This window comes from Mercenaria mercenaria, chromosome 1 (assembly GCF_021730395.1).
Source record: "Mercenaria mercenaria strain notata chromosome 1, MADL_Memer_1, whole genome shotgun sequence".
NCBI lineage: Eukaryota > Metazoa > Mollusca > Bivalvia > Venerida > Veneridae > Mercenaria > Mercenaria mercenaria.
In genome coordinates this window covers 105972701-106044789 of record NC_069361.1, presented here as the reverse complement: position 1 = coordinate 106044789, position 72089 = coordinate 105972701, and the positions used below count along the sequence as shown (strand labels likewise).

General features: G+C 34.4%; 2 protein-coding genes across 3 annotated transcripts; both read left to right on the top strand.

Moving 5' to 3' along the window:
* Window positions 1–26035: 26035 nt before the first annotated feature.
* On the top strand, window positions 26036–31444 carry LOC123545332 (uncharacterized). 2 transcript variants are annotated; one of them, XM_045331662.2, is made up of 4 exons: window positions 26036–26278; window positions 26512–26892; window positions 27170–27601; window positions 30883–31444. In XM_045331662.2, exons 1-4 carry the CDS (start codon window positions 26065–26067, stop codon window positions 31329–31331), a joined length of 1476 nt encoding a protein of 491 aa, XP_045187597.2. In that variant the 5' UTR covers window positions 26036–26064; the 3' UTR covers window positions 31332–31444. The 2 variants fall into 2 exon arrangements, with proteins under 2 accessions (XP_045187597.2, XP_053375733.1); XM_053519758.1 differs by having other exon boundaries at window positions 26512–26952.
* Window positions 31445–51055: 19611 nt separating this feature from the next.
* LOC123545333 (uncharacterized) lies at window positions 51056–53808 on the top strand. Its single transcript, XM_045331665.2, has 4 exons — window positions 51056–51286; window positions 51544–51984; window positions 52301–52741; window positions 53269–53808. Exons 1-4 carry the CDS (start codon window positions 51073–51075, stop codon window positions 53709–53711), a joined length of 1539 nt encoding a protein of 512 aa, XP_045187600.2. The 5' UTR covers window positions 51056–51072; the 3' UTR covers window positions 53712–53808.
* The last annotated feature ends 18281 nt before the right edge of the window (window positions 53809–72089 follow it).

Here is a 72089-nt window from a genome sequence, read left to right as displayed (position 1 = left end):
CAATACAGACTGTACGTTTATTAGAGCCCATCTGTATTAAGGATGTACGAGAGTTCTTTTTATTCGCCATCTTCGAGTACTTCTTTCTAACAAAATGTATGCCAAAATAAAGCTAAATAATTAAAATATGGCTAAAATGTAACATTTTACCAAACCGATTCTACTTGTTGCAAAAAAAATAAAAAAAAACAACCCCAATTTCTGCCTGTCATGTACCTAAAATTGATGTATGATGTACAATGGGATAGGAGTCGGTAATTTCAATATATTAAGTAGATAAGGTTTGGTTTTGATATTAATCTGACTGATATAGTTTTAAAAGACGTTTTCTAAATATATCTGTAAGATGCAAGGTGACCCAAACATTTTTGTTTACCTTTTTGGTGCATTTTTGTCTGTCATTAAAGCAACAAATAGTTTTAACATCTCAACAGCATATTGTTTTGTTGATTTAATTAAGTACGTTTTTTCTATTAAATAATTGGTGGGGTAATTATGCCAACATGTAAAAATGAAAGAGATTTGTTTATGATATTTATGCTTATATGATACTGATGTCACCTTGTATTCATAGTAACCTGTAAGACTGAAATCCCTATTAAATGGGATATTATATGTTTTATGAAGTACCACCATTTTTTCAATTTTACTTAATTTCAGAAACGCTTAAACAGTGGGTGAAGATAATGCCCTATAAGATAAAAACGAGTGCGGCGACCTGGGCTATTTCTGCCCTTAGAAACTAATGTTCTTCAAACTCGCAGATTATGAAAAATTTCTTAACTGTAGAAAATATTTGAGCCGCGCCATGGGAAAACCAACATAGTGGGTATGCGACCAGCATGGATCCAGACCTGCCTGCGCATCCGCGCAGTCTGGTCAGGATCCATGCTGTTCGCTAACAGTTTCTCCAGTTCCAGTAGGCTTTAAAAGCGAACAGCATGAAGCCTGACCAGACTGCGCGGATACGCAGGCTGGTCTGGATCCATGCTGGTCGCAAACCCACTATGTTGGTTTTCTCATGGCACGGCTCATTTGTTCTTTCATCCTTAACTGTGTTTTGTATCAAGCTATGCTTTATATTTTCCTCACGTCAAGGATAATACTCTACATTGAACACGGACACCTTTTTATTGATAAATGAATTGTCATTTCAGTTATTTTATTAAATAAAAAACGACCATTTATTCTGCCAATGAACAAATATCAAACTATACTCCCTGTAATAACGAAGGTATTTGTCTGTCCATAAAAAGAATTTATTTGAGTTTTGACATTACAATAGAACTTATTAAAATATAAATGTCAAGTTTTGAAAATGCTCAAAAAATTGGTTGCTACTATAATACCATGAATAATTTCTCTGTCATGAAACTATTTTTTGTCACGAAATTAATTTTTCTGTCACGAAATAATAAAAAAAAAAAAACAACTAGAAGTTATTAGATCATTTTATAGGTGTAAAGGTAATATTACATGTTGCAATCTAATTTCATTTGATACTTTACAAAATTGAACTATCATAAAATATATAACTATATTTTGATTTCATAAAGGATTATTTTCTATAACTTGAGGCTATACAGTAGTAAATAAATTTGCTATAAAATCAACATCTTCTGAAAGCTGTGTAAGGGTCGTGTATCTTCTAAGAGAGATTTCTTGTCTGACAGGTCAACACTATAAAATATCTTCAAAACTGGCAGCGAACACATGAGTAATAAGTTTTGTTAACATTTCATTAAATGCAAAAAATCTTTAAAATGCTACCAAAATGTCAAGTATAGATACACAATGAAATAAAAACAGGAACCGGCTTACACAAAACATGGAAATGTCATTTTTAACTGGAAAAAATAGAGGATATTTTTCTTTCCGCCTTTTTTTTCTTTCCGCCATTATCCGATAGAGCGTTGGTCTACGGATCGCGGGGTCTCGAATTCGATCCTCGGGCGGGGCGTATGCTTTCCGTGACGATTTGATAAAAGACATTGTGTCTGAAATCATTCGTCCTCCACCTCTGATTTTTGTGGGGAACTTGGCAGTTACTTGCGGAGAACAGGTTTGTACTGGTACAGAATCCAGGAACACTGGTTAGGTTAACTGCCTGCCGTTACATGACTGAAATACTGTTGAAAAATGGCATTAAACCCAAAACAAATTATCCGACTACCCCGGAAGTGCTGCTTGATTACCTTTTTAGTACAACTGTCCTTGATGTAAGCATTTGTAATCAGGCTTTGGGCTGATTACATGTGTCAGTAATTGATTACATTACAATTAATCTGAATTTTTCTAATTGCAATTACATTTGATTACTCTACATTTGCATCAGTAATTGATTACATTATATCACTTGCACTCAAGCAATCATGATTACATTTGATTACGTTCAATTTAACCACTTGTTTGGACCACAGAAATATAGGCATATATAACTGAATATATTTCCAAGCATAGTATAGTTTGAATTTATTTAGGATATTGAAGGATACTAAGCCTTTATTTCAGAACAAGTTCTGCCAAATATTTCACACCCTTTTATTTTTCACTTAATGAAATTTCATGAAAACAATAAATTACAGTATGTAAGTTTTACCAAGTAGAGATGTATTTTCGTATATAGATACGTAGTAACTATACCGCATCGGTAGCCTAGTGGTAGAGCGCCCACTTCGAGTGCGGGAGGTCGTGGGTTCGATCCCTGGCCGCGTCATACCAAAAACGTAAAAAAAAGGTGCAAGTAGCTTCCTCACTTGGCGGTATCAGTATATTGTGACTGGATGGGGTATCATGTCTACGGCGTGATATTCCTGTGAGGCAGCAATATAAAATTGGGCATTGTGCTCACTGCCACAAGTAGACACCGTTGTTTATATGATTAATTAAATGATTGAAAAATTATTGAAAAATACGTTAAACCCAAACACATACACAGATACTTTACCTTAGAAAGTAAGGTAGAAATTTAGTAACTATCTTTGTAATAATGATATCATTTTAAAATCATTAAAATAAAAGCAAAGAAGACATCATTGCTATTTCATGTAATTTGAAAGGTTATTACCCAGTGCAGAAATAAAACAAAATTGTTGCTATATGATCAAATTGTAAGGTCATTAATCTATTGTTAGCTTGACTTTTCGGAGAAAAATTAGAGCTATTGCACTCTCCCCCAGCGTCGACGTCGATTTGTCGTCGGTGTTGCCGATGGTTATAGTTTTTGATAGAGACTGATGTCTCTGTTGCTATCAAAGCTAAATACTTGAAACTTAAAACAGTTATTTACTATCAAAGTCCACATCAGGAGAAACAATCCCCATAACTCTGATTGATTTTTGATAGAGTTATGCCCCTTTTTGACTTAGAATTTTTGGTTAAAGTATTTGATAAAATCCAGTAACTCTGTTGCTATAGAAGCTTTTTGACTTGAAACTTAATATAGTTATTTACTATCAGGGTTAACCAGGAAAAAAATCCCCATAACACGTGAGTCGTCTGCCCCTGGGTGTAAGATGGGTTTTTCTAGCACCGGAAAAGCACGGGAAAGTCCTTTCCGGCATGCAAGAACATTTTCACTTAATTAAGGTAGTTCTGCACGTTTCGATCGAAAATTTTTCTACAATGTAGAATTTGATTAAACTCTGATTTTTCAAAACTTCAGAATATACCTAGAAAATTCAGCAAATAAAAAAGATAGGGCCGTGTGCTTGATTTTTTTGCTAGACTGTTTTGAAAAATATGGACCTTATGCAATATTTCATATTTCATGGCTTGTAACTTGATGAAATAAAATGTATAGGCCCGTGTGCTTATTTTTAAGATATTTGATTAAAGTGAACCGGACATTTCACGCTAATTTTAAGACATTTTTTAAAAATTATTTAACGTTTCATATGTTTTAATACTATATTTTGACTTTAGAAATAAAACAACAGTGCCGTTCTAATAAATTTACTCACAGGTTGCGATTTTTTTTTTGGAACCACGTTTAAGGCCCGTTTATTTCGTAAATACATCAATACATCATATACATATATTTATACAATATTATAATTTTTAATGCACTATAGCTAGAAAAAAAGGAAAAAATAACAAGAAGAGTATAAAAAGGAAACATGTAAAGAAAAAAAGGTACCGGCTTTGGTAGTAAACATCGTTTGTACATATTACATATTCAACACTGGTATGAAATTTCTCCAATCATTGTCGAAACTATCAAGAGAAGAATTTCGATTAATTCATAAAATGATTTTCATTTCTGTACGCCGGATCCAGGCTTTATTCTACGTTTCCCGGATAAATGACGTTACGCCATCACTTCCGGTTTATCAAACGTGCAGAACTACCTTAAGGAGGTAGGTTACCTTTATATTTGTATGTGCGCATGTCCAACCGGAAGCTAACGTGACGATTTACGACGACGTTTACGACAAACTAAATGTGTTTGTATATTCATTCTTCTGAAAACAAATCATAGACCTGTCTTCGATCTGACGCTTTATAGTTTAATAATGCAAAAATAATGAATAAATTGCCGCAGAACGCTTCAAAACAATGTTGCCTTAAAATGACGTCATTGACGTCATGACGTTACGTGTCAGTTACCGCGCAAAATAAATAGCTTTTATCTTGAAAGTACGTAATTCTGTGCATTTCTTTATTCAAACTATTTTCAAATAACTATTATTTGCTGAAATATTCTTTATGAGTCTTTTGCTCTGAATAATAATCAATATTTGCTTCTTTTATGTAGTTATATTGAAATGTTATGCGGAATGTAAGAAAATGGATGATGGTAACCAATGTTATTTGGAATATAGTTGGGTGAGAGGTTACTTGTTACGGCCATTTTCAAATACAAAATCTAGCAGTTTGATTTGTAATATCTATTTTTCAGGTTCCGTTGATAATTTGTTACTTATATACTAAAACTAAGATCTAAAATTGTTCAAATTTTAGTAGAAAATTATGGTTTCTTGAATTGAATTGATGTTACCATGGAAACGAAGCCCGTGACCTATGTATCTAAATGTAAAATTCAAAAGCGTTGACACTAGTCTATTTAAGAAACACAGCTTCGGCTTTTTATTTTCATTTCAACAATATCCATGAGAATAATAGTAGCATGCTGAACGATTTTCCATGAAAAATGCCACACGAGGGGTACTGCTGTAAGTAATCTAAGCTTAAAAATTTGTTTGAATAAATGCAGATAACACGAAAATATAACTTACGTTAGAAATAATATGTTTTAAAGCTACATCAACTAGAAAGATAATCTTATTCAATATTATTTTATAAGAAATTACGACAAAAAACAAGATATAAGCCATTTTAAACATCTCTGTTGCCATGGTTACTTTAAACATTAAGAAAAATAGGGTACCATGTATAGTGCTTGGTATGTTGCTAATAATATTACCCAAATATTCCATGTTGGTCATTAACAGAATGGCACTGAAGCCCTCGAAAACCCCTATTTTTATACATAGTTGTTTAAAAATGAGAGAAAATGCGTTACCATGGAAACACGAGCCCCGCGACATATACATTTTAAGCTTATATTAGAAAGCTAACGTGCATACTAGTAAAATTATAGATTATGCGGACTTCTACGAATATCAATGAAACTGAAATACACTGAAAAGTGTTAAATATCCGTATTTTCCTTCTTCTTTCAATATGAAATACCTTTGGAGGGTCATGTTCTTCAAACCTGGATAAAAATTGAACTTGAAGGGACAGAGACAAACGAAACTGAGATTTTAACAGTTAAAACTTCATATTACACGAAATACAAAAAGATGCTGCGGTTCAACTAATTTGAATTTACCCTTGTAACAAGGTAACCTACCTCCTTAACAGAAGTCTCCTTGTTCATAATTACAAAGCGTTTCGGTTTCTGTTTAACTTTTTTAAGGTAGTTCTTTCTGTTCAGATCGCAGATTTTTCTACATTGTAGAATTAGATTAAACAAATACATTTTTTTTTTCTTCAAAACATAAAGACACATTTGGAAAAAAAGATAGGATCGTGTGATTTATTTTTTTCTATACAAATTTTGAAAAGTGCACCGTATTAAATTTGACACAATTCTGATGATATTTCCGCGTACTGAAAAACGTATACGTGACATTTCTCACAGTTGTAAATTGACACGTAAAGTTCAATGCGCTTTGTTTTTAGATTTTCGGCCATAGTTAAAAAGCCCTTATAGTTTTAAGCAGATCATATGAGTAGATCTAATTATGATTATTTTTTCGCTTGTCAAAAATGCTTGTCTCCTTAGTATTAAGAATGAAAGAAGCGTTGCCGGTTTTATCATTCAAAACAAATATTTCAAGTTTCCGTATGTCTGGTCCAGGATGTATTCCCTATATCCATAGGCTATTAGCTTTGTATCGGGAAATATGCACGTGTTCAGCGCGACTTTATTTTTCCGCTTAAGAACGGGTGCATATTTCCTGATGCAAAGATGATAACATTTTTTATTACATACCTATCTACCCGTATAAATGTAATGTAAATATATTATGAAATTGTTAAATAGCCTAAATAAGATTGACAATACTGAACTAAATAAAAGAATTAATGCAACGACACACATTAAATTACGTCACGCACCCGATATGAAATTCAGGCGTCAGTGTATGGAAAAATATTGACGTTTCCGGTTCCATTGTAACTTAACGGGGAATTGAAACGGGTATGTAATAATAACAGATACAACCACATCCGGAGCTTCAAACGTGATGATAACGAAAACGTTACCAAACACTTTACCAAGCAATTTGCTAATACATTTGCAAAGCTACAGGCCAGATTATTATTTAATTAGTATTTTCAAACATTTGTTATGGGACAAAAATGACTTAAATGAGACAATGAATTATTAATGTTGTATCTTAATTGAATCCGTTAATTTTGATATTTTAACATTAGTGTCTCTACGAGCTTGCGTGCTGTGTATAGTTCCTGCATGTTTGACGACTCTAAAAGTGACATAATATGACCTAAAATAGCCTTTATCAAATGAAATCAGAATTTGCCATTGTATATCCTGGGATCATGAGCAAAACAGGCATAGAATTTATCGTATCAAGTATTAAATACTCCGAATTCTTCATGCTTGAACAGAATTTCATTATGCAGTCAGCATTTTTTATCAGTCCACTCTTTGAATAAATTTCTCATAACACGTCAATCTAGCTAAACATGACAGCATAAATGTATTTTTCAGAATTTACCCATTTAATCACAAAAGTGTAACGTTTATTCCAAACTATAGATTTGTTTCGACATAAAGATATTTAAAGGACATAACACTATGCATTTGTATTTAACAAGTGCGGAAAGAGGTGAACACTGACTCTCAAACGAAGTAATCTTTCAAGTTTAATTTCCTCTTGCGTTCGTATTGTTCTGGCACGGCGACAACACGACAACGTGATATGGAAGAAACGAGCCACCATAAAACAATATTCATTCAGTTGACAAATTTAACAGTATCTACAAACGCACCTAAAATATCGTGCAATCGTGAATAATTTGGAGTAGCGGACCCAAGATACTTTGTGATTGCAGTATTCATAAATCTAGACTTTATTCGAAGTATTCTTAAAGGAAATATATATAATTTAAAATAGGGCCTATAGCGGACAATTTTATTCCCTTCAAAAAAACAAATGAGCTGTTGACTGTGACTTTTTCATGCTTAGTATTTTCTTCAAACACTTTAATTCTATTTTTTCCTACTGTAAGAGGTATTATGCTCTTTCCTTTCATTCTCGCATTTTCCCGTAGCGAGGATTTGTCAGCGATTTATTGGAGACGATGGAATTTCACAGTAATTGTTGCTGCGCCTGATATCTCCGCTTTCCCTAATTGATAAAAATGTAAATCTACAAGGTATACAAACAACTTAAAACAGAAGATGAATCTTTCATCTTCATGACACAGGATCTTTGTTATAAATGTGGCAATTTATTTATACAAAATTATCTGAAAAAACGCTTTTTACGATATGTTAGATTGCTTCACTACTGATTCAGAACAACTGACCGCCATGCTTTATAACTGCTATTTGAACATCTTAAAAGCTACACGCACTATTTGACTGAAGTTATTCTTCGATAACGGTTTTATTTGTGTTGTATTTATTTCAGGGGCGTGTCAAGAGTCAAGTCCATTTATGGTATACAATACTGCAAGGACGACATTCACGGAGATTGTTATCGTCTATAACGTGGAGGGATAGTTATTGAATTACTCCTACATGAGTAGAGCTTATTGGGATTGTGCCTCTATAAATATGAAGTGAAAAATCGGAATAAATAGACAAACAAATCCAAACTGCAACTGAAGTTAATAGAGCTGATATTACTGGAACATCTTAAAAAAAAGAAAACAAAATATTTTATCAATTCTCACGGAGTAACATATTGTAATTGTTAATCGGAAATTCTGAGACGGAAATAATTGCATCACTGTATCAACTGAAATAGTGATATCGGTTACTGGAGCATTTCAGTTAGTTTTGATGAATATTTGAGAAAAAAAGTACAGAAATGGAAAGGACAGGCACTTGAGTTGAGAGACTGATGTTAATATATATACTTTAATGACAAACAAAAAATTGATACAGACAAGTTAACGGGTAAATGATACCTATAATATTGGAGGGAAGTTACATTTAATCAATAACTGTAAAGTAGAATAATAGAAAGAAATAATTAAACTGTTTACAGGGGGAAAAGGAGAAAATCAAGAAAAACAATAGGAACGATATAAGAACTCTTGTAAAACAAAATTAATGATACATTTAGAAATGGAACAGCAAAACTGTATGACCAATGAAATGATGTTAACTGGCATGGGATCAATGTGTTTGACTCGAATAAATCGCATGAAAAGAACTGTAAATCACAGTGTATATAGATATTTAATTTGTTCAAACATAAAATATAGAAGAACACTTTGGAATATTTATTACACAATTTTATTTTTGACATTATTTATTTACCCGTGCACAGCTCATACCTGGGAAAGCCCCGGATGCCATAGAGTTGGTAAGAATCTTTATTGCTATTAGATACACGTTTCTTAATACGTGATACAATTGGTGTAAACACGTGTCTTTATACGTTTTATTTGTCTAATATTTGATATTGAGTAGAGATTATTTATTGCTGTTAATTGGACTACACTCGATGGCCACTTATGGAAATTCGACATATTTGAAATCAAATCTGCATTTGAGTTGGGATGAAAGTATCTTCATGAGCTACGAAAAATTGTCCTATTTGTATAGTTTAACTGCATAAGTATTTTATCTATTTGTTCTACAAATTCATATACTAAAGGCGAACATGTTACTTGACGTCTGCCTGATTAGCACAGTGTAAATATTTTCAGCCTGGGAGACATAGGGTCGAATTATTATGAACTGTAGGTGTCCATTATTAACGTTTGCAGTCAATATTCCATAGTAGTAGTCATTTCTCTGATTGATTAAGAACATTGTTACTTCCAGATAACAAATTGGTACATGTACTTGTGCATTCGGATTAAACACGTTTAAACCGTCCTAGTTTACAGCATAAGACTGTCTACAGATACACAACAGAGTAAAACTTTGTATTGCCAAATTACGTGACAGACTATACAGTTATCGGATGTCACATCAGGCAAAGCAATATGTCACATACTCATGGCGAAAATAAAATAATCCGCGATTTGTCTGAGCTGTCTTGTCTATACCTTAAATGTTCAAGATAACTAAAATAAAATGAAAACGTGTTTTGTCTTAAAAAAAGAAAATATATAGCTAACATATTTTTAGAATTCATATGATTCTATTTTAATTTCAAAGCACGGCGATGACGGGAACATTTGGAGTTAACTAAAATTTTGAAACTGTCTTCCTTTTTTACCGCACACATTTCTGTATTAAATTAAAAACATGTTACATAATTGACGATAATAGCTTCGATATTAAACCACTACTGATCTACTACTGCTCTATATTATTAATTATTTTTAATGAAACACCCAACCGTTATAGTATAATAAACATTATTCCAACGACAAATTGTGCTTACTGACCTTTCCAAACGGCAGTAATTACATAAAGCGTATTTTTTGCCTGTTGTCATGGTAAAATCAAACGGAACTAAAGGAACTTTTAAATTCTGGTATCATGAACAGAAATTCGCTTAATTAACAGAATTTGTTGCAGGTAAACTTTAATTGTCTCCTCTACGCATAAAAGCAATTTGAAATATTGAAATGAGCTTCAGTGAAATTTTCAGTGAAAACGTTATCTCTCTGTTAAGCACGTAGCTTCCTGGCAATGACTGTTTGCTCCATTGTCTGTCTGACTGTTTAATAAGACAATCAATACAAAGATGCTTTGGAAGCTGCGCGGATGCGCAGACTGGTTGGATCCATGCTGGTCGCGAATGCACTATGTTGGTTTTCTCATGGCGTGGCCCTATTAAAGATTGGCTGAATTGCGTTTTACAGTTTTGAAATTTCTCACCTTTTATATGTTTTGGCTTTACAGACATCTAGAACTCAACTGTATTTTTTTTCAACTGCAATTAAAACATTATATTTAGTCAAGCTGGAATCTGGTAGACTGAAACAAAATGTTTGTCTATAATTAAAACTCGAAGTATACAGAAACCTTCTAAAGTAAAAGCTGAATTTTGATAAGCCTTATCATGCTGGACAAGTTTGAACCTTCCTTTGCGACCAGTGTAGATCATGATCAGCCTGCACATTCGTGCAGTCAGATCAAGATCTGCACTGTTCGCCATTCAGTTAGTATCGTTTTGGTTAGCACCCATTTTAACAGTTAATGGTACTGTCCAAATGGAAAGATGGACAACTTCATTATGAGAAATTTAGCAGGGTAAGGGCTTAAAATGAATTCTGTTTCAACCTTTTAAACCGAAGCTTTTAGTGTATTTTGAAATGAATCTTTAAAATATTAAGTCACTACGATACATTCCCGTGATCACTGAACGCAACAACTGATACGGTCTTTTAAAACCTGTTCCGGTCACATAAGAACAAACAGCTTTGATCAAACAAATAAAATTTCTTCAAACAGAGGAAACATTCCATAAACACTAAAAGAAAACACTATATAACTAAACACAGAACACACAAAAAGTCGCATAAAACAAATTAGAAATAATGGATTCTTTCGTCACATGTATTTGTGTTTTCGTGGACTGAACGATTGTCGCGTATTTAAAGCTTTACAAAAAGTAGATTCACAAGTTCTATCCTATATGAACTTAACCCTTAGACTGCTGGCGGCAGATGATTCTGCCTTTGCGACCAGTGCAGACCAAGATCAGCCTGCACATCCGTGCAGTCTGATCATGGTCTGCACTGTTCGCTATTCAGTCAGTAAATTTTCAGTGAAAACCCCTTTGAGTAATAAGTGGTAGTGTCCAAATTGAAAGATGAACCAGTCCATTATAGAAATATAGCAGGGTAAGGGTTAATATAAATGCTGTTTGGTCTTTTCCGATATGATAACTTTCCATAATGTAATTGAAGAGAGCCATTACACAAATAAAATAAATATAGAAACTACTATCAATTTGCCAGGTATGTTACTTTAGTGCAGAATGATTTGTATATCATAATTCTTTCACAATCGGGATTTTTCAATCGTATGGTCTACGGAAGCAGTAAATCATAACAACAGTGAAGATACATTTACATGTTCTTCCTCATTTTTATGTATTTATAGTGTTCACATTTCCAAATGATATACGAGCATTTCATGAAATTAAATTGAAGTATAAGTTGACATCTTCACATGAATCAACAAGAATTGCCCACAAAACTTAACACAACGAAAAATATTAAATTCCATTAAAACATATCTGACATTTAGATCGAGTTTAAAGTTTATTCAAGACTATAAACCCGCGGTGGCACACATATGCATACTATAAACTAATATATATATCCGCCTTTACTTCATCTGCCTTTCTAAGTAGTTTTTAGACGGTAAAATGGATAAATCTTGCTGCTTCAGGCAGATGGCTGTTTAAGACAACTTGAAATTAATAAAATCTGTAAAAAGATCATTTGGACAAACAAAACAAACGATCAATTCGTGATGTAACTTAAGGACAGTGGCTGCTTAATTCAAGTGGCCGCGGCAGCCAAAGCAGGTTCAGAATTGAAGGTTGCAATTATATATAAACAGTAATATCTTTTATAAGAAGTATTATTTTAATCTTGAATTGATACGAATGCCATCGCAAGACTAATTTACTAAACATACGAAAAAATTATCAGGACTGAATATTTGAAACATAAAAGTAACCAATTATCAATTTGGAAAAGTGGATGTTTATCTTTAATTTCAATATGTAAAGCCGTACAACATTTTATACACAATGGTTATGAATTGATATATATTTTACATAAAACATTGCATTTATTTTTCAGGTCACACACGACCTGTACAGATACCGGACTGTGTTGTATTTAACATTACCTTGAACGCATGCAGGGGTTTCTGCAAATCGTTTGCCATTCCATCACCCAGTCAAACACTTCGAGTCAACTCTAAACATCAAATAACATCACGAGCTGAATGTTGTAGTATAAAAGAAACTCATGATGTAAGTATGTCTTTCTCCGCATAGCAATCAATGAAAAAATACAGAAAAAACATAGTAAAAGTAAATACGTCTCTTCGCCGCTTTTAGAAAGATTTCGTTTAGTCTTCATTGAGCATTTCCTCATTCCGACGTGCTCAGGTCCTGCCTGCTTTCTTGTTGGTTGTCAGATTCGATACTTGTCACTTTTCACACTTGTCACCAAACGTCAGAACAATCGCAATCATGTACCAGCATGACAATTATCATAACATTATCGCTACCTCTTTTCAAGATCTGTCTTAGAATTGCTCATAACCTTATTCCCTAGAGTGTGCACTAAATCACAAAAACACAAATAGTACTGCGCTTGTGATATTTGTTATTATGCAAGCTGATAATGTACAGTGGTTATTATTTTTCAAAATGAGACATTACATCGGCTAAAGCTTAACATATGTCATCACTAACATTTCTTCTTTTTTAGAAAGCATCTTGGAGATCAAACGTATAAAATACACAGGCTGTCAATATCTCTGTGATCACTTTGGCAGACGCATTGTATATTTAAGAAACATTTAGAAAACTGCAAATATGTTTTTATACTGAAAGTATGAAGACATTGATTATTGAAAGCATTGAGTCCGAAGAAGGAGGGGTGGAATCTAAATATACTAAAATACGTAAAAAAAGTGATAATTTTGTTAAATTGATATTATTTTATTCTAACACGACCAGCAAATAATCTATATACACATAGGAGAAAATCAGTCAACAGTGTTTTGCGATAGCCCATGCGTGTGCAAAGTAGTGACGTCATCCTCTATGTATAGAATGATCCAGGTGCGTAGCACGAAGTGTAGTTCATGTTGTAAAAAGTAGTTACCATTTTGTGTAACACTGCTGATACTTGTATGTCGTGTTAGAATCGAAATAACAAGTTCCCAAGTGTGATTTATCGTAGAATAGCCCGAGTTTTTCGTTCTTATGCGAAACAATACATCACTCAGGCCTACGGCCTTCGTGATCTATTCTTACCCATAAGAACCCAAAACACGGGTTATTCTACGATATCTGCCTACGGCCTTCGTGATCTATTCTTACGCATAAGAACTCAAAACACGGGTTATTCTACGATAAACCACGCTTGGGAACTTGTTATTTCGATTCTAACACGACATACTAGTATCAGCAGTGTTACACAAAATGGTAACTACTTTTTACAACATGAACTACACTTCGTGCTACGCACCTGGATCATTCTATACATAGAGGATGACGTCACTACTTTGCACACGCATGGGCTATCGCAAAACACTGTTGACTGATTTTCTCCTATGTGTATATAGATTATTTGCTGGTCATGTTAGAATAAAATAATATCAATTTAACAAAATTATCACTTTTTTTACGTATTTTAGTATATTAAGATTCCACCCCTCCTTCTTCGGACTCAATGCTTTCAATAATCAATGTCTTCATACTTTCAGTATAAAAACATATTTGCAGTTTTCTAAACGTAAGATGTATGTCCGACAAGTACAACATAATTGCCCATGTCTGGAATGCATCATGTATTGATAAAATGTTTACCTAACAAATTGATGCTGTGAAAGATTGGACATACGCCTTTTCAGATTGAAATGTACGTTCTCACCCAGGACTTGTTATTTTGACCATTCAGCACAGTGGTATGGTTTTTCACAATATCGTTACTAATGCTCTTTTTAAAAAAAATTCAGGTGAAGGTTCTGGTGCAATGCATAGACGGTCTGAGAGAAGTCATTTTTAAATCTGCAAAATCGTGTTCGTGCTCAATCTGTCGATAATTGAAACACAGATATTGGAAGCACAGACATCTGAAACACAAGACATCAAAACACAATGGAAATACAGACTATGGAAACATAAATACCGGATATACAGACAATGGAAATATAAACATTAAAAACACAGACAATAGAAATACAGATACTGGAAACACAAACACCGGAAACGAAGACATTGAAACGGAAATGACGAAATGAAAACCTCTGGTCGACGTATCGCTTTTAAGCCATCAGTGGTGAATCCAGTAATTCAAAGTTATTGATGTCATATGTATAACATCTTATGAAAATTACAATGCCTATTTTTATGTTTTATAAGTAAACATTTTTCAAGTCCTATTTCATGTGACTACTATTATCTCCGTGACTTTATAAACATTAGACATTAAACATTAAACATACACTGTTAAAAAATTAACAGTCGTTTTAGAACAGAGAGTTAATCTGATGCAGTGGTGCTCTTGATGCTGACACCAATAGTTTTCTTTTCCTGTAACTTTCTAATATTACAGCAATGTATAAGGCTGAAGTCTTTTGTCAGTAACTTGACCATTTACTCAACAGCTGCACTGCAAATTTAAACATCTTGACCTAAAATCCAATCTATATTACATCTTTATCAATTGAGAAGTTAGGACCAACAGTCTATTATCCTTCGGCATTTTATGCAAGGCATTTGATGTGCATGTTCTTTACAGTGAAACAAATGTGAGTTATTATTATTTATATCATGATGCAAGAATTCACTTTCGAAGGGATTGTTTTAATCATATTTGTTATGCAGGACAGCTCTATGGGCAAATAAAATTGAATTTTTACCTTTGTTTGAACCGGTCACAGGTCGACACACTTATTATTTTGAGAATCTCAATTTCAAACGTTCCAAATACCCGAGAGAAGCAGTGGCGGGCTATTTTGATATCATGCTTTGACACGATACTTTCAATAGGTATTTAAATTACATAAGTATATGTTTATTCAATGTGTGTTTTTGTAAACTATTTATGCAGACATTCTGCTCAAGTCGGGGCTAAAGGGCGTGGGCGGTAGCATGCATTTCCACTACCGTCCACGAATAGGTTCAATCAAACTGAGCCGGCAATATTTTCCTTTTTGTCGTGTTTAGCGACCTCTTTCTGTTTTACAATATAACTAATTTTGTACTAGGGGGGAGATGTGTCACTTTATTCAAAGTGTGGTAAAATCAAAGTGAAAGATAATATTGTAACGCCCATGTTCATTAATGTATATTTTGATTGATTTATTTATTTATGAATGTTTGAATATTTGTTGTTTTAAAAATTGTATAACACGCAAGTTGCAACAGACCAATAAGAAAATATCATTAATAAAATCTATAAGAAGAGTATTTCGAAGCATAGATAGGGCATTTGTACTTCATGATCCCAAAGAACTAGAAAATGTAACAACACTGACTCAAAGTATGGGTAGATTTTACATCCGTCATACGGCACTTAAAGAAGTAAACGACAGTTCGCGAGAAATATTCACTATTTCAGAGAAGTTTGAATAAAGTTCCGTCATACATCACAGAGCGAACATCATACTTCGTAAATTTACTAGGGCGCATCTTAACATGACGTCATTTGTTATTTGCCTTGTTACTTAGAAACTTTTTTTTTACATTCCAATTTTCTCCGACATTTTTCTTTAAAAACTCCAGTTAACTGGAAAACTATCTTGTGGACTTTTTTGAATGGAAAAGCACTGCAACCAAATAATGTTTTTAAACTGTTGAGTAACAATGTTTCAGCTTTCTGTGCGCTAGGTACATCTTAGGAGCGAAAGTTATCAAAACAAATGTATAAAATTATGCGTTAAGCTTGCTTTAAATGTTGCTTTCATTTTTATTGTCTCACAGTGAAAGGTTCAAAAGTTTAAGTTGTTTTTATATGTTTCCATTCCATGTGCGCTTAGCAAATGCCAGAAAAAGGTTATCGGATGTCATAACGTGTCGAACATATAAAAAAAGAAACTTTTAAGAAACATAAATCACGGAATGAAAAAAGAAGACGTAAATGCAAAATGCTACACTGTAAAGATTAATATTTAAACTTAGAAATCCATTTTAGAAATATTTCGATCATGTTAAAAGTTGGTACATCAAAGTGAAATAAGATACAAGCTGAAATATTTACTATTTAGGATATAATGAAGCCAAAAGTACATTCGAGGAAACTGCAAATTATCCGTTTGAAATTAAATAACACGGAATCTTTAATTGTGGTTATATATCAAAAATATATAACAAGAACAATGATACAATGTCGGGTTCAAAGAATCAAGCTGCTACCCCATAGCAGTGTATGTAAGGCTAATACATAACATGTTAGACAAAATAAACCATCTTGACATCGAGGACGGAACGAATAAATAAAGGAACACATTTAGGCACCCCTTTGGAACGGTAGGAGTAAAAAATTGATCGTTGAGTTTAACCTAACCTTCTTAATGTTGCTCCAAACCTCATTCCTAATTCGTGCCATGTTTCAATGTTACACGACCGTATTTATAAGTAGCATTATAGAAATCTTCAGTATTTCCTATACTTCTACGTGTTATTCGGTATTTTAAACAATATTTCTGTGATGTTATTGCGAGATGCTAATCTTATGACCGACCCTTTATACCGGTGTACATTTAGTACAAAAAGAATCTCATGTATTGATCCAACATATATAATAGGTATATTGACCAGAAAGAATGTATTTCTGCGTGTTGTTTATTTTATTCAAAATAAATTCTATTGCAAGTTAAAGGAAACCTTGTTTTAATTTAATTCCACCTGAAATAAACACATGTAGTTCGAACATGCCAATTTTAAATTTATTAACATAATTTCAACTTCAATAGAGTTTTATATACTTGTTGTTTCAAATGACCAATTATGGTAAATTCGTTTCATACGCGTCGTCAAGTAAATATCGTTTTACAACAATGGTATGGTTGATACCGTATTATAACTTTCCTTTAGTTCGAATCGGAATATAATATCTAAAGATGCTGTCTATGGAAACCATTGACACAGCTATATTGCAAGAAATGTTGTCTCTGATCTAAAATATAATATCTAAGAAGATCCTTTGAAAGAATAATACGCAACTAAACAAAATTGAAAGTATCCTCTGTTTGAGAGTGATGTTTGGTGCGAGTTAACCAGTTAAAATTTACAGGGGTTGGCCTGCTGTGATTGGTCCAGAATGTATATTTGAGTCCATATGTTACACTCGTGTGTGCATTTTATTAGTTCAATACTAGTAACCATTTGTAGAAAGTTGTGGCTGCGTTCTCCTATTAAGATATTTTCCATATTTTTTATTGTTACACCCCACACGTCCACTAGCACCGATTTATAATAAACTTTAACTTACAACTGTTGAACGGACTTTATGACCCAATATGTACAGAAATAATAACAGAACTGAATCTTGGCAGAGGTCTCTGTTTGCGACCGCTCCCTAAATCTGATATGAATGAAGAGCCTTTGAAAGCATAGTATGTAGAAAAAAAGTCCTCAACACGAGCAAACTTTGTTTGTTTAGGATTTAACGCCGTTTTTCAACAGTATTTCAGTCATGTAACGGCGGGCAGTTAACCTAACTAGTGTTTCTGGATTCTGTACCACTACAAACCTGTTCTCCGCAAGTAACTGCCAACTTCTCCACATAAATCAGAGGTGGAGGACAAATGATTTCAGACACAATGTCTTTTATCAAATCGTCACGGAGAACATACGCCCCGCCTGAGGATCGAACGCACGACCCCGCGATCCGGAGACTGATGCTCTCCCTATTGAGCTAAGCGGGCGGGTACACGAGCAAACTTAATGCATTTTACTAAAATAACTATAACTATATGCTTATTCGTATAAAAAAACAAGTATATTGGTTTTAATCAATAAACGCTAGAAATGATTCCGAAAAAAGGTGCGACGCTTAACCTATACAATTCTTGACGACTTTAAAATTCGACGCAACTGACTTCATGAAATAGAAAATTTACTAAATTGTGTTTTACTTTAATGTAAAACTGGCTCTTAAGAACTCAGCGCACATTAATTTTGATACTTAATCAATTCATAATTGACCAAAAAGGTAAGGAAGCATCTTTGGGTATTACAGACAAACTAGAACTAAACGATATGTTTTCAAGTTTAACTTTTTTCTTTAGAAAAAGACAAGAAGCTAGAGCTCTGCAGAAATTAACTAGTGTACGATCGAAGTAAAATGTCCGCATGTTTTGGACTAAACTTTATCTCGTTCGGTTTTAAGACTGAATATAAATTTAAGCTTTATTCAAATCTACGTAATCGAAGTTTTAAATGTGTTTTGAAAACCACTTTACAACAGACAATCATTGTGGCTTAGGAACGTAAAAAAGAATCATTTAAATTCACCGCATTTTTTTCCGTCATGTGAGGATAAACCGACTAAATTCATAAATTAAAAAAAAACTCGAAACAAATATGTGAAAACCTAATTATAACCTACAGCAAAATATAATTTATTCAAGCAGAAACATTATACAAACACTGCAGGATGACGCTTAAGCTACTCACAGAATTAATGTAAATTAGTGAAAAACTAAATTGTTTTGTCAAGAGAATGTGGAATTTGTCCTCTGTTTCACTGGATAATGGCCGTGTATTTTTATCGACTTTGTTCGAGGAAAATTTAGTAGTGTCTCTTCCATAAAAGATCTTGTTTTAAAAAGTTGCCCTTCATCATTTAGTAGGTTATATTCAAAATCATAATGTTGCCGACTATAAAGTGCAATAACTTTACAATATCAACATTTTCAAGACTATTTAAGGACTGTCAAAATGAAATAATTAGACTTAAAGGATAAGAAATTGTTTTCAAATTTGGGTTTTTAAGACGCTAGGTTAATACAATGGTTTTTAAGGAAATTCAAGTCTTCCATACAACTGAGAATTATTCAAGAATGGCAAATTATCAGACGTCGTTTAGTGCACCCAATTCTTAGGAATATCTAGTGAACTATCATTAATATGTGCCACTAGCATTGTCTGACGAAAAATAAACATTTTCGATAGCATGTCTGGTTAAATCTTTTTTGAGCCAAGACACGCAGAAAACAACACAAGACTATCAGTCATATAGCCCACAGAAGAAACAAGAGCTGTTCGTAAGACAGCCAAGCTCGACTATTCGAAATATTGTCACAGAAGCAGGAAATTATTACCCAAAATGTTAAATATCAAAAGAGTTTTAAGTCCGAAAGGGGATATAATTTGACTAAAATGCATATCAGAGTTATGGGACTTGATGCTATCAACTAGTGTTATATCCCCGAAGAAACATGTTAAGTTTCAATTCCATATCTGCATTAGTTTTGGAGATAGTAACTTGCATGTAAAACTTTAACCAGAATTTTCGAAGTCCAAAAGGGGGCATAATTTGCTCAAAATCCATGTTAGAGTTATGGAACTTGACCCAGTGAGGTTGGTAATTGACCTAGAAAAAGAATAAATAAGTTTCAAAGCTATATGCCTTTTGGTAATAGCCGTATGTACTTGCACGCAAAACTTTAACCAGGATTTTCTAAGTCCAAAAGGGGGCATAATTTGCCCAAAATACATGTCAGAGTTATGGGACTTGATTCTATCAACTAGTTTTATAACCCCAAAGACACATGTGAAGTTTCAATTCAATATCTGCATTAGTTTTGGAGATAGTAACTTGCATGTAAAACTTTAACCAGGATTGTCTAAGTCCAAATGGGGGTGGGGGGGGGGGGTATAATTTGCCCAAAATACATGTCAGAGTTATGGGACTTGACCCAGTGAGGTAGGTAATTGATCTAGAAAAAGAAAAAATAAGTTTCAAATCTATATGCCTTTTAGTAATAACTGTATGTACTTGCACGCAAAACTTGAACCAGAATTTTCTAAGTTTAAAAGGGGGCATAATTTGGCCAAAATGAAGGTCAGAGTTATGGGACTTGGTGCTACAACTAGTTTTACAACCCCGAAGACACATGTGAAGTTTCAATTCCATATCTGCATTACTTTTGGAGATAGTTACTTGCATGTAAATCTTTAACCAGAATTTTCTAATTTCCTTAATTTGCTAAAAATGCATGTTAGAGTTATGGAACTTGACCCAGTGAGGTTGGTAATTGACCTAGAAAAAGAATAAATAAGTTTCAAAGCTATATGCCTTTAAATTTATTTATTTATTTGGGTTTACGGCGCACCAACACAGTATAGGTTATATGGCGCCAAACAGGACTACAAATTTTGGTTTCACATCTCATTTACATCGAAATAAAAACATGAGGTATGAAATCAAAATTTGCATACCTGCTGGAATCACAGAGTTACTGCAAAACCAAGTGTTAAGACCCTATTAGTCGCCTCTTACGATCATGTAAGGGTAAGGCAGTGGTTCCAATTCTTTTCATACACAGACCGTCCCAGAACTACATAGGGCAATATGCCTTTAAATGATAGCTGTATGTACTTGCATGCAAAAACTTAACCAAGGGTTGACGCCGACGCCGACGCCAGGGTGAGTAGAATAGCTAGACTATTCTTTGAATAGTCGAGCTAATAAATACGTTTAAACAACTTCTCCTGAACCGCCGGATAAACCATTCTAAAAAGTGACGTTGTGTGTTTTTATGCTAGTCTTCTACTTGTCTTGTTGTGTAATGTATAGTACTGGCAAAATGAGAACAATTTGCAGTCTTCTAAATGCTTCAAGGTAAGACAAAAGTTTGTTATTTGTACATATCGTGTGTGACCTCAAAAAATAAGTGCAAAATGTTGAAAGTTCACTTTTTCTAACAGACTTAGTTTTTATTTGGTAACTCCCTAAAAAAGACACGATAAAATCATATTTCTTGTATGGGATATCGACTTTATTTTCCAAAGTAAGTTAATTTAAGTCAGTAAAGTAAACCTTACTGTATGTTTTATTTATTGTCGATTTGTTGACATTTCCTTTTCACCCTCTAAATATTGCTATTCGGCTCAAGTAGATTTTACCGGATAGTATTACACTCGTTGTGCGCCGCGGATGACCCAGGCTTGGCAAAATCTGCTCTTAGTCGAATATAACATCCAAATTCAAGCTACTGCTACCCTTTTATGTTTATGCTCAGTGTAATGTTTCTTGACTATATGTCCTGGATGAAAACACGTAGTTTCAAACAAACAGACGTGTATAATTCACAATCCTTCTTTATGAATGGCGATGTTAACTTAGAAACTCTACGTAGCCTGAGTCACAATGAAATAAAAAACCCACAAATGCAATGAAATGTCAAAAATCACACAATGAGAATTATCACAAATATCTTTTTTTCCAGAACTTAACATTTCTACTACATAAAAGCATTATTCGTAAAGTACAAACAAAAGTCTGAAAAAGTTTTTTTTAGAAAAAAATTATTATTTTATTTCCATACGTAGATATTACTTCAACACAGACTAGGCTAATAGTTTACTTTACTAACGTCCGACAATTCGTTCTATACCTATTTGAAATATCATGAGCTTTCTCATTAAGCTCGATATAAGTTAGTTTCTATTTAATTTGACACTTTTAAATTTGTCAAAAACATGCAAATTTCCATGGGTGTTTCATATGTGTCACAGATAGTGGAAATATTTGATATTGTCATACCTAAAACCATTGATACAGCAAAGAATGATAAACAAGTCTACTTAAGCCGGTGCCAGGGGGCGTCAGGGGTGTTGAACTTCCCATTACCTCTCATGAACAGACTTTTTTTTTCAACTTTTTCAACTTTTATTTCAATACTTAGGCTCATACATAATGAACAGCAAGGCATCACAGTAAAGAAAAACATTTCAAACAATATCAATGACTCAATCAAACCGAGTCTGTTATTATTTTGCTTGGTTGCATCCTATGCTTCCAAAAGATATTCTTGTAGACTCTATTGATTGGCTGCACACTAAATCTCACATTGTCAAAATCACGTTTTGGTAGAAACTAAAAATACACATTACACATCACAGATTTTCATAAAACGAAGAACATGTAGTTTTTACAACCTTCCTACTTCTTTCTGCAGTGTTGCAGCTCTTTCCAGCTCAGATAAATCCCAAGTTGTCGATTGTCCTGTCCCTTGTTCATGAATAAGTATTGTTTGGTTTTAATATTTTCAGTCTAGTCTTCATGAATATTCAATCAGCTGTTTTTTTCCAGTCTGTCAGCTGTTGTTATAATTTCATAGAGGAATATTTTCCACATATAGAACAGCTTTCTTTGCTAATTAACTGCATGAACTTGATTTCATTTGCTTTTATTTTATATTGTTATAGCTTATGTCTGTCTTAGTTTGTTTTGCAGGAAATCCTGTTTTTCTACAATAATGGAATATCAAATAATATAAAGAATATAAATGACCCTACATTGTACTTTCGTCTTGATGTAATGACACCCCAGATTCATTATTTGGAAGTTTCGGCACCCATATTGGTCGCCATCTTGAATTTGAGGTATTTGCTCATCAGGTGCCATCTGGTATCAACTAGTTCTGAAAACTGTAGGGTCTAACAAACATTTTGGTATATAGTTTGGGATGTGCACATTTTTAGACCACCTCCCTCTCATGAAGTTGGACTTGTTATTGACCCAGCTATGTTCATATACTGCACGTCAAGGAAAAAACTGTTATAACACTATAAATTTCAAAATACTATCGGCACACTGATATCAAATACATGTGTATACATGTATAACAGCCGTCGCAAAACTTACTGATTAATTATGTATCCAGTAATTGATATTTACCCAAAACACGGTAGGAAAAAGAAGCGTGAAAGCAAATGAAATATTGGTTATATATAAAGGCCGGCTGTCTTTTGTGCGTATGTGCCAAACAGATATATCGGCAGCTGTTTAATGCATAGTGTTCTATATGAAAGTAGAAAGAGTAAATATAAATGCGATACTGACTTAGTAAAAGATGCCCTTATTCAGAGCGTCATTCTAGCGTAACGTCTGAAACTATCATCAGGAAAGGTTTTGATGCAAGGCTGTTCGTCAAATGGAATGGGTCATTTGTGTATCAATTGTAAATGTGTTACATTCTCAGGCATACATTAAAATGAGACGAATTTCTGCAAAATTTCTCATTAATTGACTGACTATTAAATCTGAGAAAATAACACATGTTGTCTAATCTTTTTTACAGGAGATGAAAACTGGGTTTTCTTTTTTGAGCAAGTTGAGTAAACAACAAAACTGGGAAATGAATGCTTGCCGTTGACCAAGCATTCCGAGAAGGACAGTCAGTGGCAAGAACATTATTTGTTCCATAATTTTCAGCAAACGTGTTCATGATTTTCAAATAGCGATGTTGAAGAGAAATTTTTCTGGCGGAAAATTTTTACTTGATAGATAAACCCCAGAAATGTTAATTAAGTCGTTAAGTACTATCTCTGTTGCATGGAAACGACCCTTCCCACAAGTCATCCGCTGTTATTGAATTTTCAAAGGACTAGAAAAGTTCTTTGTTGTCTCACCGGCACCTTATTCCCCAGACCTGGATCCATGTGACAATTTTCTTTTTCCCAGACTAAAATATTATTTATCTAGTGGACGTTTTGGCTCACAGCAAACGGTAGGATCAGCTAGGTACTAGTTTATAATGAGTATACCTTAATCTGGCAATGTAAATGCATTCCGCCTGAGAAGACCAGTGAAGAACCAGTGAAGTTTTGTACAAACAAAACAAGAGGGTCATGATGACCCTGGATCGCTCACCTGAGTAATATGAACTACATGTTTCAAATGTCAAACTGATGATTTTTAGAAATATTTTGGAAGATTTTCCGATGTACAATCAAGTAACCCCTGGGGCGGGGCCAATTTTACCCCGGGGGTCATGATTTGAACAAAGTTTGTAGAAGTCTACTAGGCAATGTTACATATCAAATATCTAAGATCTAGGCCTTCTGGTTCATTTTTAGCAAATTTATGAAGATTTCCCTATGTACAATCAAGTAACCCCTGGGGCTGGGTCAATTTGACCCTGGAGGGGTCAAGATTTGAACAAATGTTGTAGAGGTCTACTAGGCAATGGTACATGTCAAATATCTAAGCTCTAGGCCTTCTGGTTTATTTTTAGAAAAGTTTGAAGATTTTTCTATATACAATCAAGTAACCCCATGGGACGGGGTCAGTTTGACCCCGGGGGTCATTATTTGAACAAATTTTGTAGAAATCTACTAGGCAAGCTACATGTCAAATATCTAAAATATAGGCTTTCTGGTTTATTTTTAGAAATTTTTTGAAGATTTTCCTATGTAAAATCAAGTGACCCCTGGGGCAGGGTCAGTTTTGACCCAGGGGGGTCATAATTTGAACAAATTTTGTAGAAGTGTATTAGGCAATACTACATGTTAAGAATATCTAAGCTCTAGGCCTTCTGGTTTATTCATAGAAAAGTTTGAAGATTTTTTTATATACAATCAAGTAACCCATGGAGCGGGGTCAGTTTGATCCCGGGGGTCATGATTTGAAAAAATTTTGTAGAAGTTTACTAGGCAATGCTACATGTCAAATATCTAAGATCTAGGCTTTCTGGTTTATTTTAAGAACTTTTTTGAAGATATTCCTATGTAAAATCAAGTGACCCCTGGGGCAGGGTCAATTTTAACCCAGGGGTGGGGGGGTCATAATTTGAACAAATTTTGTAGAAGTGTACTGGGCAATACTACATGTTAAATATCTAAGTAGAGTCAAGTGACCCCTGGGGCAGGGTCAATTTTGACCCCTGGAATCATGATTTTAACAAATTTTGTAGAGGTACACTAGGCAATGCTGCATGTCATATATCTAAGATCTAGGCCTTCTGGTTTTTTTTTTTGTTTCTAAATTTGAAGATTTTCCTATACAAATCTATGTAAAATCAAGTGACCCTTGGGGCGGGGTCAATTTTGACCCCGGGGTCATGATTTGAACAACTTTAGTAGAGGTCCACTAGTCAATGCTACATGTCAAATATTTAAGCTCTAGGGATTCTGGTTTTTGAGAAGATTTTTTAAGATTTTCCTATGAAAAATCATGTGACCCCTGGTGCGGGGTCAATTTTGACCCCGGGGTCATGAATTGAACAAACTAGGTGGAGGTCTACTAGGCAATGTTTCACACCAAATATCTAAGCTCTAGGGCTTCTGGTTTTTGAGAAGAAGACTTTTAAAGTTTTAAAGGTTTTCCTTTCGGTTGCCATGACAACCAGAGTTCTGCATGGAATTCAATTCTTTGAACAAGTTTGAAAGGGGGCCACCCAAGGATCATTCCTGTAAAGTTTTATGTAATTCTGCCCTGTGGTTTTCAAGAAGAAGATTGTTTTTAGAAAATGTTGACGGACGACGCACGACTGACGACGGACGACATGAACGTACAGATATATCTAAACTAAGCAAGATAAGATTCATGTATATGACAAATCTGTTAAAAAGTCCTTATCAAGCTTGCACTATTGCGCGAGCTTAAATACATTTTTTTTCAATGTATGGATTTTTCTTATCAGTATCACTGTCTTGTGTCGTAAGTTGAAACGTTCACTGCACAAAGATGGATGCGTTGCGCACGATGACAATATGTTCTACTATATGGATTTTATTTATTTTCAGGTCCGGAATAGAATCTGTACGAATCAACAGTCCGAGTGCAGTGTTTCATTTTGTACGAGAAAGATATTTCCCAAAACAGGACGGTAGCACAGCAGGAATATCAAGAACTGGACTACTGAACAAAGGAGAAAATAAACTGTCGGATCATAACAATGGTGAATATCAATATGTAGAATTTAGTCTTTTTTCTTTTCAGTTCAATAATTCCGCATATTTTACACTTGGTACTCTTCGCATTACCTTTTTGCCTAAAGAAGAACGTCGGCCGCAGAGAGTTATTTTCATAACTTTGTGTATTGTTGAATTAGAAACTGGATACTAGAAATCCATTACATTGAAACATAATCTACCAGTCAGTTATTCTAGTATCCGTATTTCTATATTTCAGTGTCACGGGTAATCAAGAAATCCCGAAGACATGCTGACGGGACAGTGGCTTTTTATGTCACTCTATCCACTGATATCGCCGGTCTTGGAGATTATGAAGAGATCCCATTTGATCAAGTTATTCTAAACGAAGGTGAAGCGTTTGATCCAGTGTTCCATAGGTTTGTTTGCCCTAAGAGTGGAGTTTACATGTTTCGGTCTGCTTTAATGAGTGAAGCAAACAGCCATACTGAAACGGAAGTTGTTAAAGACGGTACCCCTGTTTTCCGCATGTATTCGTCTGGTATTAAGACTAGCTATCATTATGACCAAGGCTTCAACACAGGCATCATAAATTGCGAAAAAAATCAGAGGGTATGGGTTAGAGTGAATGGCAATCTGGGTACGTCTGTGAGGTACTTATTTACAACGTTCTCTGGCTATCTCCTTTGGGAAACTGGGGGTAAGACATAAACGTTCATATATAGATTTGCGTTACGTTAAAATTTGTTGCGCTTAATACATATGAGTATAAATTTATCTAAAATGACAAAAGTAGAATAATACATATATACACATTTTAACTGAAAAAAAGTTCACTCAGATGTAATTTGTGTAAAAGTGTTCATTTTTGACAAACTAAGCTAATTTACAAACTATCAAAATATTTGTATTTTCAGCGTCCCCGACTGAAGTGAATACTAGCGAAAACATTACGAACGTGGCCTTTCATTCTTACTTGGGAGAGACGATCAACGACCTTCGAGTTAAACAAACTATTCCGTTTGACAAAGTGCTTTTGAACGAAGGCAAAGGTTACCAAAGTAATACCTTTACTTGTCCTGTGGATGGAATATACATGTTTCAGTCTTCTGTACTGTCTAACTTTGAAGCTATTGAGACTGAAATAGTGAAAGATGGGGAACAGTTTGTCCGTATGTATGCAGCTGCAGACGGACAGTCCAACGACCAACATGACCAAGGCTTCAATGCTGGAATTATACATTGCAGCAAGGGTCAGAATGTCTGGGTGCAAGTAAGTCGAGGAAAATCCGTCATGCAGTATGAATTCACAACCTTTTCTGGATATCTTATGTGGCCAGTAGAGGAAGGTAGGTATTCTGACTTTTCAGCAAAATCAAAGAGACCACTGTTAGTCATACTAACTACCGTATATATTAGACGTTTCATAACAACAAATATTATTAATTATTAAGTTTATCAATAGTGTTTTTTTCATTTGCTATGCGTCTGTTGTTAAACAAACGTTTGTGTGCTTTGTCTTATTTTGATTATTATCAAATATACTCACATGCTATGTAAAAAGCAAAGTTCCATTAAGTTTATTCAGGTCTTTTTTTTTTTTTTTGGGGGGGGGGGGGGGGGGTTATTCGGCCGTTTAAGCAATGCAAAACCAAATAGCACACATTCTAGTTTCGATTTCGTATTCTAGTGAGTCTAAATATAGATCAGACTGTCCCGCACATTTTCAGGGGTTAATTGTGGTAAAACATTACTATACGAATTGATAACCAGTCAAGGTGATTACTGTCAGGTATGATCGGCCCATGTCTGCCGTTTTCGAGGCTGTTCGGCCACTATGTAGGGTTTCACGGGCCGTGTCAAAGTTTTTTAAAAACAAAAACAACATTGCTTTTTTGATAAAAACATGTAATAACTCTTTAATGAATCAAATTAAGCACTTAAAATTCATTTGAAACATATCTACGTTGTAAATTGGGAAGAACGAACATGTAGAACACGTGATATGCCGTAAATCCTTTAACGAATCAATTTCAGAATTTAAGAATGTAGACGAAAGGAAGAAGTTGTAGATAGAGCACGGTCATTATCCTAAATCTTATCAGCAAAAGTCGCACATAAACTCAAATGCTGCTACTTGTTCCTCATTCAATTCCAAATATGCAACACATACCCGGTAAACAACCCTCGAACACCGGAGTGTTGGGTTAAACGTCACACCGACACAATTATAGGTCCTATGGCGACTTTTCTGCTTTTGATGGTGGAAGAATGCCCCAGGTGCCGTTCCACGCATTATTTAATCACGGGCTGGCAACCGGGTAGAACCACCGACCTTCCGTAAGCCAGCTGCATGGATGACTTCTTCACATGAAGAATTCAATGCCCTAGAGAGGCTCGAACCAACATCGGTGAAGGGCAAGTGGTTCTGTGTCAGCGACCTCAACCACTCGGGTCACGGAGGCCCCTTTGGACACTGGTTACTACCTAAATTCCGACTCATATCTAAAAGACCAAAAAATAATGAAATATTTTTTTTTATAGAATTAGTGATGTCCCAAAGACTAATGCAATAGGCCTACAACTCTCCAAAACGTGTTATTACATCTAGGCCACTCATGTATCAAATCACACAAAGTAGACGTAATAATATGTTCTGTTCATATATGGGCAAAAAAATGTATATTACTCATAGAAACAAATGAAGCAGTTTGGGGTTCGGAACGAGATCGCCAAGATAATAATCAACACTGCTCTCCCAATACAATGAGTAGCCTGGGAATCCAGACTGACAATTTCTAACTTTTTTCTACCTACAAATTGACTAGATGATAATATCAGAAACTCGATGAATGCCAATTAACACTAACTAGCGCAAAATAAGTTGGATCTTTAATGCATAGATATTAGGTGTGATATCTTCTGAATAAAACAATTATTTATATATCGGTAAATACTATATTTTGATATAGATACCATTATAATATTTAAAGTCATTAGGTACTTTTTATGCTCCCGAAGGGAGGCATATAGTTTTTGAACCGTCTGTCTGTCTGTCGGTCTGTCGGTCTGTCAGTCTGTCGGTCTGTCCGCAATTTTCGTGTCCGGTCCATATCTTTGTCATCCATGGATGGATTTTCAAATAACTTGGCATGAATGTGTACCACAGTAAGACGACGTGCAGTGCGCAAGACCCAGGTCCGTAGCTCAAAGGTCAAGGTCACACTTAGACGTTAACGGATAGTGCATTGATGGGCGTGTCCGGTCCATATCTTTGTCATCGATGGATGGATTTTCAAATAACTTGGCATGAATGTGTACCACAGTAAGACGACGTGCAGTGCGCAAGACCCAGGTCCGTAGCTCAAAGGTCAAGGTCACACTTAGACGTTAAAGGATAGTGCATTGATGGGCGTGTCCGGTCCATATCTTTGTCATCGATGGATGGATTTTCAAATAACTTGGCATGAATGTGTACCACAGTAAGACGACGTGCATTGCGCAAGACCCAGGTCCATAGCTCAAAGGTCAAGGTCACACTTAGACATTAAAGGATAGTGCATTGATGGGCGTGTCCGGTCCATATCTTTGTCATCCATGGATGGATTTTCAAATAACTTGGCATGAATGTGTACCACAGTAAGACGACGTGTCACACGCAAGACCCAGGTCCGTAGCTCAAAGGTCAAGGTCACACTTAGACGTTAAAGATCATTTTTCATGATAGTGCATTGATGGGCATGTCCGGTCCATATCTTTGTCATTCATGCATGGATTTTAAAATAACTATGCATGAATGTGTGACACAGTAAGACGATGTGTCGCGCGCAAGACCCAGCTCTGTAGGTCAAAGGTCCTAAACTCTAACATCGGCCATAACTATTCATTCAAAGTGCCATCGGGGGCATGTGTCATCCTACGGAGACAGCTCTTGTTTCACTTAAATACTTGTTTCTGCAAGTGTTTGAGTTGACAAGAATTGTAAAAATTTCGTCGGGCTTACTCGGCCACTTTAAAAATAGATTTGCAACATCTTCAACCTCCCTCAAGCGTGTACGGACATAGATTATACGATATCAGTTTATAAGAATGTAAACTTGATTCATCGAAACTATATTTGTTCGACCTTGAAATTTTAATAAAACATACATGACAAATGTTAAATATAGATAAGTTACTACTGCTAAAATTAAATTTGTCACTAAAATACTGAAAACGTATTAAAGATACTTGATTTTCAAATTTTAAAAAATGGCAGACTGAAAGCTTCCGTATTTGCGCAAATTGACTTAACACCGGCATTAATAAAGAGTGTTTCTGCGCAGTGGCCGGTTACAGCCGACGGCCGGCCAGTTTTGAAGCTTCATCTAAAATAAATTATTAACATCTGAAAATAAAAAAGAACTACCAATACATGATAATAATACTAGTCATAATATGTACATATTAAAATAGTCCATAACACGTCCTACCATATTCACATACTTTGCATTATGCAAACCTCTGCAATAAAACAGGTTTTATATGATGGGGACAATAGATATGATTCGTTTAAAACAAGATTATTTTTTCTGAACTATGTTTCTCTTATTTCTTGTTAATTTTCATTTATTTACGTCTTTTGTTTCAGGCTTAACTACACCAGAATTAGCAGAAAGAACGCTTGACACTGACCCTACCCAAATTGCATTCAATGCCTATCTATCTACTGATGTGGGTAGAATCGGACAAAAAGTAGCTGTGCCATTCGACAGGGCGTCTTTAAACGAAGGAAATGGATTTGACATTGGGTCACATACATTTACTTGTCCTGTTCATGGGATTTATGTTTTTCAGTCAGCTTTGATGGTCAACTCTAGTCAAAGGGAAACTGATATTGTTAAGAATGGCAATTTAGTCGGTCCTATATATGCTGGAGTTAATAACCAGATGGGAAGCAGCCACTTTGATCAGGGGTTTAATTCAGTAATCGTAGACTGCAAACGTTCCGACAGGGTATTGGTAAGGGTTGGCAGTCTTTCAGGTACAGCGATAAATTATCACAACACGACAACCTTTTCCGGCTTTCTTCTTTGGTAAAAACAGAACAAAAGTTAGAAGTAGATGGAACTGAAGGTATATCAGCATAACAAACTTATCGATGTTTTGACTTGTTCTTAGAACAGATAAAAAAAGATTCCATGAATATATTGCACATTTGTTTTTATTTTTCAACTTTCCTTCACACTGATATGAAACCGCCTTAGTATTCTAGTGGTAGAGCGCCAATTTCTAGTGCGGCATGTTGAGGGTTCACTTCCTGACCATGTCATACAAAATACGTGAAAAATGGTACTGTTAGCTTCCTCGCTTGATGCCTAGTAATTTGATGATACTTCTGTCACGTGCGTGTGCTTGTACGTATGTTCGGGTTTGATGTCTCTTTCAACAATTTTTATCAAACGACGTTTTTAGCCTGTCGTTTCTGTTGTTTTTGACTGACCTAAAATATATGTATATTTGAATGCATGTGACCAGACAAAAATAGTGGTGGTCAGAAAAGTGTCTCTTAACCGTTCACCTTTTTCGCAAATTTGAGCTAAATCTAAATGGATTGATAGCCGCTTCCGTATCGTCTCACTTCCATTTCCTCAGAAAGATTTTAGGGCAGACCGTCTTCACGAAGCTAGCAAAATCGATTCAAGCATTCATTGATGTAACACAACAATTAATAGTCCATAGGAATCCTTAGTTCTGAAAACACCATGAATAATCAGTTGAATATAAATGCCTTTAAACAAGAGCTCGTCGAACACAAAATGCCCCCCTTGATGCATTCAGTAATTGCACAAGGAACAGAAATTATATGCTCACTGTAAACAAAAGTTCTACCATTCTGGTTTAATCTGACCTTGACCTTTATCCTATTAACCTAACAAGAGATTACAGAGTGATCTTGGCGCCATCCACTGAGCCATTTTTGAATGTTCTATATTTCAAGACTAGCTCAAGGTCAAAATCAATGTCAAATTTCATTTTGGTACAAAACAATGTGTATGTAGTCCAAATTTGAAAGCTGTGGCTTGAGAATTGTGAAAGCAGGTCACTAGATCAATTTCAAGGTCAAAGTTCATTTTGGTAGACAGAACTATGCATGTGCTTCAAATTTGAAGGCTGTAGCTTGAGAAATGTGAAAGTAGGTCACTAGGTCAAAATCAACGTCAAATTTTATTTTGGAACACAAAACTATGCATGTGGTCCAAATTCGAAGCTTGTATCTTCAGAAATGTGAAAGTAGGTCACTAGGTCAATAACAAGGTCAAAGTTTGTTTCGGAGCACACACCTATGCATATGGTCCAAAGGGGGGGGGGGGGGTCCCAGTTAGGTGTCTGCGCAAAATGTTTTTTGATTTTATTTATACTTTGTGGTAATATACCTACATGTATTAAGTTTTATTAACAAGTGTTACTGTTACCAGTTTTGACTTACTTTTATAGATATTCACATTTAAAGTGGGTGGGGTAATCTGACATGTGACCAGCCAGGAACACAATTTCTATTATTTTTTTAAAAATGGATCAAACTTTTTACCTGAAACTTTCATGATAAAATAACTAAGCAATGGGCATTCACACAACACGTTGCATTTTAAATTGTACTGAATACTTTTTTCACCACAGAGCCACAAAGTTGTCTAATCAAATTTACTGATTTTTAATGGACGAACTTTACCAAAAAGCTAAAACATTTTTCATTAGTTGAGATATAAAGGTGTTATTTTCAGCAGATATTGTAAACTAAATAAACATTAAAATGATAGTATATCAGTATACTCTGATTAATATTGGAAGAGTGGTACATTCTCAAACTGGGAAAAAGTGGGTGGGGTAAATAAATATTCGAAGCAACAGTACAAAAATTGCGCAGTTGTTAAGCAATGACCTCAGATTGTCTATTACTATCTTAATTTTATTAAATACAGCATTGATTGATAAATTTTAACAAAAAATTTCCCACTTTATACATGTGTGTCATGGAAAAAGCATGGACCTTGAACATGACATGTAGACAAACCAAATTAACCCTGAAAGCTCAAAGTATTTAACAAAAGGTTTTGCCTGAGGCAGTATATTTTGAGGAAAGCTATTGTTCAAATTAACATGAAATATTCTGCATTGATTTTTCCATGGCACACATGTATAAAGTCTTATTAAAGAGAAAAAATTTTTGTTAAAATTTATCAACCAAGTCTGTATTTAATAAAACTAGAATGTGTCTGTAGGACACAGGGTGTGAATATTTTTACTATTTCAGGGGCCATAACTCTGGAAATAGGGGGCAGACCCAGATAAAAAATAGTAGGTGCGCAAGTTCATATCATGATAAACGCTCATCAATTTATATCAAATACTTTTTGAGCTAGGCGTGTCACAAGGTGAAAATGTTCTTTTTTGACTATTTCAGGGGCCATAACTCTAGAAATAGGGCGCGGACCCAGATTAAAAATAGAAAATGCGCAAATTCATATCATGATTAAGACTAAGGCAAGGTTTCATGAATCTATATAAAGTACTTTTTGAGCTAGGCGTGTCACAAGGTGAAAATGTGCATTTTTGACTATTTCAGGGACCATAACTTTAGAAATAGGGGGCGGAGCCAGACGAAAAATAAAAGGTGTGCAAGTTCATACCATTATAAAGACTCATGCAAGATTTCATCAATTTATATCAAATACTTTTTGGGCTAGGCGTGTCACAAGGTGAAAATGTGCATTTTTTACTATTTCAGGGGCAGTAACTCTAAAATTAGGGGGCGGAGTCAGACGAAAAATAGAAGGTGCGCAAGTTCATATCATGATAAAGACTCTTGCAAGGTTTCATCAATTTATAACAAATACTTTTTGAGCTAGGCGCGTCACGAACTTCGGACGGACGCACGGACGGATGGACGAACGGACGCTAGGACAAGAGCAAATCTATATGCCCCCACCACTCATGGGGGGCACAATTAAGATAGTAATAGACAATCTGAGGACATTTCGTAACAACTGCACTTTTTTTGTAGTGTTGCTTCGAATGTTTATTTACCCCACCCACTTTTTCCCAGTTTGAGAGTGTACCACTCTTCCAATATTATTCAGAGTATACTGATATACTATCATTTTAATGTTTATTTAGTTTACAATATCTGTTGAAAATAACATCTTAATATCTCAACTTATGAAAAATGTTTTAGCTTTTTGGTAAAGTTCGTCCATTAAAAATCAGTAAATTTGATTAGACCACTTTGTGGCTCTGTGATGAAAAAACTATTCAGTAAAATTTAAAATGCAACATGTTGCGTGAATGCCCATTGCTTAGTTATTTTATCATGAAAGTTTCAGGTAAAAGTTTGAACCATTTAAAAAAAAAAAATAACAGAAATTGTGTTCCTGGCTGGTCACATGTCAGATTACCCCACCCACTTTAAATGTGAATATCTATAAAAGTAAGTCAAAACTGGTAACAGTAACACTTGTTAATGAAACTTAATACATGTAGGTATATTACCACAAAGTATAAATTAAATCAAAAAACATTTTGCGCAGACACCTAACTGGGACCCCCCTCCCCTTTGAAGGCTGTAGCTACAGAAATGTGAAAGTAGGTCACTAGGTCAAAACCAAGGTCAACTCATGTCAAGGTTCATCTTGTCACTTAAAACAATACATGTGGTCCAAATTTGAATGATGTAGGTTATAGACATGAAGATTCTAAGTATTTCCCTATATACATGTATGTCTATGTAAACCATATCGGAGCGATATTTGACCCTAGGGGAATGATTTGGACAATCTTTGTAGAGAACCACTAGATGATGTCATACACAAAATATCAAATCCCTAGGACCTGTGGTTTTGGACAAGAAGATCAGAAACCGTTTAACTGGGCCATATTTGACCCAAGGGAAATAATCTGAACAATCTTGGTAGAGGACCACTTGATTTTGCTACATACCAAATATCAAAGCCCTAGGCCCTGTGGTGTTGGACAAGAAGATCAGAAACCGTTTAACTGTTCCTGGCAAATGTGACCTTGACCTTTGACCTAATTACCTAAAAATCAATAGGGGTCATCTACTGGTCATGTTCAACCTCACTTTTAATTTTCTTGACAATAGGCCTAAGCGTTCTTGAGTTATTGCCCGGAAACAATTTTACTGTTCCTGGTCACTGTGACCTTGACCTTTGACATACAGATCTCAAAATCAATAGGGGTCATCTGCTGCTCATGAACAATCTTTCTATAAATATTCATGATCCTAGGCCCAAGCGGTCTTGAGTTATCATCCGGAAACCGTTTTACTGTTCAGGGTCACTGTGACCTTGACCTTTGACATACTGACCTAGAAATCAATAGGGGTCATCTGCTGGTAATGGTCAACCTCTCTATCAACTTTCATGATCCTAGGCCCAAGCATTCTTGAGTTATCATCCGGAAACCGTTTTAATTATCAGGGTCACTGTGACCTTGATCTTTGACATACAGATCTCAAAATCAATAGGGGTCATATGCTGGTAATGACCAACCTCCCTATCAACTTTCATGATTCTAGGCCCAATTTACATTATTTTATGTGTCATATTTAATGAATTTTAATTGTTTTCCCTTGTAGTATTTATTTTCTGGAATGCTGGTTACAGGGAATTTGTCTTTTTATCTAAGATACATTTAAAACAGTTCTATTCCACTTTTTTTACAACGGGTAAATATTTTTATTTATATGATTACTCTTAATAAATGAACCATAAATATTAGGATACGTTTGATCAAATGAGCAGTAAGTCTGCATATAAAATTTGGGGAAATAAAAAAGACAGGACAAACTGAAAATCAAACCGAGATAAAACAAAAATATAGCAGGGCTACATAAAACATTTTTTTAGAAAATAATGTCTTGCGAGTTTCATAAGAATGCCTATCTTATTTACCGTGATAACTGACCAAACTAAATTATCTGTCTTGGACTCGCCTGACATTTTCGCGCCATTTTTATTATCGTTCGCCGACTGAAGATGTGTACCGCATTTGAACGTCACAAAACACAGGGAAGTTAAACCGATTAATTGTGAACAAAACTTCTTAAAAAAGATATCCACACCGGGTGATTCCTAAACGCTGGCAATGGTAAGAAAATCAAAATATGTAAGCCTCAGAAATGATTATTAATATATAAAATGCACACTGTTTCTATAGAAATCATTGTATCCTTAGAGCCAGTTAGTTAAAAGACTGAAATGTCATTAATGATGTGTGAGGCATGATAATAGAGATCTGAATATATATTTTTTATTATGCAAATGTTAAACCAGTAAGAATATGTAGTACACTTCCGGCGTGTATATAAAGCAGCGTTGATACTAATCTTAATGGGTAAGTGGATTTGTTGTGCAATAAGTACGTTCGTTTGTACTGCTAGGCGCTAAGCCATTATTGGTCTGGTTAAATTTGGCGATTGTTTTTTGTATAAATTTCTCCCTACCTATAATAATTTATAATTCGAACTTGTATCCTCGCGGATCTCTATGGGAAAGTCGATTGTTCTGAGTTTAATTATATCTCTTAAATGCACACTATTTCTTTAAAATTCACTGTATCCTCTATATCCTGTAAACTTTCAGAGAGATAAAATGTAGTTTATCTGGTCCCGATCAGTTAAAAAAGACTATTTTGTGACTGCTGATTTGTGAGACATGATAACAAAAGCTTGAGTATATATGCAAATGTTAAATCAGTGTGAATGTATAGTACGATTTGGGTTCCTATATAAAGCAGCAACGAAATGAACCTTATTGGGTTAATGGACTTGTTGTGAAATGCACGCTCGTTTGTTCTGTAAGTCGCTTTGTCGTAATTGGACTGTTATATTGTGGTGGTGATTTGTTCGAATAAATCACTGTGTGTTCCCAAATTATTAGTTTTGTTCACGCTCTCTTTTTGGTCGACTTTGTCTATGTCATTTTTGCACAAATCCATTATGTGCACAGTAAAATACGAGATATTTTATGCACTGCAGTGTGTAAATATGAAGATAAATTAAAAATGTTGTAAAGTCGTATAGTCAGTCTGGACATAGAATATATTTAGAAAAACAAATTATGTACTAAATATATACTAATTACAGGGCACAATCAATAAAAAAATCTAAAGCAGAAATATGCGATGCCTCGCAAGCCACCATGCACTGTGTATATAGATATGCTTTAAAAAGTTGTTCATTCACAGTAATTACCGTAAATAGTGACAACTGTTATTATCTTTGTATTCTGAAATTGATTTCCAAACAATGCTATCATATGCTTCTAGCCTACATTTTGAATGCAAAATTGTCATTAAGTATTTAAACAATACCTATATCGTTTCGAATCACATATACAGATATACATGTAGAAGTGACCGGTCAGTTTTATTACAGTGGGCACTTAGTTATTCAAGTACATGTACATGTCTGTATACCTCTGTTATAAGTGATGGCAGATATAAGTGTGCTGTATAACTTTAAATTAATACTAAGAAAAGGCAGTCAGCTTATCAAGGCCGTAGGGTTCTCGCTTGGGCTAAGTACCAGTAGCATAAGCAATATTTGGCTAAAACTTGTAATAAAAATGTATATGAAATGACAATTCTTTGTGGGGCTTGCCTAAGGAAGCTGTATCGGAAAAAGTTAACTCGGGATGAGTCTGACTGCAACCCCGCTAAAGATAATGATGCGCAAATCAGGGCTAAAGTAGAAGCAGGTCGTTGCATAAAAATTCAACCTGAAGCTCGGCTGGACCTTTTAGTTCGTTTTCGAGCTGTATTTGTATATGCCATATGCATGGAAACCGCCTTGACACATCACTTTCATGGCATCACACTGAATGTGAAACCGTCACTGATATGACCCGCCAAGAAGCTTTTGTTCTTGACCTATGCATCACAGGCATACCAATGCAAAGCGGTATTTCTGTTGGATAGACTACAGTCAGGATCCGATCAACTGCTGTGCACATATTGCCTCTTTGTTGTGGTATTTAGGCCTAGTCCGCCACAAAGAACAATCTTCAGTTCTGTTTTCACAAAAGGAAGAACATGGAGTGATGAAGGCGTGTGACATTTAGTATGTGTCTAAAAGAAATAAATATAAACGCACAAAAAACGATGAAAAAATAAAGAAATGAAAAATATATAAAAAATAAAAAATAATAAAAAAACTGGAAAATAACTTCCGTGTAGTGCGTGTGGCGTGCGCGTCGCGAGGCGGGCACGCAGTAGATTGTCTCGTATGTTGCTAGTATTTAAAAGCACACATTGGCCAATTTACTGCAACAAACAACCAGGATAAATCAAATTCAATGAAAATTCAACCCAACGAATAATAATGATTTCACAGTATTTGCTTCTGTCACTACCATACATGTATAACATACCTATGTGCACGCTTTGCAAACATTTGTATGTAATTTTAGTTACAAACAGATGTGAAAATACGTGACTATCAAATTATTTAAAATGAATATAAAAAGTATTAAAAAGTATCGGGTAGATTACATTTGGGAACACCCTGTAGTTATATATTTTGTTTAAAAGTACTGTTCCCCCCACCCCCAACCTGGAATCAATAACATAGTACAGAAAATGTGTATAATTAATATCTAAATATGCTGACCAAATATGGTTTAGATGCACGAGGGCTGGGGGACAATGTTGTATTAAGAAAACTAGCTTCATATGTATATAACAGGGTAGGTAATTCTATTTAGAGAAAAAATCACCGTTTTACGAAACAAATATTGAAATTTTACTTTAACAAATAATCTCAAGTATGTATTTTGATGGTATGGTATTTGTAATTAAATATTCATTTCAGTGTGGTTTAATTTTCACTCATATAGAAAGTGTCCGAAGTCCTTTACTAAAACTGATAATTGTGATAGTATATTAATGACCGCTAAAATGATTACAAAATTTACAAGTTGTTTTAAATCAAATGTTAATTTCTCTACACAATTACTTAATTTGAAGTTGAACCATATTTTATGTGTTTGACACTACTTATAAGAAAACATAACACTGATCATCGAAGCAGCCATTTAAGTGTTTTATGACGTCATTTGCAATCTGCTAAATTCTCTATTTAGCAAATAACCCTTTAAATAGATTAATTTCATGTTTCTTGAGTGTAAGATGTAAAATATGGTAATTTCGTTCATTATAACTGGAAAACGCGGGGAAATTATTTTACAGAAATAAGTAAATACAGTTCAAATATGTATCTAGAAATTCAATTAATTCGCCATTGTGTATGTTGTTGCCAAGGAAATGGCTGCCAATTTGATCAAATATTTAAATGTTCATTGTTTTCTCAATTCTAAGCTGATTTTGAAAATTACTTTTACTTCTTTAAATGATTTAAGAAATCCTAGCAGAACAGCACTGCCTTTCCCGTTAAACATTGTTCTTTTTATCTACAGATATGTTTTATTAAAACTCCCACAGAACGGTTGTCAAAAATGTTGTTCTAATCAAGATAAATGGTTATCTGTGAGCAAAATGGCGTCCATTTTGAATTTCCAGATAGCCATCATACCAAAATATGGAACCAATACCTTTTGTATTCAGTATTGTAATATCTTTCATAAATCAGTAATTCCGAGAAGTACAACAAAACTACAACTGATTGTCTATTCAGAACATACCATATAAAATACATTGTTTCAATTCATAATGACTTTCCATAACTGCATTGCTATGGCGGTAGGTTAAGCACAATACTATATATCAAGGTATTGCGAGCCAGCGTATGTAAGTAAGTAATAAGTAAATTAATTGTTTGTTATAGTAACATGGCAACAGTTAATATTTGAATATCATGTAACTGTTACATAGACATAAGGTAAACCTATAATATTATAATAAAAGTGTAGGTTTATTGGCCAATACACAACCCAGTTATGCAATATTATCCTACCACTATGCATTTATCAGGCCGATATCTGCCTGCCGTGTAAACTTGAGGTTTATTCAGTCAATGCAGGTTTATACCGTAAATGCAACTGACGGACTACTTTTTCAAGTATTTGTGCTATAGGCAATGTAAACTGGGCCAAGAGTTCGAAGCTCTTATGAGGACAGCCACGGTAAAAAAACTAAAAAATTGGTTCACTCTATCCTAGTAAACCTCCATACGGAATGGTACGGTGACGGTTTTTAAAGTCGACCTAGACTTTGTATATTTGGCGTTCGCTCATTTTTTATTAGAAATTTACACAAATAACCAGTTTTAAGCAGTCGTTTATTGTTATTATTGGATGTAAACCATTCATAGTGGAAGGAATTTCATTACCTCACATTTTCTTGTACGAAAATGGAGTAAATTTAAGACTGCGGGCATTTGAATTCATCTCAAGCGTAGTTTTCGGCTGTATTTTATCTGAGTCAAAACCATTCTGCTTGTTTGGTACGCGAATGCCCTGTTAGCACCGATGTTTTATAATACACAGAACTTCAGAAGGCAAAGTATGAGGTATGAAATAATGTTTTATTGTAAGGAATCGTATGTAACTGGATGATGCAGACAAAGGTTTGAAGGGCGTAGGAATTCACAAGTGAGACTGTGAGTGAAATTCTGAATTATTTTTGTTAGAAAAAAAAAACACAGTTTGAAAGTAAATATTTGTTATATACAGATTTTATTGACTGCAGGATAAATAGAATATTAGGTTACTGTACTGTCTTTCGTAACTTAAGTTTATCCACCTCGTCTCCGAAACGTCTATCCCCCTCGGCAAGCCTCGGGTGGATAAACTTTTCTCCAACTCGGTGGATAAACTTAAGTTAAGAAAGACAGTAACCTAATATTCTCTATTTATCATACGGTGAATTCCTTCAAAAAAGATAACTATGCTTTAACCATTTTCATGGGATGTACAGACGGCAGTGTTTCAATTTTTTTCGATTTGAAATAATGTATAATAATGAACAGATAATGATATACATTCTCGCATAGAGGCCTACCATGGTTCCCTGGTCTCGGGATTATGACGAACGTCTTATAGATGAGAATGCATGCTGTATTGCATACCTTAGTGATTGCACTTGGTGCGCGATAAAAGAAATCTCCAATACAATTACGTGGGCACATTCTACAGATTCTATCAGCCACTGCTTCGCCTACGTAGCGTCCTGTTTCAATCCGAAGTGGCAGAATATCACAACGAAACTGTGCCATGATGGAGCATTTTCAGCAAGGAACTGGTATAGTAGCGGAGTCTAATGCCTTTTATTTTATGCTAACTGGTGAAATACTGAAAATTATCAGTGAGATATTTCTCTATATCACTCACAGTGCCGAACTTCTTTTTTCAGATCAAATTATCTCCCTTGAAATATATTCTATACTTAACTCCCTTTGTTGCCTTTATAATTGTTGGTATCCTATTATTATTATAACATTCAGGCCATACAGGAGACATGTACAGCTAGATAATCCTATATAGGACATGCTGGCTATAATAATCTTTGCAAAAAAAATAACAGTACTAGATCTACTTAGATCTAATGCTCTTGAAATGTTACCTTGGTTGCTTGGCTTTGCCTCATACAGTGTCATACGTCTTTCCTCCACTTTTCATCGGTTCCTCACTAGCGTATGGTAGATTTTAATGGCAACAGCACATTTAGTTGGTTGTTGTCTTAGTTTATTATCACAAGACATCAACTCAACCTTACGTAATATGCCAGCATTTTCGTCGAAATCATTCCCCACCCAGCCAGTTGTGTTCTAAATTCCATCCCTGTTCGTTATGCTATACAGCTCCTAGACCAATATTTCCATTAAATCCATGATGATTCTTAATTCTGCAGTTTGAGTTTCCAAGGATTTTCGGATATTCCCGAGTTGTTTACGTTTTTCTGGTTGATTTTTAATATGACCTTCAGCGTTTGTAAACAAAGCAAGCTTCCGGTTATTTAACGAACTGACGGCATTGACCGAAAAGTTTTAAATATGCTTACATAACTTCTGTCTGTTGGCCGCGGATTATTGTGCATTTTTTAACAAAATATTTTAAATGTAGTTTTTGTTTTCAAAAACAAAATGGCGTCGTTTTGATTTAACGGACCTAATCACCAATATTCGATATTAATGTGCTTATGGGTCCATGGTAATTTAGTGGATGTATTATATGTAACACGGTAGCCTAAATAAATCCTAATATCATCATGAAGTATTGGTCTTTTTTGAACATGTAAGCATGTTATAAACAGATAATTCGTTGATCTTCACCAATAAGCATAAAATAAAAAGAAAATTTGTTTGTTTGCAGTGTGATATCGAAATATATCTTCACCTATAAGGGAGACAATTCTGATAATTTCACTCAGGCTCCACCTTCGTGAAAATATTCAATTGTCTCCCTTATCGGTGAAAATATATTTCGATATCACACTGCAAACAAACAAATATCCTCTATTTAGTCCAGTAGAGGTGGAAAACACATTAGAGGGTTATTTTTGTGATGCTGTTCAGTGAATAGACAATGTCCTCTGAACTTATGTCTTCCAAACCCATTCTGTTCGCCAGCAAGAATTAACTATCATCTAGGTATCAACAATAGCGTTAATAATGAACGAGCTATATACAGTTACATGACAACAAACTTATATCACGGACATTTGATGATAATCGTTCGTCCGAGATTTTATCTTTTAGTATAGGGCAAAGCATTGATTTCACCCAATCACTAGGGTTAAAAAAGCCACTGTCAAATATAAGCATGAACAATAATTGTAAGACGACTGTTACTAAAGGGGGCGGTAATTAAGGTATACACGGGTTTCCTAATTTTTTTTAAAGTATAAGATATGAAACTGATATTAGGTCTGTATGTACTTACATCTCTTGTCGTTCGTTTAATGGATCCGTAAAAATCAGTTTGTGCTTTAACCCGATCGTAGTGCGTATTGTCGAATTCGTCACTGTCACCACCGTTGTAAAGATTACAGAAATTGTGTTTACATCAATAATCTTTAGGAAGATCCTTTGCAAGCATAGAATGCTACCAGGAAAAATAATAGCTCACTCGGTTTGATTGAGTCTGTTCATGACAGGTGATGGAAAGTGTAACCGTCACACCTCACGGCTTAAGCACAGTTCTGTTATATAGATATTGAATGAACTCCATGACCCCAAAGGACCAGAAATAATAACAACGCTGAATACAAGCACGGGGAGACTTTTTATGGCCACCACACGCCACTTAAAGATTGCTGTTGTGATAGTTAATAAAACCTTTAAGAACATACTTTGCAAGCGTATACAACTCTTAAATATGGTATTTTCATCAAACGTTGTGTGACCATATTCATAGATGATTTGTACAGGAATGGGACTATTTTGTCTTGGTCCAAGTTTTTTCTTAATTGTGTCACTTAGCTCATTTGTATTTGTTGTGGACATATTCACATCTTGAATATCAAGAGTCATAGCCTGCCAATATGCACGTTCCGTTTGCTGCAAAGTTATACTTGTTTTCTTGCCGTTATAAATTCAGCTCCTTCGGCATACCGCGCCTTACGACTGCAGGCACATCAGAGAAAATCGTTTTATTTGGTTCCATAGCTGGGCGTAATTCACTCAGTTCGTCCGTCCACTATGACTTCTGGTTTTTCTTGAGTTGAAAGGTATTGCACATTCCATAATTCGCATAATGTACCGTGTATAAAGTCAGATTCTTCTTGGGTGCGGCTCAATATGTTATATCAAAGAGGCTTCTGCTGCTTTCAGCCGACGTTGAACAGAATCCGGGGCCAGGAAACGATAATATTGATAAAAACACTCAGGTGATTCTTGATGCCATAAAGGAGACTAAACATGAAGTTTGTGAAGTTAAACAGGAAATTAAAAGTGTAAGGTGTGATATACAAAATCTGAAACTTGAGCTACATACGATTAAGGCAAGAGTCAATGGTGTTGAAAAGAAGCAGTCAGAAATGGATGAAAAACTGGTTTCCATCGAAGAAAAAGTAGATGCCGTGAAGTTTGAACATGAGGTTATAAATAATGATATTGCTTCATTACATCTACGCTCGTTTAGAAGCCCTTGAAAAACAATTAAATATTACTGAGCCCGAGAGATTAAAAGGTTCATTGCGAATATTTGGTCTCGAAGAAACTGAATCTAATGAGGGTGGTTTGAAAACTTTGATAAAAACTAAAATATTTGACAGGTCAGATGAAAATTTTGATGAAAATTGTCTTATTTCTGCACGGAGAGTTGGTGAAAGAGTTGAGACCGAGGAAAATGGTAAATCTCGAATGGTAATTGCTGAATTTGTACACGTCGACGATAAATTTAAACTTTTTCAATATCCTTATCGGTTAAGGCACATAGGCATTCGATTGTCAAATAATTTATCATTTTTGCAGCGTCAGCAATTGAAAGAGGCTAGACAAGGGGTCGTTTCGGTTACTTCAAAGGAGGTCAACTGTATACATATGCAAAACCAGATAATGAAGTTAAGACTAGAATATTTAAACGTGGAACACGTCAGTTTAATAGGCCAGGTACTGAAACTTCTCTATGTTTGACGAAGAGAGTATGGATGACTCTATTATGAATGATACTTTAGGTGTGGCGGCTATGAATGTATAGGGGTCCGGTCAAGGCTCAGCACAGAACGACAAAAATGACTATTTTAGAATATTTAGTTGGAACGTCGAAGGTCTGAAGAACAAACTACTCACTTTTGATATTGCTGATTCAATAAAAATGTATGATATAGTGGGACTTCAAGAAACATGGGATATTGACTCTGATTATTGTGAGCATTTTTTCCCGATTTTACTATGTTTACATGTAAGGCCAAAAAGTCTATGTCCGGTGGAAGACCGATGGGTGGAGTAATGGTTTTAGTTAAAAATTGTTTTGTATCTATGGTCAAACGTGTCTGTAATAATTTTAAGTATGGTGTATTACTGACGTTAGACAAATCAGTTTTTAATACTTTAAATGATATATTGTATGTTTGTATATATATTCCGCCATAAAAGTCTCCATTTTATGAGCACAACACAGTGTCTGCTTTACAGGAATTAGAAGATATTATCATAAGTAACCATTATTTAAATTTGAATTTGATATTAAATGGTGATTTAAATGCTCGAACTGCCAGTGAAAATGATTTTGTTCAAATAGACGAGCGTATTCCAGAACTAAATGAGTTTGAAAAAGTAATTCGTAATGGTGTATGTACTGTGCGACACACTTTAGATACCAAAATAAACAAATTTGGCCGTGAACTACTGATGTTTTGCCAAACATACTCATGCAGTATTTTAAACGACCGGTTTGGTCGCGAGAGCGAAAGATTTACCTTTGTTTGTCAGAACGGAAGTAGTATTATTGATTATTTTATTGTAACTAATTCTATATTTGATATGACCAAGTACTTTGAAATATTATCTCGAGTCGAGAGTAGTCATATGTCTCTGCTTTTATCTATTAAACTGCCAATAATACAATGTCCTCAAGAAACTCGAATGGATGATAGTGAGAAAGGTGAATTGAAATACAGTATTTCAGAGAGTAGTAGGGATGAATATAATAGAATTTTAGCCGAGAGCATAATAAATGATTGTTTAATTCAGCAGAAGTTATGCTGAACGATGACAGCAGTGATATAAACGTAACTGTAGGTGAATCTGAGGCCGCGATATTAAGTAGCAGTGAACAGTTTCGTCACTGTAAGAAACGCATTACTGATGGTACAAAGAAAACATGGTTTGACAAAGACTGTAAAAAAGCCAAGTCTGAATCAAGGAGGCTTTTAAAACTTTATCGTTCGAATCGTTCTGAACAAAATCTAAATCAATTTCTAAACAGCAAACGTAAATATAAAAATATGTGTAAACAGAAACGTAATTTGTATAGTAAGGTGACGCTTACAAAGCTTGAGCAGAATACTAGAGACCCCAGGTCTTTTTGGCAGGAGATTAAAAGGCTCACCGGTAAACCTCGCTCTGTGCCAAATATACCACTGAACAAATGGTATGACCATTTCAGTAGTTTATTTACGGTTGATACTGATCAAAATAATAAAAAAATTAGATCATGCCACAGTGTATGATGCTGATCTGGATGAAATAGAGCAACTTGTATTTAACTCTAGTATTACGGACACTGAAGTAGTTAGCAGTATAAAATCGTTGATACTAAATTAAGCTGTAAATGGAGATATTATTCCTCAACATTTAGTTTATGGTGTCAATGTGTTATTGCCTTTTATAGTTAAACTTTTCAACAGACTATTTTCAAAAGGCGAATTCCCGGAACAGTGGACCCAGTCAGTTATAATTCCAATACTTAAAAAGGGGGATGTTAATAACCCAAATAACTATCGGGGAATAGCTTTGTTGGAAGCGTTGAGTAAAGTTTACATTTCTGTAATAACTAAGTGTTTAACGTTTTTTTTAAATGCATACAATAAAATCTGTGAGTCACAGTGTGGCTTTAGAGCTAGCTATTGCACAATTGATAATGGTTTTATACTCTATTCTTGCATAAAAACTACTTTTTTCACTGGATCCGCCAATGTATAAACGGGAGAAAATCGTGTGCAAACAAGGCAATTCACGTGCTGTTAAAACATGATTTTTATTTTTGAAATACTTTGCCAGGGACGTATGTATGTATTTCTGCGCAGACTGGTATTTGGCATCTGCATCTTGTTTCTTCCATAATAACCTCTTCTTGTAGCATTATAGATACAATGTAATCCATAGTATGTTTAGCTGTATCAGTTTCCAACCCCAAACGTACTGCCCCCATCAATGTACGCACTAGCTTCTCTTAGAGTTTACTCCCTTTACAAAGCGTCTGTTCAGTTATTGTAAATAACTGTGAATAAATAAGTATCGCGTGTAACTTGTGCTATTGCCCGTTTTTAGGTATTAATTAAAGATTTTTGTTAGTATCAGTCGGTTTGTTTTTACCTGATTGTTCGCAGAGTTCATATAATAAACCTCGAAAGCTAGTCACTAGCTTCGTACTCATCCGTACTCTGTTTGTTCGTACTCAAAATTATTCGAATGTGAAGTTGTTATTCTTAGAATAATTGTGTTCCTGTTTATCAAATGTTTAAGTTATATGCAAAAATATGTGTAATGTAACGTTTGTAATAACTAAAAATAAAAATAAGATGCTCAAAAACCTTCAAATCACGCTTTTAGTAGTGTTGTTGTTATGTGTGTCCCGGTTATGGATATTTAAAACATGTTTACCGTTTCCAAGAACAACAAGAATGGTAAATGAAAATGTACCGGAATCGTCAAGTCATCACATATGAAAACAATGAATTTAGTCGTCGTGTAAAGTTGTTCTTATGCAAGACTAGCGACAATACACGTTTGTTTTGTGTATTAACGCCTGCAGAAGCCCTTGGGATATGTTTCTGAACTCGACCTTCGGTCTCGGTCACAAACAATCCCACGGGCTTCTGCAGACGTTAATACACAAAAAAACGTGTATTATCCCTACATTCTATTATCTCAAAGTACTTCTGAATGAAGAAAAAGCCTGTATATGTAGCCTTTATTGATTTTCAGAAGGCCTTTGATTCTGTTGATAGGTCTTTACTGTACGAGATTTTAAGAAAAAAAAATGTGCAAAGGGTAATTTATTTAAGCCTATACAAGCGATATACGTTTCAGTGAAGGCATGTGTTGAAACAGATAATGGTGTTACTAGTAATTTTGAATGTCCAATGGGCTTGCGTCAAGGATGCAGCTTGAGCCCTATATTGTTTGTAATGTTTATTGATGAATTGTACATGCTATTTAGTGAAAACAATATTCGGTGAATTCAGTTATTTCCAAGTATTGTGGAAATATTTTTACTGATGTTTGCTGACGATATTGCCCTTCTCTCCGATACTATTTCAGGTTTACAGAAAGAACTGAACTTGTTATATCAATTTAGTAATCAATACAAGTTAAATGTTAATATAACAAAAACAAAAGCTTTAGTATTCAAAAGAGGCGGGAGATTATGTAGAAGAGATAAATTGAAATATGGAGGTAGCTATCTTGAAATTGTTAATGGTTTTACTTATGTTGGAGTTTACTTCTCAAATAGATTATCTTTATACAAAATGGCCGAAAGTATGTCTGTTAAAGCCAGAAAAGTTCTTCTTTATCTTTTAAATTCATTACAGCATTTCAGTGTATGCCATATAAGACTTATTTTAAAATATTTGATACCAAAATTGCACCAATTTTGTTGTATGGGACAGAGATTTAGGGTTTGAAAAAGCCACAAAGTGTTGAAAATTTACAGGTAACTGCATGTAAACGTTTTTTAAACGTTGGTGAAAATGCTTGTTATGATGCAGTAATGGGCGATGTTAGTAGATACCCAATGTACATATTTGCTGCTAAACGAAGTATTAAGTTTTGGAATAGGCTTTTAAATATGCAAAGTCACAGATATATCCGGCTTTGTTATGAAATGTTACTGTACTTAGACAGATTAGGTTATAGTAACTGGGTAACGGAGGTGAGAACTAACCTTTTTGAAAACGGGTTCGGGTATGTTTGGGAAGAACAAACAGTTGCACATCCAGAAACGTTTTTAATGATATATGTTCAGCGAGTAAAAGACCAGTATATACAATCTTGGAAAGTTAAATGTGAACAAAATGTAAAACTAAATTATTACGTGCACTTTAAAACCTCTTATATTGTTGATGAATACATATATGTTGTTGATGTTAAAAGATATAGAAAGCAACTTGCTATGTTTCGAAGCTCAAACCATAATCTTATGGTTGAAAAATGTAGGCATTATGGTATTGACAGAGAATATCGGCATTGTCCCTTTTGTGAAAGTTCACTGGAGGATGAGCTTCATTTTACATTATTTTGTCCTCCGTATAATGACATCAGAGCAATATATATCTCAGACTTTTACAGTACATATGCGAATGAAGAAAAGTTTAATATGCTTATGTCGAACGGAAATGTCGAAACAATACGGAATCTTTCAATGTATTTATATTATGCCTTTCAGAAGAGAGAAGAATACTTGTCTATATTCAAATAGTCTATTGTACAGGGAAATAAAACATATCGTTTTATATAGAATGATTGTAATACGCTGGCTTGTAACTGTCACAGTGACTGTATATTATGATGTTTATACTGTATGCATATTTGTGTATGGGCCGGAGGCCTTATGTACAATAAAGAATTGAACTGAATTGAATTGGCTCACGGCAAAAAGGTAGGATCAGCTAGGTACCAGTTTATAATGAGTATACCATAATCTGGCAATGTAAATGCATTGCGTCTGAGAAGAGCAGTGAAGAACAAGTGAAGTTTTGTACAAAAAATAAAAGGTATAACTTTGAAGGTGCGAAAACAATACCATATTGATCAATATTACGCCAAATCTATAAGAAATCATTTGACAGCAATGAAAAGCAGACTCGCTTCGACCGAATTTGCTCATGAAAGGTTTTTTTTTTTGTGAGAGGTAACGGAATGTGAAACACCCTTCACGCCCAGCACTAGCTCAAGCTAAGTTATGTTACATATATATTGAATGTACTCCATTATCCCAAAGGAGAAGAAAATATTACAACACTATTCAAATGCAGGAAGACTTTGTAAGGCCACCATACGGAACTTAATATTGCTGCCGTAATAGTTAAAAACATCTATAAGAAGATGCGTTGAAAGCATTTTACTGTAAGATAGAACAAGTACTCAGCTATGGACAATGTTTTTTATAAAAACCACCTGTATACGTCTTGTAATTTATAGTCATAATTCAAAAGAAAAACTTAGTTTTTGAGAACAAGTGAAATGATCACAAGACTCGGATTTAGGAGTTAGAACCAAGAAGGCGAGAATATGATTGGCTATAGAGCGATTTCAAGAAATGTCCTTTGTTACAATTTTGTTCGCAAGACTGTAAGAAAAGCGTATCAACTAAAACTGTTCGTTACAGGAAATTGTAAATAAAAGTTTACTCGCGTTAAGTGACCCACCTAATTCTAACAGAAGACATGGTATGAAAAACACAGGAATGCTCATGTAAATATAGTGATCTATATATGCATATATATTAAATGCCTTTGTAAAAGAAAAAGCATCAAGGAAACACCATTACAGGCATGACAAAATAGATAGGCCAGGAGAAAAGTAGCAAAACAGCTGTTATTTCCGGACAATGTACAAATACAACAAATCAAGGGCCATTAATCCACAAAAATTACTGAACCGGAACATGACAACAATATGCACAAAGGGGCTTGGCACTAATATTTCCTGTATGATTTGGTGGAAATCCGTCAAATGATATAAATGATATATAATGATAAGGGTCATAATTCCAATTAAAATCAACAAACGAAAAAATGCCGACGATATGCACAACTTGTCATAGCTTTGAACGTTCTTGTGAAGTTTGACGAAAATCTGCATAGTTGTGTCGGAGGAGTTGCTTGGACAAATATTTTGATGGACGGATGGACATACAGACAGCACCAAATCAATATGACTCTACCACCACTACACTTGGGAGACATGATAAAGCGTGTAGTTAAGCTTTTGCCCGCTAAATATTCTATTGTTAGGCATAGACGTACAGATATATCTAAACTAAGCAATATAAGATTCATGCATATGACAAATCTGTTAAAAAGTCCTTATCAAACTTGCACTATTGCGCGAGCTTGAAATACATTTTTTTCAATGTATGGAATTTTCTTATCAGTATTACTGTCTTGTGTCGTAAGTTGAAACGTTCACTGCATAAAGATGGATGCGTTGCGCAAGATGACAATATGTTCTACCATATGGATTTTATTTATTTTCAGGTCCGGAATAGAATCTGTACGAATCAACAGTCCGAGTGCAGTGTTTCATTTCGTACGAGAAAGATGTTTCCCAAAACAGGACGGTAGCACAGCAGGAATATCAAGAACTGGATTACTGAACAAAGGAGAAAATAAACTGTCGGATCATAACGATGGTGAATATCAAAATGTAGAATTTAGTCTTTTCTCTTTTCAGTTCATTTAAAAAAGAGATAATGGCTAGAATAATTCCGCATATTTTTCACTTGGTACTCTTCGCATTACCTTATTGCCTAAAGAAGAACGTCGGCCGCAGAGAATTATTTTCATAACTTCATGTATTGTTGAATTAAAAAATGGAAACTAGAAATCCATTAAATTGAAACATAGTCTATCAGTCAGTTATTCTAGTATCCGTATTTCTATATTTCAGTGTCACGGGTAATCAAGAAATCCCGAAGACATGCTGATGGGACAGTGGCTTTTTATGTCGCTCTATCCACTGATATCGCCGGTCTTGGAGATAGTGAAGAGATCCCATTTGATCAAGTTATTCTAAACGAAGGTGAAGCGTTTGATCCAGTGTTCCATAGGTTTGTTTGCCCTAAGAGTGGAGTTTACATGTTTCGGTCTGCTTTAATGAGTAAAGCAAACAGCCATATTGAAACGGAAGTTGTTAAAGACGGTACCCCTGTTTTCCGCATGTATTCGTCTGGTATTAAGACTAGCTATCATTATGACCAAGGCTTCAATACAGGCATAACAAATTGCGAAAAAACTCAGAGGGTATGGGTTAGAGTGAATGGCAATCTGGGTACGTCTGTGAGGCACTTATTTACAACGTTCTCTGGCTATCTCCTTTGGGAAACTGGGGGTAAGACATAAACGTTCATATATAGATTTGCGTTACGTTAAAATTTGTATAAATTTATCTAAAATGACAAAGGTAGAATAATACATATATACAAATTTTAACTCAAAAAAGTTCACTCAGATGTAACTTAATTAATATGCGCAAGTCAAGGATAATTTGTGCAACAATCATAATTTACACTATTGAGCGCTAATAATTTGGCCTCCATGCTATTTACGTTGTATTCAACGGAAAATTGGCAAACCGTACTTGTAATACTGTTCATTTTTGACAAACTAAGCTAATGGACAAAATATCAAAATATTTGTATTTTCAGCGTCCCGGACTGAAGTGAATACTAGCGCAAACATTACCAACGTGGCTTTCCATTCTTACTTGGGAGAGACGATCAACGACCTTAGAGTTAAACAAACTATTCCGTTTGACAAAGTGATTTTGAACGAAGGCAATGGTTATGAAAATAATATAAACCATAGATTTACTTGTCCGGTGGATGGAATATACATGTTTCAGTCTTCTGTACTGTCTAACTTTGGAGCTATTGAGACTGAAATAGTGAAAGATGGGGAACAGTTTGTCCGTATGTATGCAGCTGCAGACGGACAGTCCAACGACCAACATGACCAAGGCTTCAATGCTGGAATTATACATTGCAGCAAGGGTCAGAATGTCTGGGTGCGAGTCAGTCAAGGTGCATCCGTCATGCAGTATGAATTCACAACCTTTTCTGGATATCTTATGTGGCCAGTAGGGGAAGGTAAGGTATTCTGACTTTTTAGCAAAATCAAAGAGACGAATGTTAGTCACGCTAACTATATATTAGACGTTGCAAAACTGCAAAAATCATCAATTTGCTAATCATGATAATGTTTTTCTTATGCTATGAGTCTGATGTTAATCAAACTTTCGTGTGCTTTGTATTATTTTGGTCATTATCAATATTCGCATGCAATGTAAATAGCATTAAATCTATTTCAGGTTTATTTAATTTGTTGAAACATAACTGTTTTGAAGCTGCATCTAAAATAAATTACTATCATCTGAAAATAAGAGATTACCAATACATGATAATATTACAAGTCATAATATGTACGTATTTGAATAGTCCATAACACTTCCTACCATATTCACAGATTTTGCATAGTACAAACCTCTGCGATGCAACAAAAATGTTTTATATGATGGAGACAATAGATATGATTCGTTTAAAACAAGATTATTTTTTCTACACTATGTTTCACTTATTTCTTGTTAATTCTCATTTATTTACCTCTTTTGTTTCAGCTTTAACTCCACCAGAGTTAACAGAAAGAGCATTTAACATTGACCCTACCCAGATTGCATTCAATACCTATCTGTCAACTGATGCGGGTAGAATCGGAAAAAAACTGACTGTCCCATTCGACAGGGTATCTTTAAACGAAGGAAATGGATTTGACATTAGGTCACATACGTTTATTTGTCCTGTTCATGGGATTTATGTTTTTCAGTCAGCCTTAAAGGTCAACTCTAGTCAAATGGAAACTGATATTGTTAAGAATGACTTTTCAGTCGGTCGTATATATGCTCGAGTCCTGGCGGGAAACAGCCACTTTGATCAGGGATACAATTCAGTAATCGTAGACTGCAACCGTTCCGACAGGGTATGGGTAAGGGTAGGCAGTCTTTCAGGTACATTCATAGATTATCATAACACGACAACCTTTTCCGGCTTTCTTCTTTGGTAAATACAGGACAAAAGTCAAAAGTAAATTTAAATAGAACTGAAGGTTTTTCAGCGATGCTTTGACTTGTGTTTGGAAGAGATAAAAAAGATTCCATGAATATTTTGCACATATGTTTTTATTTTTCAACTTTCCTTCACATCGATATGAAATCTCCTCAATAACCTTGTGATAGAGCGCCAATTTATAGTGCGGCATGTTGTGGGTTCACTCCCTGACAGTGTCATACAAAATACGTGGAAAATGGTACTGTTAGCTTCCTCGCTTGATGCCCAGTAATTTGATGATTCTTCTGTCACGTGTGTGTTTGTGCGTGTGTTCGGGTTTGATTTCTTTTTTTAACAATGTTTCAATCATATAAACGACGGCCAACACGACATAAACGAAAATGTTGCAGGCTCGGTTTGATTGAGCCTGTCCATGGACGATAGTGGAAGTGCAAGCTACCGTCCAAACTGTAATAAAACTTGGCATTGAGCTTACTGCTTCAAATACAGTCTGTCGTTTAATATATGACTGAACAATTGTTGAAAAAAGAAGCTAAACCCGAACACATAATCACACCGAGTTGAAGTTCTTTTATCATTCCTCTGAAAATTTGAATCCGAACACTTCCATGTTAAAGTGCATAACCAACAGGCCACAAATATAATAGGAACAACCACGTTAAAGTAGTTCTGCACGTTTGGATCGAAATTTTTCTACAATGTAGAATTTGATTAAACTCCGATTTTTCTAAACTTCAGAATACACTTGGAAAATTCAGCAAATAAAAATGATAGGGTCGTGTGCTTGATTTTTTGCTAGACTGATTTGAAAAATTTGGACCTCACGCAATTTTTCATAATGGGAGTCTATAGGAAAATAATAACTTTCATAATATTTTCGTGAATAGAAATTTTTCTACAATGTAGATTTTGATGAAACTTCTCACAGTTTTAAATAAACATATTGCCTATAATGTGGTGAAATAAAATGTATAGGTCAGTGTGCTTAGTTTTGAGATACTTGACCATGATTGAAGTGAACCGAATATTTCACGCCAATTTTGAGACATTACTTTGAATTATTTAACGTGCCATATGTTTTAATATCATATTATGAATTTAGAAATATAGTAACAGTGTCATTTTAATAAATTTACTCACTGGCTGTCATTAATTCATAAAATGATTTTCATTTCCGAACGCCGAATCCAGGCGTTTTTCTATGTTTTCCGGGTAAATGACCTTACGCCATCACTTCCGGTTGATCAAACGTGCAGAACTACCTTAAAAGAACTCAGCCCCACCTCTCCACAAAAACATAATGGGAGCGTAAATCAGTAGATTTAAAAATTCCACAATTTGCTTTGATGCGCCATAAAAATACAATTTTGAGAAATGTTAGGGAAAAGTTAAGCAAATGTATTGCGTGTACTTAGCACTTCAGCAAGTGACTTTTAAGCCTGTCTTTTCTGTTGTTTTTATGATAAAAACGAGTAAAATTCTAGTTTCAAGATACTGAAGTTTGAGGCAAAATTAGTCCAAATTGCACATATTGCGCGGCCTGTTCCTCATTATCTGCAAATGACTGACCTAAAATATATGTATATTCTAAAGCATGTGACCAGACAAAAATAATGGTGGTATGAAAAATGTATCATAACCGTTCACCTTTTTCGCAAATTAGAGCTGAATCAATAAGGATTGATGGCCGTTTCCCTGTCGTCTCATTTTCGTTTCCTCAGGTAAGATTTTAGAGCTGACCGTCTACACGAAGCTAGCAAAATCGATTCAAGCAATCATTGATGTCACAAAACAATTACTCATAAATAACCAGTTGAATATAAATGCCTTTAAAATATATCTACATCTACTTATTTTATTCTGACAACTGGCCTATGCCAGTTAAAAACCATAAGGCAGTGTATGTATAATTGTATGGATATTTGACTCAAAGGACGAAGTTTAACAAATATAAAGCAAGGACAAAACAAACATTAAGGAACACAAAAGAACATAGATGTGTACCGCATTTGAACGTCATAAAAATTACTTTAAAAAAATATCCCCACCGGGTGATTCCTTAAAGTTGCAATGGTAACAAAAAAAAAAAAAAAAAAAACAACAAAATATTTAAGCCACAGAAATTATTATTATTAATATATAAAATGCACACTTTTTTTATAAAAATCATTGTATCCTCGAGATTCAGTCAGTTAAAAAGACTGGAATGTCATTGATGATTCGTGAGACACGATAACAGAGATTTGAATATATAGATATTTATTATGCAAATATTAAACCAATTCAAATGTGTAGTACAATTAGGGTGTGTATATAAAGCAGCGTTGGAAGTAACCTTACTGGGTAAGTGGATTGTTGTGAAATATGCACGTTCGTTTGTACTGCTAGGCGCTTTGCCAAATTGGTCTGGTAAATGTTGCGGTGATTTTTTCGTATAAATTTCTCACTACCTATAATAATTTATAATGCGAACTTCTATCCTCGCGGATCTCTATAGGAAAGTCGACTGTTCTAAGTTTAATTATATCCCTACAATGCTCACTATTTCTTTAAAAATCACTGTGTCACTTTTCAGAAAGATGAAATATACCTTCTCTGGTCCTAATCAGTTAAGAAAGATTAAAATACGACTGCTGATTTGTGAGACATGATAACAAAAACTTTGAGTATATATGCATATGTTGAACCTGTGCAAATGTGTAGTACGATTTGGGTGTGTATATAAAGCAGCATCAAAATGAACCTTATTGGGTTAGTGGACTTGTTGTGAAATATGCATGCTCATTTGAACTGCTGGGCGCTTTGCCGTAATTGGTCTGGTATATTGTGATGGTCATTTGTTCGTATAATTTTCTACTATAAGCGTGTTCCCAAATTATTAGTTTTGTTCACGCTGTCTTTTGGTTTACTTTGTCTATGCCATTTTTGTACAAATCCATTATGTGCACAGTAAAATACGATATACTATATGCACTGAGTTGTGTAAATATGAAGATAAACTATAGTAGTCGCAACTTGACCGCGATGGTTGACCTTAGGCTGATTATTCATATCGATTATTTCATTGTAGAAATCAAGGGTGCTTAGGGTAGCCGTGTATATATTAATATAGAATTAGTTTGTATACAGTACAGTATCAAAGTATATACTTACATTTGATCAGTTAAATATTTCCAATACACTAATTTATATTTACACAAATTTATATTTCCTTTTTCTCGTGCAGCTCGTGTTTTACGTACACTCCTTTTCAATAATAAGTTGTGCCTCATTATGCATTGTAATGCAAAGGTCAACCATCGGGGTCAAGTTGCGTCTACTATAATGGAAATAAATGTTGTAAAGTCGTAAAGTCATTCAGGACATAGATGATATTTTTTAAAAACGGAATATATACTTAATATATACTAATTACAGGGCACAATCAATCAAAACTATAGCAGAAATATGCAATACCTCGCAAGCCCCCATGAACTGTGTATATAGATATGCTTTGCGATGTTGTTTATTCACAGTAATATCTGTAAAAAGTGATAATTGTTATTATCTTTGTATCCTGAAATTGATTTCCAAACAATGCTTTTGATAAAGGTTTAGTTTACTAAAACTGATAATTGTGGTAGTATATTAATGACCGCTAAAATGATTACAAATTTTACAATCTGTTTTAAATCAAATGTTAATTTCTCTACACAATTACTTAATTTGAAGTTCAACCATATTTTATGTGTGTGAAAAAATACGGCAGATCAATTGGCTGATCATTGTGGCAGCCATTCAAGTGTTTTATGATGTCATTTGCATACTGCTTAATTCTCTATTTAGCAAATAACCTTTTAAATAGATTAATTTCATGTTTCTTGAAGGTAAGATGGTAATTTCTTTCATTATAACTGGAAAACTCAGGGAAATTATTTTACAGAAATAAGTAAATACTGTTCAAATATGTATATAGAAATTAAATAAATCCGCCATTTTGTTTTTTGTTGCCACAGAAATGGCTGCCAATTTGATAAAATATTTAAATGTTCAATATTTTCTCATTTCTAAGCTGATTTTGAAAGTTCTTTCACTTCTTTAAATGATTTAAGAAATCCTAGCAGCACAACACTGCCATTCCAGCTAAACGTTGTTCTTTTTGTCTACAGATGTGTTTTATTAAGTTCAGAGTAATAAAAAGAAAAATCGCCCACAGAACGATTGTCGAAAATGTTGTTCTAATCAAGATAAATGATAATCTGTGAGCAAAATAGCGACCATTTTGAATTCCAAGATAGCCATCATACCAAAATATGGAACCAATACCTTTTGTATTCAGTATTGTAATATTTTTCATAAATACGTAATTCCGAGGAGTACAGCAACAAACAGTAGATTGTCTATTCAGAACATACCATAAAAAGTACATTGTTTCAATTCATACTGACTTTCAATTACTGCCTTGCTATGGCGGTAGGTTAAGCACAATACTATATATCAAGGCAAGCGAGCGTATATAAGTAAGTAAACTAATTGTTCGTTATAGTAACTTGTGTACATGGCAACAATTAATACTTGTAAGAGTTACATACAAATTGAATAACATGTAACTGTTACATAGCATAATATTATAATGAAAGTGTAGGTTTATTAGTCAATACACAACCCAGTTATGCAATATTATCATACGGTGATTTCCTTCAAAAAGATAACTAAGCTTTAACCATTTTCCTGGTATGTACAGACGGCAGTGTTTCCATTTTTTTCGATTTGAAATAATGTATAATAATGAACATATAATGATATACATTCTCGCTAAGAGGCCTACCATGGTTCCCTGGTCTCAGGATTATAACGAACGTCTTATAGATGAGAATGCATGCTGTATGGCATACCTTAGTGACTGCACTTGGTGCGCGATAAAAGGAATCTCCAATACAATTACGTGGGCACATTCTACAGATTCTATCAGCCACTGCTTCGCCTTCGTAGCGTCCTGTTTCAATCCGAAGTGGCAGAATATCACAACGAAACTGTGCCATGATGGAACATTTTCAGCAAGGAACTGGTATAGTAGCGGAGTCTAATTCCTTTAACTCCAGTAGAGGTGGAAAACACATTAGAGGGTTATTTTTGTGATACTGTTCAGTGAATGTACAATGTCCTCTGAACTTATGTCTTCAAAACACCTGTTCGCCAGCAAGAATTAACTATCATCTAGATATTAACAATAGTGTTAATAATGAACGAGCTATATACAGCTACATGACAACAAATTTATATCAAGGACATTTGATGATAACCCTTCGTCCGAGATTTTATCTTTTAGAATAGGGCAAAACATTGATTTCCACCAATCACTAGGGTTAAAAAGCCACTGTCAAATATAAGCATGAACAATAATTGTAAGACGGCTGTTACTGAAAGGAGACGTAATTAAGGTATACACGGGTTTCCTACAAAATGTTTAAGGTATGAGATATGAAATTGATATTAGGTTTGTATGTACTAACATCTCCTGTCGTTTGTTTAATGGATCAGTAATAATCCGATCGTAGTGCTTATCGCCGAATTCGTCACTGTCACTACCGTTGTAAAGATTACAGAAATTGTGTTTACATAAATAATCTTCAGGAAGATCCTTTGCAAGCATAGAATGCTACCAGGAAAAATGATAGCTCACTCGGTTTGATTGAGTCTGTTCATGACAAATGATGGAAAGTGCAACTGTCACACCTCACGGCTTAAGCACAGTTCTATTACATAGATATTAAATGAACTCCATGATCCCAAAGGACCAGAAAAAATAACAACACTGGATACAAGCACGGGGAGACTTCACGCCACTTAAAGATTGCTGCTGTGATAGTTAATAACACCTTTAAGAACATACTTTGCAAGCGTATACAACTCTTAAATATGATATTTTCATCAAACGTTGTGCGACCATATTCATAGATGATTTGTACAGGAATGGGGTTATTTTGTCTTGGTCCAAGTTTTTTCTTAGCTCATTGGTATTTGTTGTGGACATAGGTTGAATATCAAGAGGCATAGCCTGCCAATATGCCCGTTCCGTTTGCTGCAAAGTTATACTTGTTTTCTTGCCGTTATAAATCCAGCTCGTTCGGCATACCGCGCCTTACGACTGCAGGCACATCAGAGAAAATCGTTTTATTTGGTTCCATAGCTGGCCATAATTCACTCAGTTCGTCCGTCCACTATGACTTCTGGTTTTTCTTGAGTTGAAATGTATTGCACATTCCATAATTCGCATAATGTACTGTGTATAAAGTCAGATTCTTCTTGAGTTTCTTTCGCATCTTCGATTGATTCGGTAATTTCATCAACCACATTTCGGGCAAAATTATTATCCAAAAAATCAACTAGGATTCGTTTTAACTTATATCGGCGAATATACAGGGGTCAAGTCCATTATTCTCTTACTATCCATGTCATTAACTAAAACATCAGTTCACTGATTGCTTAATACATGTTAGATTTTCGCTGGTGGCATTTTTAAATGATTTCCTATCCTTGTTGCCAAACGACGATTTAAATAGTTAATTTTGGATAAGTATAGATTTAATTATAAATTTGATAAGCATTCTTCACAAAAGGATGCATTGGCAATTACAGATTTAGACGAAGTAGACTGATTTACCTGAAATGAGAAAAAAATGTAGAAAAAAAGTTAAGGAACAGATTCAAATACCATATACATTTTGTATTAGTAATATATTACATATCGCCATTTCACGTTTTAACTCCCTGGGGCCGAAATGCGTCTAAAGGCGCTATATTTTCTACCCCTGTAGCGTCGATATCCGACTATACAGTCTTTATCAGGACTCCCCAGGACGGCGATTGACGAGTATAGTCGCGGCACCGAGATCATGCTGATTACATCACATACTTGTTAATTTTTGATAACCCTGATAAAAGCAAAATTATTTTGCATACCGGCTATTATTTCTTAGATGTTATAATTATTAATTATGCTAATAATTAGTTTCCTTGTTAAAATAAATGTTTGTAAATTTTCGGTATTAAAAGGAAATAAAAAAGACGAACTCCATTGTGTTTCGTTCATACTGTATTTCTAAAGATTAAAATAATGTCGGCTGCCCGAGAATTTTCTTAAATTGAAGAAAATATTCATTATCATGCTGAATTTGACGTATCAGTCCGCCGGATGATGATTCCGACGATGAAATAATGAATGGTCAGAAAATGTTAACTTTTAGAAAGCTGAACTATCCGTACACTTACATCGCATTAAATTCAAATGGATAAAAATAACAGCAAAAAATGTTTCATACATAAAAATGTGTGTAAATAAACGCTTTTTGTAAATTAATAATTCTTTAAAGATAGGTGCAAATATTACAACTTAAATGTCTCAGTGCGTGTCACACAACGTTTGTGTACATGTTTAGAATTAAATTATACATCAAAATAAACCATCGATATTTACTCAAAAATGTGTGTTAATTTTGAGTAATGCTGATGTAAATACTAAAATATAAATGTTAATCATGTATTTCTATTTATTGGAATCTAATGTATTTACATTTGAAAAAGTAATAAAATCGGAAATGTTCAAATATTTATTAAACGCAATAGGTGTGTAAAAACGATGAATGTTTCGAAGTGAAATTATAATTCTATTTGGATATAACTTACGGACGAAAGTGGATAAATATAAATATTTGTTCAAACTTGGAAGATTTTATAAGTATAGTTTAATTTACACCCATGTTAATAATATTTCCATGCATGATTTCAATTGAGTGCCTGCGAGTGTGATTATGAGAAAATCAGTTTATGTTCTTCGACGTCAGGTGGTAATTCTTATCTCGCCGCAGCATGTATATTATGATATCGGCCTCAGGGAGTTAAGACAATATAAAGCGACACTAATATAATAATAAATAATAAAATATATAAGAAGATCCTTTGGAAGCATAGAATGCAACCAATGCAAAAAGTAACAGACTCGGCTTGATTGAGTCTGTTCATGAAATGTAATATAAAGTGCAGCACCCCTCGGGCCCCTTAATTGGAACTCTATTTCATAGATATTGATCTCAAAGGACTAGAAAATATAACAACACTGAAAAACAATATTTTAAAGATGAATATAGGAAAAGAGATTTTAGATGATGAACCATTTGGAAACAGTAGATAAAATTGTGTTAGCGCGATGAATAGTGTATCGTACATTGTAGCTAAGATCGAATTCTTACACAGATAGTGGTGTACTCGAACTAGTGAGATTCAATACTTTCTATATTTGTTTGAATATGGAAGATGAATGGAAAAGGTCAGGTCATTTTTGAAATCATACTACATGAAAAAGTATATAGGCCTTTATGAATATTTGAAAACTTAACTATTGATGAAAAGCTCCGCAAAATACAGGGTAATAGCTGTGCAAATTTTCTATTGCCTTCCTTTTCAGGTAAGATGGTTATTAACTGTTGCTCGGAGTTAAAAGTTGGCAGAACAGTAAACCGCGTACCTATTCTTGTACAATGGATACTGTGTAAAGTCATCAAGTTGTGCACATTTTCTGTAAAATAATGATACTTTATTTTATGTTGAACTGCTTTCATTTGCTCAATTTTCTGTAAACAATAGCAAATGATGTTTTCTGCTGTAAAAACAGCTGAGCTGGGTGTGCATAAATATAACAGCTACCTCTGCTTTGACTAAAACGCAATTTTTCTTTGTTCCAGAGTTTTATAGCATCAAAGTACAAAGAAAACTCCATTTAACAATCTATGCAGTACTTAATTTGTCTGATTCAGCTGTTGCTATTCTCTCTGTGGATTTCAGCGTGCATTTCAAGAAATATTCAGTTCTTCCGCAGGCGGAAACAATTTTCATATCTCTACGAAATCCTGAGAAAATAAATATATGAATGTAAGATATTTCTAGCTGAAATGATGTTAGGTTCAGGACGGAAACTTGTACAGTGTTCTTTGAACATATATATATATATATATATAAACTAAAGGTATTGTTAAAAGCTTTTCTGAATCTTACGTTGTTGTATATTTTTATCCGTTTTGATTCAGGAAAAAAATCCCTTTTAATTCAATACATTATACATTCAAAAGATGTCTGCCTCATTAAAACGCTACAGATATACAAGTTCTTGCAGGGCTTCGTACATTTTAGCTTTTAGGGAATATTCAAAACGATGACGATAAAGTTCATTACTTTTACTGTTTCAGGTCGAATAACAAATTAAGAGATATGAGAGGTTAGTTCTGATGTTGCCCACATCGTGTCATAAGGCAAAGTTTTCATATTTACTCTCTATTCTATTTAAATGTACACACATACTGACCACATTATTCAGTCATATTAGTATTAATGTGCAATTTGATTTATAACTTTGCCATGTAATTGTCTTCTCCCATTTATTTAAAAATTCAACTTCAGAACTGGAACACTCGAATGTGGGGGTTGGAAGCAAATGTTTTTGACGTCGTTTACTTTGTCTACTAGGCTTAGATAAATCAAGTACATTATGCTAAATATGTGCAATCATCGGTGGTAGAAAGCCTTCACGATAATATGTTTGATTATATCTTAATAGGTAGGGAATAGCAGACAAATTTAAGGCTAAGATTAAGCCATAAATCCCACAAAAGAAATAAATCTCCTAATGACGTTTCATCAGGCATTTTTGATGAAGGTAATTATTGAAAGATGATCCCCTGGTGTCATTAAGTACTAGTAGTGAAAGTATCTGAATGAAAATGACATCATGTTAATAGAGTACAGTATTACTCCGCTACCTCTGGGAAAAGAGCGTATTAGAAGAATTGAATTAAAAAAAAAACGTTTTTACAAAAACCAAATGAAGTGAAAGAGGCTGAAATACAAATGCTTTTTTTCTTGCCTAGTGATACGCCTTTCGTACTTTTACGATTTTCAGGAGTAACAGTAATAAAAAATTCGAAAACTGAACGTTTCTGTAGTATCCTACCACTTAGTAAAATTACAAATTCAGCCAAACAGCATCATATCCAATTATGTTCACATGTCTTAGTTTTCTTTATACGGATATCTACATGGTATTAGCCAGTTTCATTATAGAACTGTCAGTTGTGAACCAGACAAAGGAAACTTTCTAGTTATGTCACTATTTGGAGAACGTGACTCTACCTATATCATGTTTGTAAAATTTGAGCATATTTTGATAACGACACCGCTCTCCTAATTATTGACCAACTATATACTTTTTGTCTTTATGTGGATCATCTGAATGCTTTGTTCATTAAAAGTTGCTTTCTTTGAAAGTGACTTATCTGTTGAATATGTGTCCTTGTTTTAGGACGTAGAATCAGAATAACGAGATCAAAACTTAACAGTTGCAAAACATCACGAGGAAGCCTAGAGCGGTTTGTTCAACTTTATTTCCATCGCCTATATTATAATACAAATAAACGTAACACAGGACACAATATGTGAACCAAAGAAAAGGCTCGAAAGTCTAACCTGTAACGAAAAAGTACTCGGTGATTTTGCAGAATAAAAACAACAAAAGGAACACAGTCAGTCAATGACCAAACAAAACATTATAAAAACAGTTCAGTGCATTTGTCCTTTAAAAGTGTTCCGTAAGGCGTAATCAAAATTTACATTAGTGAATCTTACTTTATTGTCGGATCAAATTTTCTCCCACATTGCATAATGGTCTTGAATCAAGTGTTGTTTCTATCACAAATTTAGGTGATGATAGTAAACAGTAGAAATAAATTTTATTTTCTTTTAAAGCCAGATACTGAAATTAAAGATGCTATTCCCTTGGTAGTAGACAATTTAACTACATCATGTGCACCATCTTATGAAAGGAATCCGTTAAATGTCCAAAAGGAAATGTTTATAGTTGCCATGTTTCATCAGAGGTGAAATACTCCAACGCAATACAAGCTGTGTAGTCATTGAGAGAAAGGAAGAAAACTAAATTAGTAAAATACTGAATTGTATTGAATCAAGTATACACCTGTGTGAGCGTTTAGACCTGTCAGACTTTGATACATGTTGATTCATTTAAAAATATTACACATTTTATAGAGTTAACAATATCGTAAAATAACCACAAGAACACAGTAAATTGGTGTTTCAAATAAAAAATGATTCTTTAGCAAAATGCTGAATGCTTAAACAGATAGTCTTTGATTAACTTATACACAAAATGGCAACAACAAAAAATTGAAGTTTTAATACCGTGAACACTAGAAAGTTATTTCACTAGAGAACATTGATACATTTTGATGGGTAAAGATACAAGAAGGACTTTACCTTTGCAACAAAGGAAGCTTTGTTATCAGAAAATGTAATTTTTTTCATTGGCTTGGCACTTGTTTGCTCACACGTTTTAGAATATACATTTACCATATTCTGATTTCGCAAGACTATTCTGTCTTTTAGAATAATAATCGCGAAATTTTCTGGCCGATTATGTCTCTGATGATTTTCTTAATGCGGAAAATTAAAACAATGTAGAAAAAACCGTTTCAGTCGCAGTAAAGGGAAACGTCTGTTATTGACAGGCTATATAATTAAAACGGTCACGATCACAGAATAAAACATAATGTCATAACGTACTTTGATTATGAGATAAACATTTTTTATATGATTGAATATTAAGAAATTGTAGGTAAGACTGCTCTAATAGGTAGACAAGTTGCCGTAACTAAAACTTCAAGTGGCATGTTCGGACTGTAAAAATTCAGCATTGTGACTTGTTATTTGAGTGTCAAGGATAAATTGAAAAAGTCAAGGCCATATCAAAATTGAGCATGTATAAAATGTACTAATTTTAACTATTATGTCGACCTTTTCCTGACATTTCAAAGTTCAAATGTATTGCAGAAAAGCTATGCATTTCACTGCGTAATTGGTTTAAACATTTATTTGTATGAGATGATAAATTGTAAACAAATCATATACTTAGTCTATACAGGGAACAGGTATTGTTTACAACAGCTGTAAAATACAGCTGTAAAAGACCTTAAGTGGAGAATTACCAGAAATACAGTTGAAATTTACAGGTGTAAAACAATTACAGGTCTCAAAATACAGCTATAAACATTTCATTTGAAATTTACAGCTGTAAAATGGTCATGTCTCAAAATTACAGCTGTAACTTTTTTGATGGGAAACACGAGTACTGTCGGCCATCTTTAATGCATTTTGGCGGGATATAACTGAAATTCACAGAGACACCACATCATCTAAAATATTGTAATTTTAGCCATTATTGAATAAGTGCAAATGTTGAATTATCTAATACAGTTGTAAAAGGACATGTGTAAGCACGTGCATTAACAATTTACATTTTATTTGAAACTGATAAGTTTAAGGAAATAATCACAAGATTGTCATATGTTTTCATGACATGGAAAGTTTTAGAAACAAGATATGATGCATAGTTTCCTATTCTTTAATTTTGCAATTGCTATACTAATAACATATTGCATATTGTTTTTTACTTACTAGATCATTTATTTTGCCATTTGTGTAGTAACTGCTAGAGAAGTACAATTCATCCTAAAATTGTTTGTACTTCTGCTTTCGTCCCTTTAAACAATATTCTCCTTTTCAACACCTGTTATATTTCTACAGCTGTAAATATGCCTAAAAGTTACATTTTCATTTTTACAGCTGTAAGTTTTTTTATAGTTGTATCTCATTTGCATAATTCGACCTGTTTTACAGTCGTTTTCCAGCTGTAAATTGAATGTTGTTATATAAAATATACAGGTGTAAAATTGAAATAATCATGACTGGAATTTAGAACAAGCTGTACAGCTGTAAAATTCCGTACAGGTCATGGCATGAACACACAAATAATCGCATTACTATGCATTCACTTCAATTATGGTATTCTTACTAAGAAAAGGCAATAGAAACCGGTATCAGCTACATGTAAATACACATGCGGAATAGTTTATACATATCTACTGCTACTGGACAAGTTATATTGAGTTATAGGGACAACATTTCGAAAATATATAATTTATCAACGACTACTAAGCTAAAAAATCAAAATCCGTGATGGCGACACTCTACGAATTTCGAGAATAACAATACACGGACAAATGTTCTTTCAGGAATACTTTATAGCCAAAGGGTATTTAACAATATTTAGACACGACGAGCTGTTATACATTGGGCATAATAATTCCTCGAAGGCGTGATATACATTGTAAATTATTTAATAGATTTACGTATTTATAGCTAAGTAACGTGTTCCAGGTTAACTTTTTCGTTGTCGCTTTTATGTTCGTAGATTTGCATAAATGCTATTTGAAATATAATAGAAAGGGTCCATTGAGTGTTTCATATGCGAAAAAAGTTTACTTTAGTTTGCTTAAAGCGTAGATTATATCGGTCCGCCACGGTGGTACGTTATTACGTCAGGAAATTTATATGAAAATCTACGATAAAGTCCGAAAATCTCGCTTGTGTAGAAAAGAAACTTGATTAAAAGGTTCCCGCCAAGCATTAAATTCTTTGCATCGGACCAGCTTTTCTGCCTAACTGTGACCTCACCCTGTGTCTCTTTGATTCTCTCTCTCCAGTGGGACTCTAACTCCGGAGCTATCAATCCGGAAACGAACGCTCCACCACTGAGCTATCATGGCATACGAATCCATTTTCAGTGAAGTAATTTTGTCTAATGGTAGAGCGTCTGCGTCCGGTGCGGAAGGATGCGGACTCGATCCCCGGTCGCGTACCAAGGATGTGAAAAATGGTCCCAGTTGCTCCTTTGATATGCTCAGCATTATGCGGATACAACAGGTTCTTCTCTCAAACTTGTTATCTCGCCTGAATGAGATATGGAGATTAAAGAATTTGTTTCAGCATTCACCTTTAATTAGTTTAAAAAATAGTAATTTTATATCAGATATAGGATCCGATATACTATTTTCGCGCTGATTATACATGTAAAGGGGAGCAACCGTCTGACATGTTGTAATCGATGAGCGTCGATACATATTTCTTGTAAAATCAAGCAAATCCTTTTATAATACAATTAAATTTTAACTAACTTTCTAAAAGTTTAAAACATGTTAAAGTTACTATTTTCACGAAAATAAATCGACAGTGGGTCGCATACTAACTTCTTTACAAAGCTAAGCTTGTTAGGATATTATTCTGTCTGTTCAATGTAACATACTACGTAGAGAGAAAGTAAGATTTCATTTTAACAGTGGAATGCTGCCTGAAACATAGTAGATATTGAGTAGAATATGAATAAAGCGATCTTGAGTTTGAGAACATAAAGAAGTGGTTAGGATAAATGGCACTGGTGAAACGTTTTAAACAGGCCTAAACTGACATAATTAAATGACAGTTATGTTTTAGACTGTGTTTGAAAAATCTTAACTATTTTGTGTTTAGGTTTTACACACAGTTTGAATTCAAAAGTTATATTCCAGTCCGACATTTAATCCTAAAGGCTTTACCAGAAGCTTGAAGTCTACATGAAAATACAAGACTGAAATCTGTTTTTATGTTTATTTGAGCGGTGTTGCACATTTCATTACTTCTCATGAACAGACTCTATCAAACCGAGCATTCAGTCAGATGGTTTACTCACATTTTGGAAATTAAATCCCGAGTCCTGAACAGGCAAAGAGTGGCAAACGATCCGAAGCCATTACCGCTTGGCAAAGGTGTGCCTTTCAGATGAATTACGTCTGTTATTTTCAGCATGTACAATCTGTATTCTCGATGGAATAAAAACGTTTTATGATAACAAACGCATACGCAGTTAAAGTTAAGAATAAGATATTTAAGCTGATAAAAGTCGTCATACGTTCCCTTATGACGTATCTACAGCACATTTAATGGGGACAATTATTGAAAGATAGTTCCTTGGAGGTCTGAAATACTGTTGATATGAACTTATACGAATCAAAACAGACAGTGAGTCAATACGAGGGGAATTAAGAGAATATTCAGATCAACGTTTAAGCATGAGTTTTTTCATGGACTTCTTGGGGGTTTCAGTGGTCTCGTACGTTGGAACTTTCAACACAGCTGGTATTCTGACTACACACGAAATTATCAAGGGTACCACATCTTTAAATTAAAAAGCAAAAACTCCAAAGGATGCAATATTGCAAAAATCTATAAAAATGCAGATGAAAGAAGGTTTATTGAACTTCTCATATGAAATAAAACTTTGGTTTATTATTACGAACCTCAAAGATGGATAAACAACCAGTCATCTTAAAAAGAACACAAGAGTTGTAAACGGATTCTTTACACAATTTTCGTCTATTCAAAAGGCCATGTTGTGCAAAAACCTAGTGGACCCGGCAAATGTATTACTAGAAAGTTTTATAGGGACACAGTTCTAAATTCATTTAGGAAACAATGCGTCAAACGTGACTCACAAACTGGTTTACGAGAATCGGCCTTACTAATGACAATGCATCAACACACAAGATCAATGTATTACGCTTTCATTAACAGGATCAGTAATTGACCAATTGATGCACCCTCCATACTCGTTAGACCTTAGTCCCTGTGATTTGATTTCCTTTTCGTGCTAAAACAGTGCAGAATGGTCCTCACTACAATTCTTGGAGCACCCTTGGTCGTACAGGGAGACCTCCCAGGGCGCCGACCCATATTACGGCATGATAGTGGCGCCTTTTCAAACTAAAAACGGCTGCCATCGGGGCTCTGAAGGCCTGACTCGATGACTGAACAGCTAAATACCTTAATTGTGCTACTGGCTGTAGACACCAGGCGGAATATGCGATGCGTACGTCGCAGTGACCTTCTCAATGCGTATAGAGCTTCAATGAGATCGTCCCAGGGCGTCATATAAGGGCAGACTACTCTGCAGCTTTCAAGTCATGGATAGCCCGCATAGACAAATGGGTTTCTGTTAAGGGTCGATATTTTGAGGGACTGTGGTTTGTTATCTTTTTTTCTTGGTATTACTATTAAAATGATATATTTACTTTTAGAACCAAGTTTGTTTTACGGCAAATAATTACCATCATTAAAAATGTCAAAGGAGTTATGGAAATCGTTCTTTTTTGTATACATGACAGAAGCAGTGTAAGGATTTTTCATATACATTTTGGGACCTTGAAAATATCTGAACATATTTTAATTCAATGAGATTTTTGTAACTACTTACATATAATAAGATAGACTTTTGAATAAAATGAATGGCAGCTGCACGGTTGAAGATACATGGTCATTTTAAATTAGCATAATACCCATAGTCGAATAGAAATCTTCTAGATGACAACGAGCGTTTTATCTATTAAACTCTTAATGTTACTTAATCCTGCATTGTCAAGTAATACAATTCAAATCACTGCTAATATGAAATGGGTATAAATGTTTCTTCTATTAACATCTCGTGATCACTTGAGCTTTTAGATTAGCCACTCTTAAATAATTTCTGAAAACACTTAAAACATATATATCTACATAGAATTAATTTTAATATTGTGGTAGATGCAAATGTACTTCTATTGACTCATTTAGACTTTTCTTGATATATCCATTTTTGTTCCAAGTTTCTGTCTTTCATTAAAAAGTATTCCCAATTACACGAGAAAGACGCAAACACTGACATTGTTTACGTCATGTCTGCTATGTTTTTTCTCGGTTAATGAACTAAAATAAGCAATACGTATACGCAATCAGTTTCGTCTTAAAGTACTACATTAAACGAAAGATTAAATACCTATTTACTTTAAACATTATATACATGTATTGTGTTAAGAAGTTTAGTTTGGAAGCATTTCCCATCGGATAAAGTCTGGTAAGAATGCAACAAACATTTACTATTGTAAACTTTATGTAGGCATATTCCTGTAAAAACAAAACGATCATTACGTGGCCAAAGGATGAATAACCTGGGCGGGAAGATGTAACCTGTCAGTTTTGCATGTGACTCAATGCTGTAGCTAATTGCAAAAGGAAATGTGAAATCTTTAACATGACTTATCACTGACAGAAAAACTGGCTGAATGAATAAAGCTTAAAACTATTTGGTATACTTCTTTTTACCATTATACCACACTATATAATGACGTCTTTACTATATATCAACTCGGCGATATATGACCATTTTGTGTCGATTCGCCGTAAAACCCAACTCACTCACTCACTACTACATTTCATGGACTATTTAAGTTCATCCTCAGGCGGAAATTATCAATTTTCTATTAGAACTCGATTTAAGAAGTCACAATCATGTAATTTAAAGCTTGCTGAAATGTATGTGGCTAGGTGGCACTACTGCTCTCTAAGCTACAGTTAACTGACATGTTTTGACGAATCAGAATAATTTGAATAGTCTTGGTAGAGTGTTACACAAGGATAATTTGTGTGAAATGAATTTAAAATCGGACTAGCGGTTTAGGAGGAGACGTAGATTGAGATTTTGTCTAGTTTAGCTCTGGCAGCCCCTATGTGCAATCAAGCGGAACAATTGTTGGATTTAATTAATATTTTCTGGTTTACATTCACGGCTTTATTAAATCGGTGCGTTATTAGGCAGAGTCAACAAAAGAAAATTTGATCCTATAACATTTCTGGACAAGTGTTTGAATTGATATAATAGATCCAACAAAACTGGTTATAGTCCTTATTGACTACAAAATGAAACAAAAGTCCTATCAAATCATGAGGTCAAAGCAATATGATCAATTTTTGTTTTATCTGTTTAGAGATTTAAATGATGTATCCGAATACATATAGGCTTATATAAAGATTACATGCAATACAATTTTACAATACATTTACAACTTCATTGCGCTGGAAAACATATCTTTAATGTTCACTTGTCTGTGGCAATGTGTTTTAATGTAATACAACCTATGTATCATATATCATTACTTTTGTTTTTGAAAAGCACACATAGACAAGCAAGGTGTTGTGATTGGTGTTAAATATTTTACTAGCGCTCATGATGTAACACGATAAAAAAATTACATGCAAAGGATACAGCCACCAAATCAACTCTCACATGAGGGGTACGTGTAAGTGTATACACGTATACATCGGCTGAGTTTACTAATACATCTCATTTCATGTAAGATGATTTAAGGACAGATGTTTTAAGTCATAGGACTAGAACAATTTATCTCCGAAATCCTATGGACGTGCCTCGTTGTAGGCAACTGATCACTGATTTAGACCAGTTTCACATTAGGCGAATTTAGCATTCTCCGGATTTCTAGCCGACCCCGAATTTTATTTTCAAAACAAGGCGCATACTGCCGGGTTGGAACCAAGTGATAATGATAATGAAGTGGGAGGATGTTGTTTGACAAACTATTTTACCACTCCCAAATTCATTGTTCCCAAGCTATTTTAACGCAACGTA

Coding starts and splice junctions, on each gene's coding strand:
- LOC123545332 (XM_053519758.1), top strand. CDS start 26,065: ATGGATGCGTTGCGCACGATGACAATATGTTCTACTATATGGATTTTA. Junction 26,279..26,511: donor ACTGTCGGATCATAACAATG/GTGAATATCAAT, acceptor TCTATATTTCAG/TGTCACGGGTAATCAAGAAA. Junction 26,953..27,169: donor TCTCCTTTGGGAAACTGGGG/GTAAGACATAAA, acceptor TTGTATTTTCAG/CGTCCCCGACTGAAGTGAAT.
- LOC123545333 (XM_045331665.2), top strand. CDS start 51,073: ATGGATGCGTTGCGCAAGATGACAATATGTTCTACCATATGGATTTTA. Junction 51,287..51,543: donor ACTGTCGGATCATAACGATG/GTGAATATCAAA, acceptor TCTATATTTCAG/TGTCACGGGTAATCAAGAAA. Junction 52,742..53,268: donor TATGTGGCCAGTAGGGGAAG/GTAAGGTATTCT, acceptor CTTTTGTTTCAG/CTTTAACTCCACCAGAGTTA.